This window comes from Scyliorhinus canicula, chromosome 21 (assembly GCF_902713615.1).
Source record: "Scyliorhinus canicula chromosome 21, sScyCan1.1, whole genome shotgun sequence".
NCBI classification, from domain to species: domain Eukaryota; kingdom Metazoa; phylum Chordata; class Chondrichthyes; order Carcharhiniformes; family Scyliorhinidae; genus Scyliorhinus; species Scyliorhinus canicula.
In genome coordinates, this window is record NC_052166.1 from 4770132 (window position 1) to 4835932 (window position 65801).

A 65801-nucleotide genomic window follows, 5' to 3' on the forward strand; every position below is an offset into this window, starting at 1 on the left:
CCTCGAGAAGGTGGTGGGTGAGCCGCCATCTTGAACCGCTGCATGTGGTGTAGGTACACCTACTGCGCTGTTAGGGAGGGAGTTACTTGTTTCTGACCCAACGGCCGATACATTTGCAGGCGGATGTTCCCCATGGCGTCTCTGCCCTTGTCCTTCCAAGGGGTAGAGATGGCGGGTTTGTGCGGCGCTTGTCGAAGGAGCCTTGGCGAGTGGCTGCCGTGCATCTTGTAGACGGTACACACGGCTGCCGCTGTGCGTCGGTGGGTGGAGGGAGTGGGTGTTGAAGGAGGTTTTTAGCGTGTCGATCGAGCAGAGTGAGTGGTGGGGGGGGCTGCTTTGTCCTGGATGGTGTTGAGCTTCTCGAGTGATGTCGGAGCCGTGCTCATCCAGGCGAGTGGGAGAGTCCATCGCACTCCTGACTTGTGCCGTGTAGATGGTGGACAGGCTTTGGGGGGGGCCAGGAGGTGAGTTACTCTCCGCAGGATTCCCAGCCTCTGACCTGCTCTGGTAGCCACAGTATTTATACGGCTGGGTCCAGTTCAGTTTCTGATCAATGGTAACCCCCAGGATGTTAATTGTGGGGCTTTCAGTGATGGTAATGCTATTGAATGTCAAGAGGAGATGGTCAGAATCTCTCTCTCATTGAAGCTGGTCATTGCTTTGCAGCTGCGTGGCACTAATTAATCGCCCGAGTGCCAGGCATTTGCCCCTTTTCCAATGCCAAAGTGGGGTTGAGAGCAGAGAGAGCTGCGTATGTCGACACAAGTTGAACCGATGTACAGATTCTTCCCACCAAAATGGATGACGTCACACTACTAGAACCACGGGCAGCACGGTAGCACACCTGGTTAGCACGGTGGCTTCACAGCACCAGGGTCCCAGGTTCGACTTCCCCGTTGGGTCACTGTCTGTGCGGAGTCTGCACGTTCTCCCCGTGTCTGCGTGGGTTTCCTCCTGGTGCTCTGGTTTCCTCCCACAGTCCAAAGACGTGCAGGTTAGATGGATTAGCCATGCTAAATTGCCCTTAGTGTCCAAAAAAAGGATTAGGAGGGGTTATGGGGATAGGGTGGAAGTGAGGGCTTAAGTGGGCGGTGCAGACTCGATGGGCCAAATGGCCTCCTTCTGCACTGCATGTTCTATGTATACGGAAAGAGGCCCTTCGGTGTGTGGGTTGCCCCATTAAGCACCCATTTACTTGAATCCCATTTTCCAGCACATACGAACTAGGAGCAGGAGTCGGCCATCTGGCCCCTCGGGCCTGCTCCGCCATTCAGTGAGATCATGGCTGAACTTTTGTGGACTCAGCTCCACTTTCCGGCCCGAACCCTTAATCCCTTTATTCTTCAAAAAAAACTATCTTTATCTTAAAAACATTTAATGAAGGAGCCTCCACTGGGCAAGGAATTCCATAGATTCACAACCCTTTGGGTGAAGAAGTTCCTCCTAAACTCAGTCCTAAATCTACTTCCCCTTATTTTGAGGCTATGCCCCCTAGTTCTGCTTTCACCCGCCAGTGGAAACAACCCGCCCGCATCTATCCTACCTATTCCCCTCATTATTTTAAGTGCTGATCTGAATACTAATGAAATGTTGTGAGGGTCTCGGCCTGCAACACCCTTTCAGGCAGCGAGTTCCCGATTGGCATCACCCTCTGGGTGAAAAAAGTTTCCCTCTCACCCCCTCGAAGCCTTTGGCCCCTTACCTTAAATCTATGCCCCCAAGTTATTGACCCCTCCGCCAAGAGGAATGGTTCCTTCCTGTCCCTCACACTTCTGTAAACCTCTTGCTTTCTCTGCTCCAAGGAAAGCAACCCCAGCCTCTCTTCACAGCTGATCCTCTGGACTTCCATGCGTTAGTCCTCCCAAAGCGCCTGATTCTCGATGTTATTAAACTAATCTACCACATCTCACCAGCCTGTTTCTTCCTTAAGTATATCATAGAATTTACAGTGCAGAAGGAGGCCATTCGGCCCATCGAGTCTGCAACGGCTCTTGGAAAGAGCACCCTACCCAAGGTCAACACCTCCACCCCATAACCCAGTAACCCCACCCAACACTAAGGGCAATTTTGGACACTAAGGGCAATTTATCACGGCCAATCCACCTAACCTGCACATCTTTGGACTGTGGGAGGAAACCGGAGGAAACCCACGCACACACGGGGAGGATGTGCAGACTCCGCACAGACAGTGACCCAAGCCGTAATCGAGCCTAGGACCCTGGAGCTGTGAAGCAATTGTGCTATCCACAATGCTACCGTGCATTTTCTGTGTAACTCTGAATTTACCACAATGGATTTGTTAGACTTTTAATTCCGGGTTTTTAAGTTGAACTCAAATGTCACCATCTGCCGTGGCAGGATTTGAACTCAAGTGCCTGGGTTTCTGGATTACTAACCTGTCATATTATCCACCGGAGTGCAGACAGGCAGCGATTGACACACAGGATGACCAGTGAGCACACAGCACAGTGCAGCCAATCACCAGACAGGACACGACCACTATAAAGCCAGAGGGCACCAGGTTTCCCGCTCTCTCTGGACCCAGCCACTGAGACAGGCGGAGTCCACGAGCGAGACAGTCGGAGTCCACGAGCTAGCCAGTGCCAACACCATGCGGTAGCTAGTAAGTCTGGTCAGGCTAGTACCAGGTCTCCAGTCAGTTCAGTATAATGTCGGCCCACATTGAGCATGTATATTAGTTATGTCATTGAATAACATCGTGTTGGATCTTCTCCAGTGTTAGAGGTCTGTCTCTCGCCACACTGCGTCAAGTGCAGTCCACGTCGAACCAACCTGCCCAACACATCATAACCCAACAACAATTCCACTCTGCCACTTCCTCCCCCTGCACTTTCCATCTGTAAATCTTTCTGGAAAGCAGCACTGGTTACAGAGGGCGATAGGGCAGCCGAAACACAGGCAAGAAACATAAAAAATCCGGCCCCTCCATTCGATACAATCATGGCTGATCCTCATAAGGGTACACAGCTCCAAAAATCTGTCCTGGTCCAACCACCTCGATGCTACCACCAAGAAAGCACAACAGCGCCTTTACTTCCCCAGAAAGCTAAGGAAATTTGGCATGTCCACATTCACCCTTACCAACTTTTACAGATGCACCTATCGGGCTGCATCACAGCCTGGTATGACAACTGCTCGGCCCAGGACCGCAAGAAACTACAGAGAGTTGTGAACACCGCCCAGTCCATCACACAAACCCACCTCCCATCCATTGACTCCATCTACACCTCCCGCAGCCTGGGGAAAGCGGGCAGCATAATCAAAGACCCCCCTCCCACCCGGCTTACTTACTTTTCCAACTTCTTCCATGGGGCAGGAGATACAGAAGTCTGAGAACACGCACGAACAGACTCAAAAACAGCTTCTTCCCCGCTGTCACCAGACTCCAGAATGACCCTCTTATGGACTGACCTCATTAACACTGCACCCCTGGGGCAGCACGGTGGCACAGTGGTTAGCATTGCTGCCTACGGCGCTGAGGACCCGGGATCGAACCCCGGCGCTGGGTCACTGCGCGTGCGGCGTTTGCACATTCTCCCCGTGTCTGCGTGGGTTTCACCCCCACAAACCAAAGATATGCAGGGTAGGTGGATTGACAGCACTAAATTGCCCCAATTGGAAAAGAAAATAATTGGGTACTCTAAATTTATTTTAAGTCGACTTCCGGTAGCGGCAATGAACAGCTGAGCCGCATGTTTGGAGGCTCCCGGAGAAAACGGACTTTGGGGCTTTTTTAAAGGCCCCCAACGGAGCTTGTGAGGCGAAACCCGGCGTGGGAAGACGCCAGGAGTCGCCCTAGAGGTCCCATGGTTGAGACCAGGAGCGGGGCAGGGAGAGAATCGACGGAAAAAACACCCGGGAAAAATCGGGACCCGAAAAACAAAATGGCGGCTGCCGAAAGTTTTGAAGAGTTGAAGAAGTGGGTCGAGACGACTCTGCTGCGCTGCTTCCAGGAGATGAAAGTGGAGCTGCTGGAGTCGTTGAGGGTTACCACCAGGGAGCTGATGGAGACTCAGACAGCCCAGGGGGCCACTATCCGGGAGCTGCAGCAGCAGGCCGCCGAGAGGGAGGATGAGGTCGTGGCCGTGGTGGGGAAGGTGGAGGTGCACGAGGCGCTCCATAAAAAATGGCAGGAGCGGTTCGAGGAGTTGGACAACCGGTCGAGGAGGAAGAATTCATGGATCCTGGGCCTCACGGAGAGGCTGGAGGGGTCGGACCTAGCGGCCTATGTGGTGATGATGCTGAACACGCTGATGGGGGCTGGGTCCTTCCAGGGGCCCCTGGAGTTGGAGGAGGCCCACAGAATTCTGGCTAGGAGGCCCAAGCCGAACGAGCCGCCGCGGGCGGTGTTGGTGAGGTTCCACCGGTTCGTGGATCGTGAGTGTGTGGGTCCGGTGGGCCAAGAAGGAGCGGAGCAGCAAATGGGAGAACACGGAGGTGCGGATCTTCCAGGACTGGAGTGCGGAAGTGGCGAGGCGGAGGGCCGGGTTTAACCGGACGAAGGCGGTGCTCCACAGTCGGAAGGTGACATTCGGAATGCTGCAGCCGGCGCGTCTGTGGGTCACCTACCAGGATCGGCACCACTATTTTGAGTCCCCGGAGGAGGCGTGGGTCTTCGTGCAAGCCGAGAAACTGGACACAAACTGAGGGTCCCCTGGATGGGGGATGCTGTAGAATACTGTATTTATTTATACTGTATGTGTATCTGCGGGGTTTAGGGTATGAGGTGGGGTGGCCGTAGGGTGGGTGGGGTGAGGCCGTACGGGTGTTTTCTTTAAGGGTTTTCTAGCAGGAGTTGGGTGGACGGGTTTGGACTGAGGGGTAAACGGGGTGTTTGGGGAGCTGGTGGGGGGGACTGACAATGGGAGTGGACCTGGAGGAGGCGGGGCCCGGCAGGGCGAAAGCGCGGGCTTTCTGCGGGGTCCCCGCGCTGGGAGAGGGAGGAGGCGGGGTCTTCTTCTCCCATGCAGGAGCGGGGGAGGGTGGACTGGTTGATGGGCACTTGGGAGGAGGGGCAGTCCCACGTTGGGAGGAGCCGAAAGTAGGGCGGGAGCCGCCGGGGTCAGCAGAAGTTAGCTGGCTCACGGGAGTGCTGTAGAGGGGGGGGGGGGGGGGGGGGGACGCGGCTAGGAGGGGTCCTAGCCTGAGGGGGGGAGGGGAGGGGGGGGGTATCGGGTTGTGGCTGAAACGGTCAGGAAGGAGCTGGAGGACGCAGGGACTGCTGGAGGGGGGGAGGTGCCACCGTGGGAAACTGGCAGAGCGTGGGACGCTGGCCGGGGGTGGGCAAGGGAGGGGGTATGGCTAATCGGCAGGGGAAGGGGGCAGGGAGCCCTCAGACCCGGCTGATAACCTGGAATGCGAGGGGGCTGAATGGGCCGGTCAAGAGGGCCCGAGTAGTTGCGCACCTGAAGGGACTGAAGGCGGATGTGGCCATGCTCCAGGAGACACACCTGAGAGTGGCGGACCAAGTTAGACTGAGGAAGGGGTGGGTGGGCCAGGTATTCCACTCAGGGCTGGATGAGAAGAGGAAGGGGGTGGCGATGCTGGTGGGGAAGAAGGTGTCGTTTGAGGCATTGAAGGTGGTGGCTGACAGTGGCGGGAGGTACGTGATGGTGAGTGGCAAGCTGCAGGGGGAGCGGGTAGTGTTGGTGAATGTTTATGCCCCAAATTGGGACGACGCGGGGTTCATGCAGCGTATGCTGGGCCGCATTCCGGACCTGGAGGTGGGGGGCCTGATCATGGGGGGAGACTTTAACACTGTGCTGGATCCCCCATTGGATCGATCCAAGTCCCGGACGCGTAGGAGGTCGGTGGCGGCTAAGGTGCTGAGGGGATTTATGGACCAGATTGGGGGGGGGGGGGGGGGGGGGTGGACCCTTGGAGGCTTGCAAGGCCAAGGGCCAGGGAATACTCGTTTTTCTCCCATGTACATAAGGCCTACTCGAGGATTGACTTTTTTGTCCTGAGCAGGGGGCTGGTTTCGAGTGTGGAGGATGTTGAATACTCCGCCATTGCCATTTCGGATCATGCCCCGCACTGGGTGGACCTCGGGCTGGGGTAGGAGAGGGACCAACGTCCGCTCTGGCGCATGGAGGTGGGGCTGCTGGCAGAGGAGGAGGTGGCCGGGAGGGTCCGGGGGTGTATTGAGAGATACCTCGAGGCCAATGATAACGGGGAGGTTCGGGTGGGGACGGTCTGGGAGGCATTGAAGGCGGTGATAAGGGGGGAATTGATCTCCATCCGAACCCATAGGGAGAGGGGTGAGCAGAGGGAAAGGGAAAGACTGATAGGGGAGATGGTGCAGGTGGATAGGAGGTATGCGGAGGCCCCGGAGGAGGGATTGCTGGGGGAGAGGCATAGCCTTCAGGCCAGATTTGACCTACTGACGACCAGAAAGGCGGAAGCCCAGTGGAGGAAAGCACAGGGGGCGGTGTATGAACACGGGGAGAAGGCGAGCAGGATGCTGGCGCACCAGCTCCGGAAGCGAGACGCAGCCAGGGAGATTGGGGAAGTGATGGATAGAGCTGGGAAGGTGGTGCGGAGGGGGGTAGAGGTCAATGGGGTCTTCAGGGACTTCTATGGGGAACTGTACCGGTCTGAGCCCCCAGTGGAGGAGGGTGGAATGGGGCGCTTCTTGGACAAGCTGCGATTCCCGAGGGTGGAAGAGGAGCGGGTGGAGGGACTAGGGGCGCCGATCGAGTTGGAGGAGGTTATCAAAGGGATAGGGAGCATGCAATCGGGGAAGGCGCCGGAGCCGGACGGGTTTCCGGCGGAATTCTATAAAAAGTATTTGGACCTGTTGGGCCCCCTGTTGGTCCGGACCTTTAACGAGGCAAGGGAGGGGGGGGGCTTTGCCCCCAACTATCTCGCGGGCGCTGATTTCCTTGATCCTTAAGCGGGACAAGGACCCTCTGCAGTGTGGATCATATAGGCCGATTTCGCTGCTAAACACCGACGCTAAGCTGCTGGCAAAGTTCCTGGCCACTAGAATAGAGGATTGCGTGCCGGGGGTCATTCATGAGGACCAGACGGGGTTTGTGAAGGGAAGGCAGTTGAATACGAACGTGCGAAGGCTCCTCAATGTTATTATGATGCCGGCCATGGAAGGGGAGGCGGAGATAGTGGTGGCATTAGACGCGGAGAAGGCCTTTGATAGGGTTGAGTGGGAGTATCTGTGGGAGGTGTTGGAGAGGTTCGAGTTTGGGGAGGGGTTTATTCGGTGGGTGAGGCTGCTCTACGAGGCCCCGATGGCAAGTGTAGCCACGAATAGGAGGAGGTCGGAGTACTTTCGGCTGTACCGGGGGACGAGACAGGGGTGCCCCCTGTCCCCCTTGCTCTTCGCGTTGGCGATTGAGCCCCTGGCCATGGCATTGAGGGAGTCAGGGAACTGGAGGGGCGTGGTGCGGGGGGGGGGTGGGGGGGTAGGAGCATCGAGTGTCGCTGTACGCGGACGACCTGTTGCTGTATGTGGCGGACCCGGTGGAGGGAATGCCGGAGGTGATGAGGATCCTTGGGGAATTCGGGGGTTTCTCGGGGTATAAGTTGAACCTGGGCAAGAGCGAGGTGTTTGTGGTGCACCTGGGGGATCAAGAGGAGGGGATTGGTAGGCTCCCACTGAAGCAGGCAGGGAAGAGCTTCAGGTACCTAGGGGTCCAGGTGGCTGGGAGCTGGGGGGCCCAGCACAAGCTCAACCTCACAAGGTTGGTGGAGCAGATGGAAGAGGAGTTTAAGAGGTGGGATATGTTACCGCTGTCACTGGCGGGGAGGGTGCAGTCCGTCAAGATGACGGTGCTCCCGAGGTTCTTGTTCTTGTTCCAGTGCCTCCCCATCTTTAACCCAAAGGCCTTTTTCAGGAGGGTCAACAGCAGTATTACGGGATTTGTGTGGGCGCATGGGACTCCAAGGGTTCGAAGAGTGTTCCTGGAACGAGGCAGGGATAGGGGGGGCTGGCGTTGCCCAACCTCTGTGGGTACTACTGGGCAGCCAACGCAGCGATGGTGCGTAAGTGGGTAATGGACGAGGAAGGGGCAGCGTGGAAGAGGATGGAGGCGGCGTCTTGTGTGGGCACGAGCCTGGAGGCGCTGGTAACGGCACCGTTGCCGCTCCCTCCAACGAGGTATACCACGAGCCCGGTGGTGGCGGCTACCCTCAAAATTTGGGGGCAGTGGAGACGGCACAGAGGAGAAATGGGGGGCTCGATGGAGGCCCCGATACGGGGGAACCATCGGTTCGTCCCAGGGAGCATTGATGGCGGATTCCGGGGCTGGCACAGGGCAGGGGTTAGGAGGTTGAGGGACCTGTTTGTGGAGGGGAGGTTCGCGAGCTTGGGGGAGTTAGAGGGGAAGTTTGGGCTCCCCCCGGGGAGCATGTTTAGGTACATCCAGGTGAGGGCGTTTGCCAGGCAGCAGGTGGAGGGGTTCCCCTTGCTGCCCCCATGGGGGGTGCGGGATAGGGTGCTCTCAGGGGTGTGGGTTGGAGGAGGGAGGATTTCGGACATATACTGGGTAATGCAGGAGGTAGACGAGGCCTCGGTGGAGGAACTGAAGGGGAAATGGGAAGAGGAGCTGGGTGAGGAGATTGAGGAGGGGACGTGGGCGGATGCCCTGGAGAGAGTGAATTCCTCCTCTTCCTGTGCGAGGCTTAGCCTCATACAGTTCAAGGTGCTGCATAGGGCCCACATGACTGGGACGAGGATGAGTAGGTTCTTCGGGGGCGAGGACAGTTGTGCTAGGTGCTCGGGAAGCCCAGCGAACCACGCCCATATGCTTTGGGCGTGCCCAGCGTTGGGGGAGTTTTGGAAGGGGGTAGCAAGGACGGTGTCGCAATTTTTGGGGTGGCAGTGGAGCCGGGAGTGCAGGAGGCAATAGAGGCCGGGGTTCTGGCCTTTGCGTCCCTAGTAGCCCAGCGGAGGATCTTGCTCCAATGGAAGGATGCGAGGCCCCCAAGCGTGGAGGCCTGGATCTCGGATATGGCGGGGTTCATTAAATTGGAGAAGGTGAAATTTGCCCTGAGGGGATCAGTACAAGGGTTTTTCAGCCGGTGGCAGCTGTTTCTGGACTTCCTGGCGGAACGGTAGGGAAATAGGCCGACAGCAGCAGCAACCCGGGGGGGGGGGGGGGGGGGGGGGGGGGGGTAAGGATTGGGGGGGAGGGAGAACTGTGCACATGGGTTTGTGGAGGGTGCTATCTCCCTCTTGTTTGTTTTTTTTTCTTTTCTTTTTCTTTCTTTGTTGTTGTTTTTTCTTTTGTTTGAAGTTGCTATTGAAGTTGGGGGGGTATTGTTCATGGGGTGTTACCGCGGTTGTATGTTAATAGAGCTAAGATGTTTATATTTTATATTCTATTTTGCAAAAATTTCAATAAAAATTATTTTAAAAAAATAAATAAATTTATTTTAAAAAACACTACACCCTGTCTGCTTCATCTGATGCCGGTGTTATGTAGTTACATTGTGTACCTTGTGTTGCCCTATTATGTATTTTCTTTTATTCCCTTTTCTTCCCATGTACTGAATGATCTGTTGAGCTGCTTGCAGCAAAATACTTTTCACTGTACCTCGGTACACGTGACAATAAACAAATCCAATCCAATCCAATCCAATCCTCTATCTCAAAGTCACATTCCAGCGACTCCTGCGCTCTCTCTCCACACCCTCGACACCTTCTAGAAACCTACCCATCTCCTTATCAATATATTCAGTGATTCCGCAGCCTCCTGTGGTCGGGGATTCCACAGGTTTAGTGTCCTCTGGGTGAAAATGTTTCTCCTCATCGCAGTCCTAAATAGCCCCCCCCCCACCCCCACACCCTGACACTGTGACGCCCCCCCCCCCCCCCCGCCCCCCGTGCTCTACACCCCCAACCCCGCCCCACGCAGTGGAAACGACATCCTCCCACCCAATCTGTCCAACCCTGTCAGAACTTTATAGGTTTCACCTGGATCACCCCACTTTCAGAACTCCAGTGTCCAGGGGGACTGGGCTGAGTTACTCCTGCAGGGTCACCGGGGAGGGGGGGGGGGGGGGGAACTGGGCTGAGTTACTCCTGCAGGGTCACCGGGGAGGGGGGGGGGGGGGGGGGAACTGGGCTGAGTTACTCCTGCAGGGTCACGGGGGGGGGGGGGACTGGGCTGAGTTACTCCTGCAGGGTCACTGGGGGGGGGGGGGGACTGGGCTGAGTTACTCCTGCAGGGTCACTGGGGGGGGGGGGGGGACTGGGCTGAGTTACTCCTGCAGGGTCACTGGGGGGGGGGGGGGGGGGGGGGGGGGGGGGGGGTTCTGGGCTGAGTTACTCCTGCAGGGTCACGGGAGGAGAGGGGTGTATATATTGGAGGTGTCAGGAAGGGTGGGGAGAGCAGTTAATAAAGCAGGTGGTATTCTGGGCTTTATCAACAGGAGCAGAGAGTAGAGGAGCGAGGCGGTGATGCTGAACTTACACAAGACACGAGTTAGTCCTCAGCTGGAATATTGTGCACAGTCCTGGGCACCCACACTAACGGAGGGATGTGAACACATTGGAGGGAGTGAGGGAGAGGTTCACAAGAACGGTTCCAGTGAAAATGAAAATCGCTTATTGTCACGAGCAGGCTTCAAATGAAGTTACTGTGAAAAGCCCCTAGTCACCACATTCCTGAGCCTGTTCAGGGAGGCTGGTACGGGAATCGAGCCGTGCTGCTGGCCTGCTTTCAAAGCCAGTGATTTAGCCCAGTGTGCTAAACCAGCCCCTTGTGATGAGAACCATCAGCGATGAGGACAGATTGGAGAGGTTGGGACTGTTCTCTCGGAGAGAAGAGGGCCGAGAGGAGGTTGGATCGAGATGTTCAAGATCATGAGGGGACAGAGTAGACAAGGGGAAACTGTTCCCGTTGGTAAGCGGATCGAAAACGAGAGGGGACACAGATTTAAATTGATTTGCAAAAAGGCAAATGCGATGCGGGTAAAGCCTTTTCGTACAGCGGAGTGGATCGCGGTCTGGGATGGCCTGACATGCCCTGAGCACCCAGTCCTCGCCTGGGGTCCGCGCCCACCCCTTTCACCGCCCGACCTTCCTCCGCCTGGTTCCCCCCCACTCCCTCGTCAGCCGAGCAATCAGGAAATGTCCCCAAAACCCCTCACCCTGGGGGAATAAGTCTTTTGATTTGTTTGTGCGATGTGGGCATCATCAAGGCCCAACATTCCTCGCCCAGCCTTAATTGGCCCCCTGGTAGCAGACGGGTGAGCCGCCATCTTCAATCGCTGTAGTACCCGGGCAGTGAAGGTAGGCCAGCAGTGCTGTTGTGGAGGAAGTTCCTGGATTTTGACCCAACGTTGAAATGTCAGAGAGCATTCCTATCAACATCGGGACAGGAGATAGCCTTTCGGCCTACTCGAGCCCGCTCCGCCTGGCTGACCCTCCACATCGATGCCACCTTCTCTCAAACCCCTTGAAATCTTTCGTGTCAGAAATCTAGACAGTTAGAAATCTAAAGGTTCCCCCCTTCGACGAGGTCTCGTCTCGTTCTCCGAAGCCCGAGCGAATGCAGGCCCGTCTCCTCAATCTCTCCTCAGGAGACAGTCCCGCCATCCCAGGGGATCAAGCTGGTGAACCATCGATTGCGCTCCCTCGACAGAAACTCCGCATCCTCCCTTGGGCGAGGAGATTCAGTCAACGAGGCAATCGAGGGTGATTGGGAACTAGGCGGGAAAATGCAGCTGGGGACTATCACGTCGGATCACCGGTGGCACAGTGGTTAGCACTGCTGCCTCACGGCACTGAGGATGGGTTCAATCCTGGACCCGGGTCACTGTCCGTGTGGAGTTTGTACGTTCTCCCCGTGTCTGCCTGGGTTTCACCCCCACAACCCAGAGATGTGCAGGGTGGGTGGATTGGCCACGCTAAATTGTGCGAAATTGCCCGTGGTGTTGGGTGGGGTTACTGGGTTATGGGGATAGGGTGGAGCTGTGAGCTTAGGTAGGGTGCCCTTTCCAAGAGTCGGTGCAGGCTCGATGGGTCGAATGACCTCCTTATGCACTGTAACTTCTATGATCTGTGAGATGGAGGTCAAGTGGGCCTCTTGTCCCAATCAAACACTCCCAGGACAGGTACAGCACGGGGTTAGATACAGAGTAAAGCTCCCTCTACACTGTCCCCATCAAACACTCCCAGGACAGGTACAGCACGGGGTTAGATACAGAGTAAAGCTCCCTCTACACTGTCCTCATCAAACACTCCCAGGACAGGTACAGCACGGGGTTAGATACAGAGTAAAGCTCCCTCTACACTGTCCCCATCAAACACTCCCAGGACCGGTACAGCACGGGGTTAGATCCAGAGTAAAGCTCCCTCTACACTGTCCCCATCAAACACTCCCAGGACAGGTACAGCACGGGGTTAGATACAGAGTAAAGCTCCCTCTACACTGTCCCCAACAAACACACTCAGGACAGGTACAGCACGGGGTTAGATACAGAGTAAAGCTCCCTCTACACCGTCCCCATCAAACACTCCCAGGGCAGGTACAGCACGGGGTTAGATACAGAGTAAAGCTCCCTCTACACTGTCCCCATCAAACACTCCCAGGACAGGGGCAGCACAGGGTTAGATACAGAGTAAATCTCCCTCTACACTGTCCCCATCAAACACTCCCAGGACAGGTACAGCACGGGGTTAGATACAGAGTAAAGCTCCCTCGACACTGTCCCCATCAAACACTCCCAGGACAGGTACAGCACGGGGTTACATACAGAGTAAAGCTCCCTCTACACTGTCCCCATCAAACACTCCCAGGACAGGTACAGCACGGGGTTACATACAGAGTAAAGCTCCCTCTACACTGTCCCCATCAAACACTCCCAGGACAGGTACAGCACGGGGTTAGATACAGAGTAAAGCTCCCTCTACACTGTCCCCATCAAACACTCCCAGGACAGGTACAGCACGGGGTTACATACAGAGTAAAGCTCCCTCTACACTGTCCCTGTCAAACACTCCCGGGACAGGTACAGCACAGGGTTAGATACAGAGTAAATTCCCTCCACACTGTCCCCGTCTCTTGCTCATACAGCCAGTGAAAGGTTCTCCCTCAGTTGAATGTCGCAGGCTCCCGTCCCGGTACCAAATGTGCAAGAAAAGGAGGCGGAGTCAAGGGTTTCGGAGTGTGTTCCACTTTTTACTAAAGGTTCTCTTCAGGCAGTTTTGGTCCGACATCGAGGAACAGCATGCACGTTCCATAAGCGCGGGAGGTCAAACCGGAAAAGGGTTCATGCGTCTGGAATTTCCAAGTTGACCGTCAAGGCTTGAGGTGCTCCCAATGTGTGTACGGCTCATTGCCCCCACCCCCCCAAACCCCCCCATCGACTCTTCCGCCTGTGATCTCATCCATTTGCCCTCCAACTGGTGACATCATCGGGTGGGGCGATCCACTTGGAAAGGAGGGGTCTTTTAGTGGCTCCACGCTGTGAGGGTTGGCCCTTTGCGGTCCGCGGAGCGATGTTTTGGTTTTCACCGCCACTCCCGAACCGCCCGCTTCCCCATTGCTCCTCGGTCCCTGTCCCTTCCGTCTCTTAATTTCTGTGCCTCCTCGCGTCCTCCAACATCAGCACCAATGACCATTCACCAGCCCCACAATAACAACAGGGAAGGGCCTCCTCTGTCTCCAAGGCAGCCACCAAGGCGTGATTTCCGGGTGCCCGACTTTACAAACCTCTCCGCACCCCTCCCACCTCCAAACCCGCCATGCCCCTCCAACCCTCACCGGCAGGTGTCCTTGACGACCGTCGGCCATTTTGGAGCCACCCCCACCCTTCACGACGCCGGTTCCACGGCGCACATGCCCGTGAGATATCACGCAAGGCCGAAGGGGAGGTGAGGAGTGGGGGGTGGGGCGGTGGGGGAGGTGTTGATGTTGGAGTCAGGCAAAATGGCAGCAGACGTTCCCACGGGACTTCCTTCGCGCTGGACAGGCCCGTGAGCTGATCATCGCAAGGCGACTTGGAGGCGTTCGAAAGAGGGGGAGGGGGGGGGGGCAGGGGGAGGGGAGGAATGGCCGCCATCCAGAGAAGTGCCGGAGACTGGAGCATGCCACAAAACACCGGGGTGGACGCACGGAGGAGGTGGGGTGAAGGGTCACGTCGTCGGGAGTCCAGTCCACGTCACAGCAGCTGGGAACAAATCAACACAGACACGGTTACCATAACCCCCCCCCCCAGCCCCCGAGGGCAGGAGAGGGGGGGGGAAACAACCAGACACGGTTACCATAACGGTTACCCCAGCCCCCGAGGGCAGGGGAGGGTGGGGGGGGGGGGGAAACAACCAGACACGCGCGCCAACATGTGACAGTCTCCACCTACTGACCGCCAGGGTTCCCAACCCTCCAGGGCTGCCTCTGGAGTTACCAGGGAGGAGGGATTGGGAGGAGGAGCTATTTATTCCCACAAAGAGATGTGAAATTTTGTCCAAGAAAATATTGGGGGTGGGGGGGGGGGGGGCAGTGCTGGGGAGTATTCGGCCGGGGTGGGGCAGCTGGAGGACCTCCCGGATTGAGTTCAAGCACAGTTACCAATGCTTTGTGCACGAGTGCCCAGGAGGAAGGCATGATGGGAGAGTTGAGCATTCCCCTTTGACCCTGCGGCCATCTTGAGTCCCATTCCGGTGCGCCACCTCGCACAGAAGCTTGTTGGGGGGTGGGGCCAGATCAAAGATTTGCATTTCCCCAGCCCCGGGTCACCAACTCAGACTATCCCAAAACGCCCCACTGCCGATAAAAGAATGTTTCCTCGAAGCGTGGACGCTGTTGCCCTGTGGGAGAGCCAATGTGATAAATGTCCCAGATCATGGGGTGTTGTGTGTTGGTTCAGGGATCAGAAATAGGCCCCAGGACACATTTGAGGCCTCCTCACTCATCGGCCTCACCACCACCTGCCCTTCTTGCAAAAAGGCCGTGGCATCGATAATGTGCACCAGAGAGGCCAAACTCAGCTTTCCAAGGATGGCACGGTGGCGCAGTGGTTAGCACTGCTGCCTCACGGCGCCGAGGGCCCAGGTTCGATTCCAGCCCTGGGACACTATCGTATGAATTTTGCACATTCTCCCTGTGTCTGCGTGGTTCTCACCCCCACAACACAAAGATATGCAGGGTAGGTGGATTAGCCACACTAAATTCCCCGAAACTTGAAAAAAAGAATTGGGTACTCCAAATTTATTTTGTTTAAATGACACCTCCAACAGTTCGGCGCTCCCTCAGTACTGACCCTCCGACAGTGCGGCGCTCCCTCAGTACTGACCCTCCGACAGTGCAGCGCTCCCTCAGTACTGACCCTCCGACAGTGCGGCGCTCCCTCAGTACTGACCCTCCGACAGTGCAGCTCTCCCTCAGTACTGACCCTCCGACAGTGCAGCTCTCCCTCAGTACTGACCCTCCGACAGTGCAGCTCTCCCTCAGTACTGACCCTCTGACAGTGCGGCGCTCCCTCAGTACTGACCCTCCGACAGTGCAGTTCTCCCTCAGCACTGACCCTCCGACAGTGCGGCACTCCCTCAGCACTGACCCTCCGACAGTGCAACACTCCCTCAGCACTGACCCACCGACAGTGTGGTATTCCCTCAGCACTGACCGCCCAACAATAGCGTACTCCCTCAGCACTGATCCTCTGACAGTGCGGCGCTCCCTCAGTACTGACTCTCCGACAGTGCGGCGCTCCCTCAGCACTGACCCTCTGACAGTGCAACACTCCCTCAGCACTGACCCTCCGACAGTTCGGCGCTCCCTCAGTACTGACCCTCCGACAGTTCGGCGCTCCCTCAGTACTGACCCTCCGACAGTGCAGCGCTCCCTCAGTACTGACCCTCCGACAGTTCGGCGCTCCCTCAGCACTGACCCTCTGACAGTGCGGCGCTCCATCAGCACTGACCCTCTGACAGTGCGGCGCTTCCTCAGCACAGACCCTCCCACAGTGCAGTGCCCCCTCAGCACTGACCCTCTGACAGTGCGGTGCTCCCTCAACACTGACCCTCCGACAGTGCGGCGCTCCCTCAGAACTGACCCTCCGTCAGTGCGGCGCTCCCTCAGCACTGACCCTCCGACAGTGCGGCGCTCCCTCAGCACTGACCCTCCGACAGTGCGGTGCTCCCTCAGCACTGACCCTCCGACAGTGCGGCGCTCCCTCAGCACTGACCCTCCGACAGTGCGGCGCTCCCTCAGCACTGACCCTCCGACAGTGCGGCGCTCCCTCAGCACTGACCCTCCGACAGTTCGGCGCTCCCTCAGCACTGACCCTCTGACAGTGCGGCGCTCCCTCAGCACTGACCCTCCGACAGTGCTGCACTCCCTCAGCACTGACCCTCCGACAGTGCGGCGCTCCATCAGCACTGACCCTCTGACAGTGCGGCGCTTCCTCAGCACAGACCCTCCCACAGTGCGGTGCTCCCTCAGCACTGACCCTCCGACAGTGCGGCGCTCCCTCAGCACTGACCCTCCGACAGTGCGGCGCTCCCTCAGCACTGACCCTCCGACAGTTCGGCGCTCCCTCAGCACTGACCCTCTGACAGTGCGGCGCTCCATCAGCACTGACCCTCTGACAGTGCGGCGCTCCCTCAGCACTGACCCGCTCCCTCAGCACTGACCCGCTCCCTCAGCACTGACCCGCTCCCTCAGCACTCTCTTGATGCACACTCCCACCATTAGCTCGTTGGTCAGAAGTGCCGACTATGATTGTTCAGGACATTCACGCAGCGCATCAAAATTACCTCTCCTGATTGGTCATCAGCTTAGGAGCTCACCGAAGCCTCATCATTCTCGGTGCCAACCTGCTGTTTGCACATGTGACGAACAATCGCTGTCGCATTGAATGCTCGCTGCAAGAGGTAATGGAGTAGATCAGTCTGCGATATATCAGTGTTACAGTGAGGGGTGTGGGGTATATCAGAGTGTTACAGTGAGGGGTGTGGGGTATATCAGTGTTACAGTGAGGGGTGTGGGGTATATCAGTGTTACAGTGAGGGGTGTGGGGTATATCAGAGTGTTACAGTGAGGGGTGTGGGGTATATCAGAGTGTTACAGTGAGGGGTGTGGGGTATATCAGTGTTACAGTGAGGGGTGTGGGGTATATCAGTGTTACAGTGAGGGGTGTGGGATATATCAGTGTTACAGTGAGGGGTGTGGGGTATATCAGTGTGTAACAGTGAGGGGTGTGGTATATATCAGTGTTACAGTGAGGGGTGTGGGGTATATCAGAGTGTTACACTGAGGGGTGTGGGGTATATCAGTGTTACAGTGAGGGGTGTGGGGTATATCAGTGTTACAGTGAGGGGTGTGGGGTATATCAGTGTTACAGTGAGGGGTGTGGGGTATATCAGTGTTACAGTGAGGGGTGTGGGGTATATCAGAGTGTTACAGTGAGGGGTGTGGGGTATATCAGTGTTACAGTGAGGGGTGTGGGGTATATCAGTGTTACAGTGAGGGGTGTGGGGTATATCAGAGTGTTACAGTGAGGGGTGTGGGGTATATCAGTGTTACAGTGAGGGGTGTGGGGTATATCAGTGTTACAGTGAGGGATGTGGGGTATATCAGTGTTACAGTGAGGGGTGTGGGGTATATCAGAGTGTTACAGTGAGGGGTGTGGGGTATATCAGTGTTACAGTGAGGGATGTGGGTATATCAGTGTTACAGTGAGGGGTGTGGGGTATATCAGTGTTACAGTGAGGGGTGTGGGATATATCAGTGTTACAGTGAGGGGTGTGGTGTATATCAGAGTGTTACAGTGAGGGGTGTGGGGTGTATCAGAGTGTTACAGTGAGGGGTGTGGGGTATATCAGTGTTACAGTGAGGGGTGTGTGGTATATCAGTGTTACAGTGAGGGACGAGGGGTATATCAGTGTTACAGTGAGGGGTGTGGGGTATATCAGAGTGTTACACTGAGGGGTGTGGGGTATATCAGTGTTACAGTGAGGGGTGTGGGGTATATCAGTGTTACAGTGAGGGGTGTGGGGTATATCAGTGTTACAGCGAGGGGTGTGGGGTATATCAGTGTTACAGTGAGGGGTGTGGGGTATATCTGAGTGTTACAGTGAGGGGTGTGGGTATATCAGTGTTACAGTGAGGGGTGTGGGGTATATCAGTGTTACAGTGAGGGATGTGGGTATATCAGTGTTACAGTGAGGGGTGTGGGATACATCAGAGTGTTACAGTGAGGGGTGTGGGGTATATCAGTGTTACAGTGAGGGGTGTGGGTATATCAGTGTTACAGTGAGGGGTGTGGGTATATCAGAGTGTTACAGTGAGGGATGTGGGTATATCAGTGTTACAGTGAGGGGTGTGGGTATATCAGAGTGTTACAGTGAGGGATGTGGGGTATATCAGTGTTACAGTGAGGGGTGTGGGGTATATCAGTGTTACAGTGAGGGGTGTGGGGTATATCAGAGTGTTACAGTGAGGGGTATGGGATATATCAGAGTGTTACAGTGAGGGGTGTGGGGTATATCAGTGTTACAGTGAGGGGTGTGGGATATATCAGTGTTACAGTGAGGGGTGTGGGGTATATCAGAGTGTTACAGTGAGGGGTGTGGGTATATCAGAGTGTTACAGTGAGGGATGTGGGTATATCAGTGTTACAGTGAGGGGTGTGGGTATATCAGAGTGTTACAGTGAGGGTGTGGGGTATATCAGTGTTACAGTGAGGGGTGTGGGGTATATCAGTGTTACAGTGAGGGGTGTGGGGTATATCAGAGTGTTACAGTGAGGGGTGTGGGATATATCAGTGTTACAGTGAGGGGTGTGGGTATATCAGAGTGTTACAGTGAGGGATGTGGGTATATCAGTGTTACAGTGAGGGGTGTGGGTATATCAGAGTGTTACAGTGAGGGGTGTGGGTATATCAGAGTGTTACAGTGAGGGGTGTGGGGTATATCAGAGTGTAACAGTGAGGGGTGTGGGGTATATCAGTGTTACAGTGAGGGGTGTGGGGTATATCAGTGTTACAGTGAGGGGTGTGGGGTATATCAGTGTTACAGTGAGGGGTGTGGGGTATATCAGTGTTACAGTGAGGGGTGTGGGGTATATCAGTGTTACAGTGAGGGGTGTGGGTATATCAGAGTGTTACAGTGAGGGGTGTGGGGTATATCAGTGTTACAGTGAGGGGTGTGGGGTATATCAGTGTTACAGTGAGGGGTGTGGGGTATATCAGTGTTACAGTGAGGGGTGTGGGGTATATCAGTGTTACAGTGAGGGGTGTGGTGTATATCAGTGTTACAGTGAGGGGTGTGGGGTATATCAGTGTTACTGTGAGGGGTGTGGGGTATATCAGAGTGTTACAGTGAGGGGTGTGGGGTATATCAGTGTTACAGTGAGGGGTGTGGGGTATATCAGTGTTACAGTGAGGGGTGTGGGGTATATCAGTGTTACAGTGAGGGGTGTGGGGTATATCAGTGTTACTGTGAGGGGTGTGGGGTATATCAGAGTGTTACAGTGAGGGGTGTGGGGTATATCAGTGTTACAGTGAGGGGTGTGGGGTATATCAGTGTTACAGTGAGGGGTGTGGGGTATATCAGTGTTACAGTGAGGGGTGTGGGGTATATCAGTGTTACAGTGAGGGGTGTGGGATATATCAGTGTTACAGTGAGGGGTGTGGGGTATATCAGTGTTACAGTGAGGGGTGTGGGATATATCAGATTGTTACAGTGAGGGGTGTGGGGTATATCGGAGTGTTACAGTGAGGGGTGTGGGGTATATCAGTGTTACAGTGAGGGGTGTGGGATATATCAGAGTGTTACAGTGAGGGGTGTGGGGTATATCAGTGTTACAGTGAGGGGTGTGGGGTATATCAGAGTGTTACAGTGAGGGATGTGGGTATATCAGTGTTACAGTGAGGGATGTGGGTATATCAGTGTTACAGTGAGTCTGGTAGAATATGTTTTGAAAATGATCCCTCACCTTCCACTGCATCTTTGCGTAGTTCTTCCTGATTTGCTCACTGACCGATTGGTGAATGTTCTTGTCCAGGGCCGTGTCGCCAACAATCCTGCGGGTCAAAGTGGAAAGGTCACGGACGCTTGTTCGGTGAGCCAGCTGCTGATCACCCCGCCCGTGTCCCAAGTCATGTGATTCTGGGGGGCTGAGGGGGTCAAGGGGCGACACCCTCCATCCTGCCCAACTGCCAGCGCTGGACGTCTCCATTTTGTGTGGGATTGAGCCCCTCCCCAGTTTTTTGATGCCTGTTTGACCAGCTCCCTTTTCCCACCTCTGGGCCCTGCAACTCACCCTGCAGCGCAGGAGACGCAAACTCCACACGGACAGTGACCCAGAGCCGGGATCGAACCTGGGACCTCGGGGCCGTGAGGCAGCAGTGCTAACCCGCTGCGCCGCCGTGCTGCCCTAAGATCCCAGTGAAGTCAACGGTGCCGTTGACCCGGATCATCTGTTTTCCTTTCATGCTGGGGGTCGTGGGATAAATATCGGGCCCCAGGGGACTGGAGAGAGTCCGCTCCAGCCCCTTGTTTCACCCCCCCCCTTGCCCCCGCCACCAATCCCAGCCTCCACAACCTCCCCGCCCCCCCCTACACTCTGCTCATCGTCCAGCAGTGACCATGGGATCTTTTACATCCACTTGTGAGGCAAGACGTAGGCCTCAGGCTTAACTTCTCCACACAAAACATGTCACCTCCGACAGTGCGACGCTCCCTCAGCACTGACCCTCCGACAGTGCGGCGCTCCCTCAGCACTGACCCTCCGACAGTGCGGCACTCCCTCAGCACTGACCCTCCGACAGTGCGGCACTCCCTCAGCACTGACCCTCTGACAGTGCGGCACTCCCTCAGTACTGACCCTCTGACAGTGCGGCACTCCCTCAGCACTGACCCTCTGACAGTGCGGCGCTCCCTCAGCACTGACCCTCTGACAGTGCGGCGCTCCCTCAGCACTGACCCTCCCACAGTGCGGCGCTCCCTCAGCACTGACCCTCCGACAGTGCGGCGCTCCCTCAGCACTGACCCTCCGACAGTGCGGCGCTCCCTCAGCACTGACCCTCCCACAGTGCGGCGCTCCCTCAGCACTGACCCTCCGACAGTGCGACGCTCCCTCAGCACTGACCCTCCGACAGTGCGGCGCTCCCTCAGCACGGACCCTCCGACAGTGCGGCGCTCCCTCAGCACTGACCCTCTGACAGTGCGGCGCTCCCTCAGCACTGACCCTCCGACAGTGCGGCGCTCCCTCAGCACTGACCCTCCCGACAGTGCGGCGCTCCCTCAGCACTGACCCTCCGACAGTGCGGCGCTCCCTCAGCACTGACCCTCCGACAGTGCGGCGCTCCCTCAGCACTGACCCTCCCGACAGTGCGGCACTCCCTCAGCACTGACCCTCCGACAGTACAGCGCACTCTCAGTATTTAGCTTCTGACAGTGCGGCGCCCCCTCAGTACTGCCCCCTGTGGGTTTGTCGGATTAAGTTACGTGAGTGATTGGACTGGGGGCAGGACCCCACGACCTTTTACCTCCAAGGTGAAGGTGGACAGAGAGCAGAATAGAACACATGCGTGCCTCAGCACCTACCATGGGTGTTTCAATGCCTCCTCGCAGGTGTATCTCTTGTCAGGCTCCCTCACCAAGAGATGACGGATGAAGTCCTTCGCTGGGGAAAGAGGAGGAGGAAATACTGATTAATCCGGGGTCTTGTCAACGTTCACACCTCAGGGTCACAGTGTGGCCTCCACAACCTAGGAGAGGCTGTTTCTCTGACCTCGACACATACTGTCTCACAGTCGCTGTCGTTAAAAGCCCCGGGATTCCCGACGTTCCGGTTGGGAGAGCAGTGCCCCTTTCTACCTCCTCCACCAGCCGCTCCTCACAGAGGTGGGCAAGTAAGTGTCGCTGCTCACAAGCGTTCACTCAATGGGAATGGAGTTCCCTGGACACCCCCCCCTCCCCTCCCACCCACCCCCCGCCCCTCCCACCCCCACCCAGCCAGGACCCGCGTGTCTGCCACGAAGCATGCCACAGTCGAATAGCAGAAACATCCTGGCTCTCTGATGCTCGCAGGGGAGGGAGGAAATAGGCTTGGAGGTCCTCCCCCACCCACCACACTCCTTCCCCCATCCCTCGCGAGGGGAGGCGGAGTACCTACCTGACTCGGAGATGTCATCCCAGTACGGGGCATCGAACTCGAACTCGGCCTTCAGGATCTGCTTGAAGAGCTCCGAGTCATTCTCATGGTAGAACGGAGGGTAGCCACACAACCTGCGGACGGGGCAGACAAGGGGAATGATCACGTTTTTAATCTGACCTCTCTGGGCGAGCCAAACGCCTCACAGTCAGGGGGCTACATTTGGTTCTGAACTGTTGTGATACGGGAGGCAGATTGTTCATTATTTACACAGCAAGATCCCACACTGCTGCCTCCTCCAACAGTGCAGTGCTCCCTCAGCACTGACCCCCCGACAGTGCGGCGCTCCCTCAGTACTGACCCTCCGACAGTGCGGCCCTCCCTCAGCACTGACCCTCCGACAGTGCAGCGCTCCCTCAGCACTGACCCTCCGACAGTGCGGCGCTGCCTCAGCACTGACCCTCCGACAGTGCAGCGCTCCCTCAGCACTGACCCTCCGACAGTGCGGCGCTCCCTCAGCATTGACCCTCCCACAGTGCGGCGCTCCCTCAGCACTGACCCTCCGACAGTGCGACGCTCCCTCAGCACTGACCCTCCGACAGTGCGGCGCTCCCTCAGCACTGACCCTCCGACAGCGCGGTGCTCCCTCAGCACTGACCCTCCTACAGTGCGGCGCTCCCTCAGCACTGACCCTCCGACAGTGCGGCGCTCCCTCAGTGCTGACCCTCCGACAGTGCGGTGCTCCCTCAGCACTGACCCTCCGACAGTGCGGCGCTCCCTCAGCACTGACCCTCCGACAGTGCAGCGCTCCCTCAGCACTGACCCTCCCATAGTGCATCACTCCCTCAGCACTGATCCTCCCATAGTGCGGCGCTACCTCAGCACTGACCCTCCCAGCGTGCGGCACTCCCTCAGCACTGACCCTCCGACAATGTGGCGCTCCCTCAGCACTGACCCTCTGACAGTGCGGCGCTCCCTCAGGAAAGTGATCTCCGTGTTTGGAGAGTAAGGAGGAGGAGCTGAGAGATTGATAGCCTGCAGCGAATCAGGAATTCCCAGGACACTCACAGGATATATGAAATGATGCCAATTGACCAGCAGTCCACGGATTTCCCGTATGGTTTCTGCTCCAGGATCTCGGGAGCTGAGGGGGAAAAACAGATCCAAATGAGGGTAATCTCTGGAGAAGCAACAACACAGCCCGCCCGCCTCAAAACTGGTTTCAGGGAATTCCGATCACTCTATCCCTCTCTCCCGATGTCTGGAAGCTCCTCCCATCAATACAAAGCACTGAAGTCCATACGCTGGTCCAATTCTGACCTCGCGAGCCTTCCCTGATTTCCATTGCTCCGCTATGGTTGTCCGTGCTTTAGACTACCTAGGGGCTAATCCCACTGCCCCGCTCTCTCCCCATAGCCCTGTATCAATCCCCAAACTAATCCCACTGCCCCGCTCTCTCCCCATAGCCCTGTATCAATCCCCAAACTAATCCCACTGCCCCGCTCTCTCCCCATAGCCCTGTATCAATAACCAAACTAATCCCACTGCCCCACTCTCGCCCCATAGCCCTGTATCAATCCCCAAACTAATCCCACTACCCCACTCTCTCCCCATAGCCCTGTATCAATCCCCAAACTAATCCCACTGCCCCGCTCTCTCCCCATAGCCCTGTGTCAATCCCCAAACTAATCCCACTGCCCCGCTCTCTCCCCATAGCCTTGTATCAATCCCCAAACTAATCCCACTGCCCCACTCTCCCCATAGCCCTGTATCAATCCCAAACTAATCCCACTGCCCCGCTCTCTCTCCATAGCCCTATATCAATCCCAAACTAATCCAACTGCCCCGCTCTCTCCCCATAGCCCTGTATCAATCCCCAAACTAATCCCACTGCCCCGCTCTCTCCCCATAGCCCTGTATCATACCCCAAACTAATCCCACTGCCCCGCTCTCTCCCCATAGCCCTGTGTCAATCCCAAACTAATCCCACTGCCCTGCTCTCTCCCCATAGCCCTGTGTCAATCCCCAAACTAATCCCACTGCCCCGCTCTCCCCATAGCCCTGTATCAATCCCCAAACTAATCCCACTGCCCCACTCTCTCCCCATAGCCCTGTGTCAATCCCCAAACTAATCCCACTGCCCCGCTCTCTCCCCATAGCCCTGTATCAATCCCAATCTACTCCCACCGCACAACTCTCCCTATAGCCCTGTATCAATCCCCAAACTAATCCCACTGTCCCGCTCTCCCCATAGCCCTGTGTCAATCCCCAAACTAATCCCACTGCCCCACTCTCTCCCCATAGCCCTGTATCAATCCCCAAACTAATCCCACTGCCCCACTCTCTCCCCACAGCCCTGTGTCAATCCCCAAACTAATCCCACTGCCCCGCTCTCTCCCCATAGCCCTGTATCAATCCTCAAACTAATCCCACTGCCCCGCTCTCTCCCCATAGCCCTGTATCAATCCCCAAATTAATCCCACTGCCCCACTCTCTCCCCATAGCCCTGTATCAATCCCAAACTAATCCCACTGCCCCGCTCTCTCCCCATAGCCCTGTATCAATTCCAAACTAATCCCACTGCCCAGCTTTCTCCCCATAGCCCTGTATCAATCCCCAACTAATCCCACTGCAACGCTCTCTCCCCATAGCCCTGTATCAATCCCCACACTAATCCCGCTGCCCCTTCTCTCCCCATAGCCCTGTATCAATCCCCAAACTAATCCCACTGCCCCGCTCTCTCCCCATAGCCCTGTATCAATCCCTAAACTAATCCCACTGCCCCACTCTCTCCCCATAGCCCTGTGTCAATCCCCAAACTAATCCCACTGCCCCGCTCTCTCCCCATAGCCCTGTGTCAATCCCCAAACTAATCCCACTGCCCCGCTCTCTCCCCATAGCCCTGTGTCAATCCCCAAACTAATCCCTCTGCCCCACTCTCTTCCCATAGCCCTGTGTCAATCCCCAAACTAATCCCTCTGCCCCACTCTCTTCCCATAGCCCTGTATCAATCCCCAAACTAATCCCACTGTCCCACTCTCTCCCCATAGCCCTCTATCAATCCCCAAACTAATCCCTCTGCCCCACTCTCTTCCCATAGCCCTGTGTCAATCCCCAAACTAATCCCACTGCCCCGCTCTCTTCCCATAGCCCTGTATCAATCCCCAAACTAATCCCACTGTCCCACTCTCTCCCCATAGCCCTGTATCAATCCCCAACTAATCCCACTGCCCCGCTCCCTCCCCATAGCCCTGTATCAATCCCCAACTAATCCCACTGCACCGCTCTCTCCCCATAGCCCTGTGTCAATCCCCAAACGAATCCCTCTGCCCCGCTCTCTCCCCATAGCCCTGTGTCAATCCCCAAACTAATCCCACTGCACCGCTCTCTCCCCATAGCCCTGTGTCAATCCCCAAACTAATCCCTCTGCCCCACTCTCTTCCCATAGCCCTGTGTCAATCCCCAAACTAATCCCACCTGGGACCCTGGGGCTGTGAAGCCCACAGTGCTCGCCATGTGTGCTACCGTGCTGCCTACATGCGACTCCTGACCCACAGCAATGTGGTTGACTCTTAAACCCCCTCTGAAATGGCCGAAAAGCCACTCAGCCCAGGGGCCATTAAGGATGGACAATAAATGCTGACCCAGCCAGCGTCGCCCGAAAAAACCCATACAGAAAAAGAACGCCCTTTTTTTAGCCATAGCCGCAGTCAGGGACTCCACAGTGCTTGCAAGAACTCAACCATTTCTAGGGACGTTTGCGATAAATCAAGGGTCTCTCGTCGTCCTCGGAACGATGCCAGCGTGCTGAATCTCGGTGGTGGGAATAATGTTCGAAACTGTTCTGAGGGAACCCTGCCTTTGCACCTAAAATCTGTTGTTTGAAGTTACGTAGGCTCATCAAAGTCGGTTCGGGGAGCAGGTGGCCTCGTGGCACTCTCATTGGACCAGTCATCCAGAGGTCCCGGACAAATGCGCCACAAGTGGGGTGGGACAGGGGAACACGAGTTCGGACCCTACCATGGCAGCCAGTGGAATTGAAATCCGATTAATAAAATCCAGAATCATAAAGCCAGTTTCAGTCATGGGGACCGTGAAACTATCATCCGTTGAAAAAAAAAATCCATCTGGTTCACCAATGGGAAATCTGCCGTCTTTACCCCAGGTCTGGCCTACCTGTGAATCCAGAAGCCCCATCACACCCACACAGCAATGCCTCCTCGGAAATAGGCCCTCGTGAGAGGCTCAGTTCCGAGGGGGCAATCGAACCTGGGACCCTGGGGCTGTGAAGCCCACAGTGCTCGCCACGTAGGGATGTGGGGAAAAACGCTTGGGATTATGGGAAGAATATGATCTAGATTTGGACTTACAGAGGATGGTGCCAGGAGTGGAGGCGAGATAGGCTGGGGGCAGGGTCTTAGGACAGAGGTGGGGGAGATTTAATTACGGTGCATGAAATGAAATGAAAATCGCTTATTGTCACAAGTAGGCTTCAAATGAAGTTACTGTGAAAAGCCCCTAGTCACCACATTCCGGCGCCTGTTCGGGGAGGCTGGAACGGGAATTGAACCGTGCTGCTAGCCTGCCTGGGTCTGCTTTCAAAGCCAGACATTTAGCCCTGTGCTAAACCAGCCCCAAAAATCGCTTATTGTCACAAGTAGGCTTCAATGAAGTTACTGTGAAAAGCCCCTGGTCACCACATTCCGGCCGGACCAGGCGAGGTGGGCAGCACGGTAGCACATGTGGTTAGCACTATAGGCTTCACAGCCCCAGGGTCCCAGGTTCGATTCCCCGCTAGGTCACCGGGGAGGCTGGTACGGGAATCGAACCGTGCTGCTGGCCTGCTTGGTCTGCTTTAAAAGCCAGCGGTTTAGCCCAGTGAGCTAAACCAGGTGGAATGGTAAGAAGGTCCAGTTAACCCTCACAGAAAGCCTGATGGGTTGGATTCAAAACAATTTGGTGGAAGATTTGAGGGGGGCTGTGCGTGGAGTACATTTCGTTTTCACCCAGAGGGGGAGGTTGGGGGTTTGGAATTCACTGCTCCCAGGGCTCGGGAGCCTTTTTAATCCCACTTAAGAAAACAAGAAAATTCGGTCATGCAGTCGAGGCGCCGGTCGCCACGGCAACCCACCAAGGGCCTGTTTGACGTTATTCGGTTTGTGGAGAGGAGGAGGGAGCGTGAGGGGTTGTGAGGAACTTCCAATGTTTCTTGTCACCTTAGCAGTCGAAAACAAGATTTGCTTTAGTTTAATTGAATTCGACTGCAGAACAGGCGGTTTTATGGGCAGGCCAGAGGGAGAGAGAAAAAGGGCAGCGGGGTCCTTTCTCCTGGCCGGCAAAGGCCCAAGAGGCCCTGGCTGTCCCGCTGGAGCTCAGAAACCCGCAGCAAAGAGGAGTTGAACTAAGGGTCACGTCGGGGATTCTGGCGGTGCAAAGGGTTTCGGCACCGCGTGTTCAAGAACGAGGAGGAAAGGCCTTTATACCCACGTAACCAGGCGTGCCACATGCCGTCGACAGAAACCTCCCCGTTTCTTCGATCTTGGAGAGTCCAAAGTCGCTGATCATAATCTTCGAGTCATCGAACGGCGAGGCGTACAACAAATTCTCGGGCTGAGAGGCAAGAGGCGATCGTTAGATTTTCGCTCCCCTCCCCACATTACCCAGCATTCCCCACTCCGTCAATCGCCCTCTCTCTCTCTCTCTCAGAGGTGCTGGAGCAGCCCACCATAGACCCCAGTGGCAATGGGTGTCAGATGTCATTCCTTCCCTCGGACGGGTTATGCAGCATTTTTTTTTTAATAAGACCAGAAGACATAGGAGCAGAATTAGGCCACTCAGCCCATCAAGTCAATCATGGCCGATATTTTTCTCATCCCCATTCTCCTGCCTTCTCCCCATAACCCTGATTAATCAAGAACTTATCTAACTCTGTCTTGAAACCACGCAGTGATTTGGCCTCCGCAGCCTTCTGCGGCAAAGAGTTCCACAGATTCACCACACTCGGGCCTAAGAAATTCCTCCTCATCTCTGTTTTAAAGGATTGTCCCTTTAGTCTGAGATGGTGTCCTCTGGTTCTAGTTTTTCCTACAAGTGGAAACTTCCTTTCCATGTCCACTCCATCCAGGCCTCGCCCGGATAAGACCTTATGGTCTTATGTTGAAGGAGCCTTGGCGAGTGGCTGCAGTGCATCTTGGGCGAGTGTTTGGGAGTGTGGTAGGGGAGGGATTAAACAAGAATGTCGGGGGGATGGGAACCTAAGCAGGGAGACATGGGAAAGGGAAAAAGGACAGTATCAAAAGAAAGAACAGGAAAATGCAAAAACCGGTAGACAGGGTAATCGAGGCAAAATAAAGCCACGGTACAAAGAAAAATTAGGATGATGAAAAATGGCAAAAAGGCTTTGTATCTTAATGTACGAAGCATTCAGAATAAGGTAGACGAACTGACGCCGCATATACAGGTAAATGGATATGATCTCATAGCCGTTACGGAAACATGGTTACGAGGAGACTAAAACTGGGAACCTAGGGCGCGATTCTCCGCTCCCCACGCCGCGTGGGAGAATCGCGGGAGGGCCCCCCGACAAATTTCACGCCCCCCTCGCACTCCCCGCGATTCTCTCCCCCCCCCCCCCCCAGAAGAATCGCCGGTCGCCGTTTTTCACGGCGACGGGCGATTCTCCGACCCAGATGGGCCGAGCGGCCTGCCGTTCGTGACCGTTTCACGACAGCGGCAACCACACCTGGTCGCTGCCGTGGTGAAACGGGTGTGGAGAAGCCCGTTTGGGGCTTGTAGGGGGCCTGGTGGGGAATGAGCACCACGACTGTGGTCGGGAGGGGACAGGCCCACGATCGGTGCCCGCCGATCGTCGGGCCGGCGTCTCAGTCGGACGCACTATTTCCCCTCCGCCGCCCCGCAAGATCAAGCCGCCACGTCTTACGGGGCGGCTGAGGGGAACGACGAGCTGTCAGCGTCGTGACGTCAGCCGCGCCTGCGCGGGTTGGAGCCGGCCAACCTGCGCATGCGCGGCTGACGTCATTCGGCGCGCCGGCCGCGTCATTCTCGGCGCGGCACCCCCGTGGCCGAGAGTTACGGAGCGTCGCCCCGCCGGGAGGGGAGAATAGGGGGCGAGGAGCGGCCTCCGAGGCCGTCGTGAAACTCGGCCGAGTTCACGGCGGCCCTCCCGATTTTTCCCGGGAGCAGAGAATTCCGCCCCTAACATTCGGGGTTATTTGACCTTTTCGAAAGGCAAGTAGGAAAGAAAGGTGGTGGGGTAGCACTGTTAATAAGAGATGAAATGATGACAATCGGCAGAGATTATCCAGACTCCATCATGTTGAATCCATTTGGGTGGATGTAAAAAAAAAGCTAGGAAGGAAGAGTGGTGCTTAGACCCCCAAACAAATCAAAAGACTATCTCTTGATCATTTGGTGAATTCAGAATTATAAATGTTCTCAGTAGTGAATGTAAACCTGATGTGCTTCTGTTAAAAGGTGTTTCTTTTGTCTTCTGGATGTTGTTTGGGAAGTTATTAAGGATTACTGAGTGTTGTATTCTTTGGGGGTTGTATTTGAATTGATGGTTGCTAAGATGTTCACTGTATGTTTTTAAAAAGGTTAACTTGAGTTCATAGAATAAACATGGTTTTGCTTTAAAAAATACTTTCCCATTTCTCCTGTACCATACCTGTAGAGTGGGCCGGGTGCTCCCCATACCACAATCTATTCAAAGTTGTGGGTCAGGTGAACTCCATGATACACATTGGGGTTCTCTGAACCCTGGCCCATAACAAGGTGCACACGGCTGCCGCTGTGCGTCGGTGGGTGGAGGGAGTGGGTGTTGAAGGTGGGGGTTAGCGTGTCGATTGAGCCGGGGGGGAGGGGGGCGGGGAGCTGTATTGTCCTGGATGGTGTCGAGCTTCTCGAGTGTTGTTGGAGCCGCGCTCATCCAGGCGAGTGGGAGAGTCCATCACACTCCTGACTTGTGCCTTTGTAGATGGTGGACAGGCTTTGGGAGGGGGTCAGGAGGTGAGTTATTCTCCGCAGGATTCCCAGCCTATGACCTGCTCTGGTAGCCACAGTATTTATACGGCTGGGTCCAGTTCAGTTTCTGATCAATGGTCAACCCCCCCCCCCCCTTAGGATGTTTTTTTAAAATTTAGATTATCCAATTAATTTTTTCCAATTAAGGGGCAATTTAGCGTGGCCAATCCACCTACCCTGCACATCCTTGGGTTTTTGGGGGTGAAACCCACGCAGACACAGGGAGAATGTGCAAACCCCACACGGACAGTGACCCAGAGCCGGGATCGAACCTGGGACCTCGGCGCCGTGAGGCAGCAGGGCTAACCCGCTGCGCCACCGTGCTGCCCTGGGATGTTGATAGTGGGGGATTGAGTGGTGGCAAATGTCGGAGAATGTCAAGGGGAGATGGTTAAAACCTCACTTGTTGTAGCTGCGGGAGGCTCCACACTGACGCCCGACTGGAGAGGTGCCGGATCGCTCCCACCCTGCTTGAAGGCTGCTTGACGACCCTTACCCATCGAGTAGTCCCTCCCCCTCGCGCCATTCCGGAGTGCCTACCTTGAGGTCCCTGTGGACGATGCCCAGCTGGTGAAGGTAATTGACAGCGTCTAGGACCTGCTGGATCAGCTTGCTGGCATCTCTCTCTGTGTAAAACCCACGTTCAATGATGCGATTAAACAGCTCGCCGCCCGAGACCCTGTGAATAAGTAGCAACCCTAAGATATGCACTCACATTGAGCAGTATAGCTTCAGACTGACCTTGTCCCCCTCCACCTCTCTCTCTCTCTTTCTATACGTACATAGTTTTGAAATGAATGCTCATTCAAAATCTGTAACAAACATCTACGGCAGATAATTCTTCAATAACCTCTTAAGAACTGTCAATCAAACTGTGGACACAGTATCTCCCTCCCCAACACCTCCCCTCCCCCCCCCCCCCCCCCCCCACAATCCCTCCGCTTCCCCACTCAGCTGAGTGTTTCTGGAGCTTCAAAATCCAATCAAGCATTCATAATGGGCTCAGCTGTCAAGACACAGCATTGTAGCTCCAGGTCAGCATTTATGGTTCATGGCGCCTTTGAGGAGTCGTGAGCTATGGTGGAGGGGGATGGTGTGGGGATGGATATGGGTATTAGTGGCAGAGCACTTATTTCAAGAGAGGGAACCAAAAATAAGCACTGACCCCCTGCTCCAGAAATTATTTCATTGACAGAAAAAAAATGCTCTTGCAGTTTCAAAAGTTGAATTGTAAGTTAGATAGATCTTTGTTGCTGTGATTGATGTGAAGGCTTTGTCCTGCAAAGTAGAGGTGATCAGCTGCGTACAAGTGTTCAGATGCCGTAGAGTATTTTTCACACTGGGAGAAGTACTATTATGCATTCAAGACTGAAGAAAAGGGTGCCTGGGGACTATGCACATCATGATCTGAAGTGATTTAAATGCTCACAAAAACCTCTCTCCAGCACGCCTTCAGAGAAAGAAGTCACAGACACCTGCTCCTGGGATGTATTGTTTGACAGGCCACCTGGTGTAACTTAGGAGAAAAAGTTGTCTTTTCTTGCAGTCTCAATTGGCCCCATTGTCCACCAGCTGGAATGGGTTATTTATAGCCCCGATTACCCAGGGGCTGGTTTAGCACTGGGATAAAGAGCTGGCTTTGAAAGCAGACCAAGGCAGGCCAGCAGCGTGGGTTCAATTCCCGTACCAGCCTCCCTGAACAGGCGGCGGAATGTGGCAACTAGCGGCTTTTCACAGTAACTTCCTTTGAAGCCTACTCATGACACTAAGCAATTTTCATTTGTTGTTTTTTTTACTTTTAAAAAGTGCTGTGTTCACACTATGATTGACAGTTTAAATGGGTAATTAACAGATTATGTGTCTTCGATGTGGATTCTGAATAATTGTGTGTTTGCCTTTACACCTGATCGATTACTTGAGTGGATTTATTGTTTCTGAGTGGGTTTTTTGAATGAGAGATGTTTTAGTAGTAAGTGTGTTTAAATTGAGAGGGGCAAGCTGGATCATGGGGGCAGACAAGGAATATGAGGGGTGCAAAGTGGACACGGGGGGTACAATGGGGTGTGAAGGGGTTAATGGGGGCATGAGCAGAGAGGGGGTGTTAAGAGGCGTGGGTTTGAGGGCCTGACATTCACCGTTAACACTGGGCTGATATCCTAGTAAAAGGAGGCAGCACAGCGGCCTACAAGCCTCAGAATCAGCCTGCCTCGTCGGTGCATCCAGCCTCTCTCTAGAGATGCCAGGTTGACTCCTCCTGTCCCCATATCGTCCAACAGCGTGGCTCAATGGGAGGCGGTGCTTTCGAAAGAGGATGGGTTTGCCGGACCGGAAGGTTTCCCAACTTGACATTCCTGCCCCCTTGATGAAAATCCAAACCTTTGTCTGTCAGTCTGTCTCTGCCTGTCCCTCACTCTCAACCTCTCTCTCTTAGTCTCTCTGACTCTCGCTTTGTCTCTGTCTGCCTCTTGTATGTCTCTCACTCCCTGTCTCTCTCTCTCTGTCCCTCCCTGTTTCTGTCTCTCTATCTCTTTCTCAGTATGGCTCTGTCTTTCTCTCTGTCACTCTCTCTCTTTGTGTCTCTCTCTCCATCGCTCTATCGGACTCTTCCTATGTCTTTCCCTTGTTAAGTAATGGGGTAAGAGACATTGCAATTAGTTGCCTCATTTATGTTAAGTGTTCAATGATTGTCTCATTTCTGTTAAGTGTTCAATGATTGACACTGATATGTAAAGGGGCTTCAGGTGGACTCTGGAGCTTGTGATGATCTGTAGAGTTCTGTGCAGAGTGAGTTTGAACCATTAAAGGTGCGTTGGTGAAAAAGGAGCTGAACTCTTGCCTCTTCATACCACAGCATCTAGTACAGGGGTGGGCAAACTACGGTCCGCGGGCCGCATGCGGCCCGACAAAGGTTTTTATGTGGCCCAGAGGTGCCCGGAATCATAACCGGCATTTTTGAAAAGCCGCCGGGGAAAAGCCGCTGAAGTAAATGCGCTTATTCAATCAGCGCATTTACTTCAGCGGCTTTTCCCCGGCGGCTTTTCAAAAATGCCGGTTATGATTCCGGGCACCTCATTGGCGGGCCGCATAAAAACGCGCGTAATGGGGTGGATGAGTGGGGCTGTCTCATTGGTCGGTTTAGTTGGGTGTGCGACCAATAGGAGTCCAGGTTACAAACAATAATAAGGCTTATTGTTTGTAACCTGGACTCCTATTGGTCGCACACCCAACTAAACCGACCAATAAGGCAGCCCCACTCATCCACCCCACTACGCGCGTTTTTATCGTTGACTCGGCCAGGCTGTGCTTCTGTCAGTGTTAAGGATCAGCACAAGCAACTTGACACCTGATTTCAACAAACTGGTAAATGACTGCAGTCAGATGCATCATTCTCATTGACATTGTTCTGTTACTTACTGAGTTACTTTGTTTTTCAAATAAATGTGCTTTTTTTTCTTTAAATACCTTTTATTTTGGCTATTTAAAATATTAATTATTTTACTTAATATACTATGCGGCCCTTTAAAATTGTGAATTTCTGAATGTGGCCCTTGCACGGAAAAGTTTGCCCACCCCTGATCTAGTACATGTTAACATCCCTCTCTCAAGTCAGTGCTCTCCCTCTATCCTCGCTCTCTCGTTCGCTCTCTCAGTTTTGCTGTTTGTCCCTCTTTCTTTCTCCCTCCCTCTCTCTCTCTCACTCTGTCTCCCTGTTTCTCAGTCTTGCTCTCTCTTGTTCCCCCTGTCTCTTTTTCCCTCTCTCTCTCTGTCTCTGTCCCTCCTCTTGTTCTCTCTCCTCAACTTTCTCTCTCTGTTTCTCCTCCCCCCCCCCCCCCACCCCCCACCCACCTCCCCGCTCTCTCCCCTTTTCTCTCATTCTACCTTTGTCCTTGTCCTGTAGATCACACATAAGACCATAAGACATAGGAGTGGAAGTAAGGCCATTCGGCCCATCGAGTCCACTCCGCCATTCAATCATGGCTGATAGGCATTTCAACTCCACCTACCAGCATTCTCCCCGTAGCCCTTAATTCCTCGCGACATCAAGAATTTATCTATCTCTGCCTTGAAGCCATTTAGCGTCCCGGCCTCCACTGCACTCTGCGGCAATGAATTCCACAGGCCCACCACTCTCTGGCTGAAGAAATGTCTCCGTATTTCTGTTCTGAATTTACCCCCTCTAATTCTAAGGCTGTGCCCACGGGTCCTCGTCTCCTCGCCTAACGGAAACAGTTTCTTTGCGTCCACCCTTTCTAAGCCATGTATTATCTTGTAAGTTTCTGTTAGGTCTCCCCTTAACCTTCTAAACTCCAATGAATACAATCCCAGGATCCTCAGCCGTTCCTCATATGTTAGACCCGCCATTCCAGGGATCATCCGTGTGAATCTCCGCTGGACACGCTCCTGTGCCAGTATGTCCTTCCTGTGATGTGGGGCCCAAAACTGGACACAGTACTCCAAATGGGGCCTAACCAGAGCCTTATATGTCGCTGTCGACATGTCGCTGGATTACTTACAGTTCCATGATGAGGTACAGGTGGCTGGGGCTTTCGTACACCTTTTGAAGAGAGACGATATTCTCATGTTTGATCCTGAAAAAGGAAACATTTCCACAACACTGAGAGTAGGCCGGGTAGCGGGTCCGTCCATCCATTCATTCATCCATCCATCCATCCCCAGGCAACATCAGGTATTCACCATGAGGCCTGTTCACCGGTTGCCGGGCAACATCAGACCTATATTCATTGATCAGCAAGGAAGCATGAAGCCTAACGCAGGCTGCCAGGCAAATTCAGGCCTACTCGATGGACGCCAGCAACCTGAGGCTTACCCACCAGGCATTCATGAAGCCAACTCGCCGGCCACCAGGCATCCGTGACACTTACTAGCCAGCCATTTGGCATCGTCATCAGGCCTACTCACCTGTCACCAGGAAGCCTGCGGCCTGCACGTTGCCCATCAGGCAGTGCGAGGTCTATTCGGCAGTCATTTGGTACGCTCAGGCCTACCCGCCAGTTGCCAGGCAACATCAGGAAACCCACCGGTTGCCAGGTGTGGCAGCATGACCCCTTTAAGGGGGCGGGCTTGGAGGACCCCGTGACCAGCCAATGGGGAGTTTCGTGGGGCGCTGGGAGCGGGACCCGGGGCAGAGTGAACCCCGGAGCCAGAGTGACCAGACCTGTTATATTGTGCTCTGTGCCTGTTACTAACCTTACCTTTCATTAATAAACCCCTTCGTTAACAACTGGAAGCCTCCAGTGTGCGTCTCGAACCACCACATTGGCGACGAGGATAAAAGTTTGACCACAGCCTGCTGTACTTTGTGATTGGAGGCAGGGGGAGGAAGGAGCAGTTGGAAAAGGAAAGAAGGACCAACGAGAGTCGGAAATCATTGAAGCGTGGAAATGCCTATCATTGGTAAACAGGGGTTGAGGATCGGAGGCAGTTCAGTACATGGCTGTTTCTGTCTACCGCGAACGAGATCGTGATCATAGAATCGGAGAACTTACAGCGCAGAAGGAGGCCATTCAGCCCATTGAGTCTGCACCGGCCCTTGGAAAGAACACCTTACCTAAGCCCACACCTCCAGCCTACCCTCGCAACCCCACAACCTTTTATTGGACACTAAGGGGCAATTGTTCACGGCCAATCTACCTAACCCGCGCATCTTTGGACTGTGGGAGGAAACCGGAGCACCCGGAGGAAACCCACGCAGACACGGGGAGAACGTGCAGACTCCGCACAGACAGTGACCCAAGCCCGGAATTGAACCTGGGACCCTGGAGCTGTGAAGCAACTGTGCTAACCACTGTGCTACCGTGATACTTTAAAAAAAAAATTTGAGTATCCAATTCATTTTTTCCAATCAAGGGGCAATTTAGCCTGGCCAATCCACCTACTCTGCACATCTTTTGGTTTGTGGGAAGCAAAGCCCACGCAGACACGGGGAGAATGGGCAAATTCCATATGGACAGTGACCCAGAGCCGGGATCGAACCTGGGACCTCGGCGCCGTGAGGCAACCGTGCTAACCCACTGAGCCACCGTGCTGCCCTTACCGTCATACCTCTAACAGTTTACAGGCCCCACGTCCCCAGAGGCACCTTTCACCAGGTAGTGAAATTACCGTTTCAACGCAAGGCACCTCGATTATCCTCCAACATTATAAGTGTAACTCTGCAGTGAGGGAGCACGAAGAGTCTATCTCAGCCTTCACAGCCAGGCTTCATCAGCTCGCTGAGTACCGCGAGTTCGGGACCGCACTCAGTGACATGTTGCGTGACCGACTGGTTTGTGGGATCCTTAATATCCAGAAGAAGCTTCTGGAGGAGACAACCCAGGGCAGACGAATATGAGGACGCTGGCACGCAGCTACCTCTGGCCAGGCATAGATAGAAGCCATTGAAGAATTGTGCTACCCTTGCCAAGTACAGCAGTCATAGATGTTTACAGCATGGAACCAGGCCCTTCGACCCACCTTGTCAATGCCGCCCACTTTCTTTTTTTAAAATAATTTTTATTAAGGTTTTCACAAAATATAAACAACAGAACAATATTAACAAAACAACCATGATAAAAACCAAAGAACAACCACCCAACTACAAAAGCAACTACTAAAAGAAAAAAAAGCAAACAACAAAAGGGAAAGAGATAACACCCGCCACATCCAACAAACCCATGTACACAATTCTCCCTCCCACCGAAACAAACCCCCCCCCCCCCCCCCCCCCCCCCCTCCGCCCTGGGTTGCTGCTGCTGTCGGCCTATTTCCCTACCGTTCCGCCAGGAAGTCCAGGAAAGGCTGCCACCGCCTAAAGAACCCCTTGTACTGATCCCCTCAGGGCAAATTTCACCTTCTCCAATTTGATGAACCCCGCCATATCATTGATTCAGGCCTCCACGCTTGGGGGCCTCGCATCCTTCCATTGAAGCAAGATCCTCCGCTGGGCTACTAGGGACGCAAAGGCTAGAACACCGGCCTCTTTCGCCTCCTGCACTCCCGGCTCCACCCCAACCCCAAATATCGCGAGTCCCCAGCCTGGTTTGACCCTGGATCCCACCACCCTCGACACCGTCCTTGCTACCCTCTTCCAAAGCTCCCCCAGCGCTGGGCATGCCCAAAACATAGGGCGTGATTCGCTGGGCTCCCCGAGCACCTAGCACACCTGCCTTCGCCCCCGAAAAACCTACTCATCCTTGTCCCAGTCATGTGGGCCCTATGCAGCACCTTGAACTGTATGAGGCTAAGCCTCGCACAGGAAGAGGAGGAATTCACTCTCTCCAGGGCATCCGCCCACATCCCCTCCTCAATCTCCTCACCCAGCTCCTCTTCCCATTTACCCTTCAGTTCCTCCACCGAGGCCTCGTCTACCTCCTGCATCACCTGGTATATGTCCGAAATCCTCCCTCCTCCAACCCACACCCCCGAGAGCACCCTGTCCCGTACCCCACGTGGGGGCAGCAGAGGGAACCCCTCCACCTGCCGACTGGCAAACGCCCTAACCTGCATGTACCTAAACATGTTCCCCGGGGGAGCCCAAACTTCCCCTCTAACTCACCCAGGCTCCGAACCTCCCATCCACAAACAGGTCCCTCAACCTCCTAATACCTACCCTGTGCCAGCCCCGGAATCCGCCATCGATGCTCCCTGGAACAAACTGGTGGTTCCCCCGTATTGGGGACTCCATTGAGCCCCCCACCTCCCCCCTATGCCGTCTCCATTGCCCCCAAATTTTGAGGGTAGCCACCACCACCGGGCTCGTGGTATACCTCGTTGGAGGGAGCGGCAGCGGCGCCGTTACCAGCGCCTCCAGGCTCGTGCCCACACAGGACGCCATCTCCATCCTCTTCCATGCTGCCCCGTCCATTACCCACTTACGCACCATCGCTGCGTTGGCAGCCCAATAGTACCCACAGAGGTTGGGCAGCGCCAGCCCCCCCCTATCCCTGTCCCGCTCCAAGAACACCCTTCTCACCCTCGGAGTCCCATGCGCCCATACAAATCCCGTAATACTCCTGTTAACTCTCCTAAAAAAGGCCTTCGGGATAAGGATGGGGAGGCACTGGAACAGGAACAAAAACCTCGGGAGCACCGTCATCTTGACTGACTGCACCCTCCCCGCCAGCGACAGCGGTAACATATCCCACCTCTTGAACTCCTTCTCCATCTGCTCCACCAACCTTGTGAGGTTGAGCTAATGCCGCCCAGTTTCTATCACTAAGCTAGTCCTGCTTGCCCGCATTTGGCCCATATCCCTCTATACCCACCCTGCCCATGTAACTGCTTTTTAAAGGACAAAATCATACCCGCCTCTACCACTGCCTCTGGCAGCTCGTTCCAGATACTCACCACCCTCTGTGTGAAGAAATATCCCCTCTGGTCTCTTTTGTCTCTCTCCCCTCTCACCTTTAACCTATGCCCTCTAGTTCTAGATTCCTCTACCTTTGGGAAAAGATGTTGACTATCTACCTTATCAATGCTCCTCATTGTTTTGCAGACCTCTATAAGATCACCCCTAAGCCTCCTATACTCGAGGAACAAAGTCCCAGCCTATCCAGCCTCTCCTTATAACTCAGACCATCAAGTCCCGGTAACATCCTCGTAAATCTCTTCTGCACTCTTTCTAGTTTAACAATATCCTTCCTATAATTTTTTTTTCTTTTTAATTTAGATTACCCAATTATTTTTTCCAATTAAGGGGCAATTTAGCTTGGCCAATCCACCTACTCTGCACATTTTAGGGTTGTGGGGGCGAAACCCACGCAGACACGGGGAGAATGTGCAAACTCCACACGGACAGTGACCCAGAGCCGGGATCGAACCTGGGACCTCAGCGCCGTGAGGCAGTTGTGCTAACCACTAGGCCACCGTGCTGCCCTATATCCTTCCTATAATAGGGTGACCAGAACTGAACACGGTATTCCATGTATGGTCTTACCAATGATTTGTACAACTTCAACAACTTGTCCCAACTCCTGTATTCAGTATTCTGACCAATAAAACCCGGCATGCTGAATGCCTTCTTCCCTTCTGCCATTGGCCACTCTCCATCCTCGGGGACTGAGCGGGTCGCCCGTGGACCCAGGCCCACGTTGGCCAAGCGAGCCCTTTCATAGGTCAGATGTTTCTAGTTTCGGTGGGCTCCCACTCCAAGTGATTATCGGTCTAAGAGATGGGGACCACGAGCCTGGCGTCCACGGTGGATGCCTTGCGTTAAATGTTCGCTCTTCACGGTCCCCTGGAGTGGGGCTCCAGCCAATGGGGGAAGGGGGGGCTCATTGAGAGGAGGCTGTGTTGTGGAGGTACCAATCAGAGCCTGCAAGCTCTGAATTTGCTGATAGGCCCATTCTCATTCCTTGAGCCTGTCGGCAGGCGATACAGAACAACGTCGGGCCCTGATTGTTAACGCCGGGCCCCCTTTAGAGAGGGGAAGCACTGTGCCAGACGTTGGGAGGTGGTGGAGATTGGAGCTGCTCAGACACGGATCTCCTAGAGTGGTGCAAAAGCGAGGTCGCCAACCTAACATCGGGGTGTGGGAGCCTGCGAAGCCTTCAGCGCTGGCCAGGAGGCGGCGCTGGTCAATGGCCGTCCAGGCCAGGACTGAGGAAGGTGGACGGGCAACTATCAAAACAAAGAACAGGTTCCAGGCCGGGGTAAGCCAGATAAAGCCACCAGCAGCCAGCCCAGAGCACATGTTGATGTTGAAAACTCGAGGCCACTGGAGCAAGAGGTGTGGGCAGTGAGGAGGCCATTGATATCAAGACAGATCAGTCAGTATGAAGAGGCACATCGGGGCACAGAGAGTTGATGATGAGTTAAGGGGACGAAGCTTTAAAAGTTTTGATATATTGATCAGTGCCCAGACTGCACATTCATCCTCAACAATAACATCCACCAGAGTTTTGGTGACTTTCATAAAAGAAGGCCGTTCGGCCCATTGAGTCTGCACCGACCCTCTGAAAGAGCACCCTACCTAGACCCATTCCCCCGGCCCCCCCACCTAACCTGCACATCTCTGGACTGTGGGAGGAAACCGGAGCAGCCGGAGGAAACCCACGCAGACACGGGGAGAACGTGCAGACTCCACACAGACAGCTGGGGTCGGAATTGAACCCGGGTCCCTGGCACTGAAAGGCAGCAGTGCTAGCCACTGTGCGCGGATCAGTTCAAAGAGGAGTTTTTTTTACTGGAGTGAAGCACTGAGACGTTGGAGCCCCGGCCAGTTCATGTTTACCCGCCTGGAGACACACAGCTCGCAATATTGGCCATCCCTATTGCCGTGCTGACAACAGGTAGGCTTGGGTTTCGATGAATCAATTACAGACTTGTTCTCGTAAGTCAAAGCGCACTAAAGTAGTTGAGCAGAGATTTTGGGGTTTTGGCGGGTGTCATTGCAGAGCTGAGGGTGGGCGGGGTCAGGGGGGGCATTGACATCATTGAGGCGGGGCTTGACGTCATTGGGGCAACGGTTGGCGTCATTTGGGGCGGGGCTTGGTGTCATTTGGGGCGGGGCTTGGTGTCATTTGGGGCGGGGCTTGGTGTCATTTGGGGCGGGGCTTGGCATCATTGGGGTGGGACTTGATGTCATTTGGGTGGGGGTCACAATGTCACCAGTGGGGGGGGGGGGCAAGGGGGTGGGATGACGATGTGAGAGCCCTGCAAAGAGGGAGAAAGTGGGGCCCCAAACGTTTAGGTTCGCCTCTGCGTACACCGCCCCGCGTCTTAACGGTTTGGCCGAGAGAACCAGACCTTCAAGAATGCAACGCGGAAGCAGTCTGACAGACCGCTGTGCCAACGGTTGGCCAATTGTTTTGTTGCCGCCCAATTCGACCCCCACCACACCGCCACGGGGGGGGGGGGGGGGGGGGGGGGGTGGCCATAGCTGCTGAACAGCTCACGATCCGTCGCCTCAGGATCCATTTAGGATCTCGTGTTCCCTAACTTGGTGGGGTTGGGGCCTCCCAGAGATGTCAACGACTGCGCCGCAAAGGAGCAACTGTCGCTCCGGTGGGTGGGTGGAAGGGGAGACAGTTTTGGTTTGTAATTTGATCTCGGAGCCGCCTTGCTTGGCCGGACGCAGTGTCCCATGTAGACAATGTTAGTGGAAGGACTGTCAAAGAGCACGTCAACCACTTGAGAGTCATGTGGGGGGTGGGGGGGGGGGTTGGCATGCAGTGATAACCCCCCAATTTGGAGCAACTGGGGTTGGCTCCCTCCTGTAAATGTTCCTGCCCAGAAGAAGCCGATGGCTCCCGAATCCACTCAACCAGCTGGGCCTGTGGAGGCCTCATGCCTTTAATCAATAAACCCCTTTGTCAACTATTGGAAGCCGAGAGTGGTCTGTCTCGGGCCACCACACTTGGCAACGTCAAGCTACTTGCCGGTCGCCACGCATTCATGAGGCCTACTCGCCGGTCGCCAGGCGTTCATGAGGCCTACTCGCCGGTCACCAGGTGTTCATGAGGCCTATTCGCATGTTCCCAGATGTTCATGAGGCCAATTCAACGGTTGCCAGGTGTTCATGAGGCGTACTCGCTTTTCGCCAGGCATTCATGAGGCCTACTCGCTTTTCGCCATGCATTCATGAGGCCTACTCGTCGGTCGCCAGGCATTCATGAGGCCTACTTGCCGGTCGCCAGGTGTTCATGAGGCCTATTCGCATGTTCCCAGATGTTCATGAGGCCAATTCAACGGTTGCCAGGTGTTCATGAGGCCTACTCGCTTTTCGCCAGGCATTCACAAGGCCAACTCGCTGGGAGTTTGGCAATGTCAGGTTGGCAAAAGTGCGAAAAATAAAAAACATTAACTCGGCACGAAAGGGGTTACAGAATTTGGGTCGGGAAAATCCAAGCCAGAGGCTCCTGAAAGCTTTCAAGTACTTTTTATTAAATAAATTATTTACTCGGTAACCATGACAACTGCCAATGTCATACCTGACTGGAATTCTTATCATGTTCACTCTATTTAATCCCGACAGCCTTGAATCTCTATTTTTAATCTTCAATTCATTCTTCACAAGAAACACCGATGAGAAAATCCTTGGCACCATTATTGTATCGCCCACAACAGAAACCCTTCTCAAAGGGAATTGGACTCAATAGTGGTCGGCATTCGATCAATCTCTATCTGCTCCGGGGGAGCCACACGATCCTGGGTTTGGGCGACTCCAGAATCTTGAGCCCCATATTTAACACTCCCCAACACTTCCCACCCCACAGCTACCGTGCCCCACCCCCTCTGCCCAACCTGGTGCGACATTGACAGAGGGTCAGTGCTGAGGGAGCACCGCACTGTCGGAGGGTCAGTGCTGAGAGAACGCCGCACTGTCGGAGGGTCAGTGCTGAGAGAGCGCCGCACTGTCGGAGGGTCCGTGTTGAGGGAGTGCCGCACTGTCGGAGGGTCAGTGCTGAGGGAGTGCCGCACTGTCGGAGGGTCAGTGCTGAGGGAGCTCCGCACTGTCGGAGGGTCCGTGTTGAGGGATCGTCGCACTGTCGGACAGTCAGTGCTAAGGGAGTGCCGCACTGTCGGAGGGTCAGTGCCGAGGGAACAGCGTGCTGTCAGAGGGTCAGTGCTTAGGGAGCACTGCATTGTCGGAGGGTCAATGCTGAGGGAGCACTGCACTGTCAGAGGGTCAGTACTGAGGGGGTGCTGCACTGTTGGAGGGTTAGTGCTGAGGGAGCACCGCACTGTTGGACGGTCAGTGCTGAGGGAGCACCGCACTGTCAGAGGGTCAGTTCTGAGGGAGGGCCGCACTGTCGGAGGGTCAGTGCTAAGGGAGCACTGCACTGTCAGAGGGTCTGTACTGAGGGAGCGTTGCACTGTCGGAGGGTCAGTGTTGATGGAGTGTCGCACTGTCGGAGGGTCAGTGCTGAGGGAGCGCCATACTGTGGGAGGGTCAGTGCTGAGGGAGCGCTGCACTGTGGGAGGGTCAGTGCTGAGGGAGCGCCGCACTGTCAGAGGGTCAGTGCTGAGGGAGCGCCGCACTGTCAGAGGGTCAGTGCTGAGGGAGCGGCGCACTGTCGGAGGGTCAGTACTGAGGGAGCGCCGCACTGTGGGAGAGTCAGTGCTGAGGGAGCGCCGCACTGTCGGAGTAGTTTTTTTCGGATGGAACATTGAACTCGATGCCATGTCTGCCGTCTCATGCGGATGCACCAGACTCACGGCCACTATCGGAAGACGACCTTGTGCAAGTGAGAGCGATGGGGATGTTCCTCCCCAGGTTCCGGGGTGATGTACCATCAATTGGACGCGAGACACAATGAAGGTCCAAATTTAGGCTTCAATCAGCTAGATGTTAGCCCGGTGGTCGACTACAGTGTAAGGCCGACCGCCGGGAACTCTGGGTACTTATACCCCACCTCGGAGGCGGGGTCTACTAGCCTCTCGACCAATTGGTGAGCAGTCACATGACTAGTCCCAGCCAATCAGCTGAGAGGCACATGATCAGCCAGAGCCAATGGGAAACCAGTGCTCTGCACCAATGGCAGTGCTCCCATTCATACCAACACACGGGGCCCACTATTCATCCTTCTACCAACATCGCTGCTCGACACTCATTCACAGGAGCATTATTAGAAAAACTACGGTGGCCCCACCTGCACCCTGCCCCAAACCCTTTGATCTGAATCCCACCTGCTTTTCAAAACCTTCAATTTCCCTGTCTATTCAAGAGCCATCATCATCTCATCACCAAGACAACTTTGTGGCTTCCCTACCCAAGCGATCTCACACCCTTGGTGATTTCTACCACTCACCCACCATCCCCACCCCCCACCGCTCCTCCTAGTTCACTGCTCACATCTCCTCCTTCACCCTCCTTCCCAGCAGAGCCATGGAATTGATGATTACTCCCATCCTGTCGTTCGAAAGTACGGTCCTATCTGATGGTTTGTGTGAGGGTTCAGGTTATACATTCGATTTACGGTTAGGGTTAGAGATTGGGGTTACGGTTAGGGTTAGAGATTGGGATTACGGTTAGGGTTAGAGATTGGGATTACGGTTAGGGTTAGAGATTGGGGTTATGGTTAGGGTTACATATTGGGATTACGGTTAGGGTTAGAGATTGGGATTACGGTTAGCGTTAGAGATTGGGGTTACGGTTAGGGTTAGAGATTGGGATTATGGTTAGGGTTAGAGATTGGGATTACGGTTAGCGTTAGAGATTGGGATTACGGTTAGCGTTAGAGATTGGGGTTATGGTTAGCGTTAGAGATTGGGATTACGGTTAGGGTTAGAGATTGGGGTTATGGTTAGGGTTAGAGATTGGGATTACGGTTAGGGGTAGAGATTGGGATTACGGTTAGGGTTAGAGATTGGGATTACGGTTAGGGTTAGATTTTGGGATTATGGTTAGCGTTAGAGATTAGGATTATGGTTAGGGTTAGAGATTGGGATTACTGGTTCTGCTTTTTTATTGGCTCAAGACTCTTGCCCACGTAGAATTTCATGCTTTCAACATTTCCTGCAGTTGACTTTTTGCCCTCCCGTCCTTGGGCCTGTTGTTCCTGGATTTAATTCCTTCGTTTTGTCTCCTACACTCAATAATATTGGCCGGAAACGGTGCCAGAGAGGCCCGGCCAACCGCGCCCACATGTTCTGGTCTTTCCCCAGACTTGTGGAGTACTGGACAGCCTTCTTCGAGGCCATGTCCAAAGTGGTGGGGGTGAGGGTGGAGCCATGCCCGATAGTGGCGGTCTTCGGGGTTTCAGACCAGCTAGATCTACTCCTGGGGAGGAGGGCGGACGCCCTTGCCTTTGCCTCCCTGATCGCCCGCCGTAGAATCCCGTTTGGCTGGCGGTCAGCAGCACCGCCCAGAGCTGCAGACTGGCTGTCCGACCTCTCGGAATCTCTCCAAATGGAGAAAATCAAATTCGCCATCCGAGGGTCGGACGACGGCTTCCACAGAACGTGGGAGCCATTCACGCAATTGTTCCGGGACCTGTTTGTGGCCAACGAACAAGAGGAAGAATAGTCGGGTGGCCAAGAATCAGGGGAAAATGGACGGGAATTGGGGTAGGGCTACGGGTTCGTTATGGGGGTTTGTTCTCATGGTTTTATGCTTATTTCTTTTTCTTGTTAATTTATTGTTTTTGTATTGGAGGGGACGGGTTACTGTTTTTCTTTGTTGTGAAAGCTTGAATAAAAATTATTCAAAAAAAAAGGAAGGACAAAGCGGCAAGCGACAGTCTGATGGCTAGCTGAGGCCCAAAACCAAACAGTAAATAAATGCCTATAAACATGTGCCTCGGCCATATTGGGGAATGTATGCCGGCTAAAGGGGGCGGCCACAGTTGTTATTATGAAGATGCTTACCTGTAAATATACATGTTAATTTTTTGCGTGTTTTTTTTCTAATAATTTGTAATTTGTTGGATATAAAATATGAAAACTCAATAAAAAACATTTCCAAAATAATATCGCCCGGGATTGTCAGAGCCGGCGTGCTGGAATCGCGCCCGGCGCGGGGGCGGAGAATGGGGCGTCGGAACCGCGATGCCTTCCCGCGATTCTCCGGCGAGCGGAGAACCAGTACCAGTCGCGCAGTCGACGCAGCGCCGGCCGGGGGCCATTGAAAGAGGCCCCGCGGCGATTCTCCGGGGACGACCGGCAGAGTTCCCGCCGGACAGCGTGGTACACGTATGGTTCCACCCAGCGTATGATCTGGCGGGGGCGGGGGGGAGGGGGGGGGGGAGCCTACTTCTTAGGCGCCGGCCCGTTGCGTGGGTCCGCCATGTCGTACGGGGCCAGCGCCCAGGCGGCCACCGCGCGCACGCGCAGAGCCACGGCTGGAGGTGCAGGGCCCCATGTCGGCAGCCGGAGCTGCGTGGAGCACTCCGGGGGCCCGCTAGACCCCTTAAAGATGGAGAACCACCCCGGACTTTCTAGAAAAAAGACCGGAGATTGGCGCCCGTTTTCTCGCAGGCGTGGGGACATAGCCCCATTATTGGAGAATCCCGCCCATTGTTCCTGAGTGTCCTTTATTTTGGGTTGGCGCTTGACAGGTTATATGTATGTGGCGGTGGGGTTTAGGGGATGGCAGTTGGGGGTTTGTGGGGGAGCATTATGTTTAGGCCTCATGGATAGCATTAGGATTAGGCCTTACGGTTAGGCTTTAGGGCTAGTCATTATGGTTAGGCCGCATGGATAGCATTAGGATTAGGCCTTACGGTTAGGCTTTAGGGCTAGGCATTATGGTTAGGCCGCATGAATAGCATTAGGATTAGGCCTTGCGGTTAGGCTTTAGGGCTAGGCATTATGGTTAGGCCGCATGAATAGCATTAGGATTAGGCCTTGCGGTTAGGCTTTAGGGATAGGCATTATGGTTAGGCCGCATGGATAGGCATTAGGATTGGGCCTTGCGGTTAGGCTTTAGGGCTAGGCATTATGGTTAGGCCGCGTGGATAGGCATTAGGATTAGGCCTTGCGGTTAGGCTTTAGGGCTAGGCATTATGGTTAGGCCGCATGGATAGCATTAGGATTAGGCCTTACGGTTAGGCTTTAGGGCTAGGCATTATGGTTAGGCCGCATGAATAGCATTAGGATTAGGCCTTGCGGTTAGGCTTTAGGGCTAGGCGTTATGGTTAGGCCGCATGGATAGGCATTAGGGTGGGCAGTAACCCTAACCCTAATGTGGTCAACTTTCAACTGTCACAGGGCAGCACGGTGGCCTAGTGGTTAGCATAACCGCCTCACGGCGCTGAGGTCCCAGGTTCGATCCCGGCTCTGGGTCACTGTCCGTGTGGAGTTTGCACATTCTCCCCGTGTCTGCGTGGGTTTCGCCCCCACAACCCAAAAATGTGCAGAGTAGGTGGATTGGCCACGCTAAATTGCCCCTTAATTGGAAAAAATAATTGGGTAATCTAAATTTAAAAAAAAAAAAAGAACTTTCAACTGTCACGTAAAATGGCCCTAGAAAGACCGCTATTTCAAGGTCTGGGCCGCTGAGGGATTATAAAAATGCAAGTCTTTTGTTCTCAAGCGATCAAGGTCTCACTCCCGCTGACCCACATCCTGATAGCTGGATGTGGCTCATCCATGAATGGGCATTTCTTCTCTCTCCGAAGATGACAGATACTTGACCGCAGTTTCCCACTCTTGGCTTACCCCAGCATTATCATGGAAAATAAACGCTCATGGTTTAGGGGGTAACATATTAGCCTGGATAGAAGATTGGCTGATTGACAGAATACAGAATGGGTCATTTTCTGATTGGTGGGATATAATGAGGGGAGCCCCGCTTGGGGGGGGGGCTGGGGCCTCAACTTTTTAAAATTTACATCGATGACTTAGATGAGGGGAGCGAAGGGACGGTCACTAAGTCAGCAGAAGGCACCAAGGTGGGTGGGACCGTATGTTGCGAAGAAGACATAAGGAGGCGACAGCCGGATATACAAGATTGAGTGAGTGGGCACAAATCTGGTGGGGAGGGGGAGGGATCTGTTTTCAAATTGGGAGGGGGTTTAGGATAGGGATGGGGAGAACCTGCTTTCTCTCAGAGAGTTCTGCACCTTTGGAAGGCGGTGGAGGCAGGCGGCTGGGTTGGGGGGGGGGGTCACTGAATATCTTTAAGGTGGAGATAACAGGTTCTTGTCGGGCGAGGGAATCGAAGGTTATCGGGGGAGGGGAGTAAACGGGGAATGTGGAATTTGAAACGCAAACCGACCGGGCCGTGACGCGGAGCCAGAACCAATGGGCCGAATGGCCTACTTCTGCTCCTGCTTCGTAGGTTTGTACGTCCGCCCCCTTCCCCCCCCCCCCCCCTACCCCCCGGCCCCCTCTCTCCACCACCCGCTCCACTCACATGCGCAACAGGGCAATCTCATTCTCCAGCACGGCCTCTCTGCCCTGCAGGATGTCCTTGACGATGCACTTCACCGCCACCAGCCCTTTCGATTGGCGGTCTTCGGCCAACATGACTTCAGAGAAGGCGCCCCTGCAGAGGGAAAGGCGGGCAGAAGAGGCAGCTTTTAATAGAGGGGGGGGGCGGGGGGAGGGGAGGGAGGGGGGTTGGTGGTTACGGCAGCGTGACGGTTTACATAGAAAAAACTGAATGGCGAAGGCCCACACAAGCCCACTTGGACTACCGTACGGTGCCAACACTGGGTAGGATTGAGCGCCAGGCGAAGGGCGGGTAGAGGCTGTTGTAACCCGCACGAGGGCTCAAGGGGCAGGGTTGACCCACGACCCCCGTGGAGCCGGCAGAATACGGGCTCCCCCGATACGGTGGGGGGGTCTTCATATGGTTCACGTGTATAAATAGAGTCGGCCAGTCAGGCACCAACCAGAGAAGACCCAGTAGGGAAATACAGGAGCTGTACATAATCGTTAACACGTTAAATAAATACGTTTGTTTTTCTCCACAACCCGCGTGGTGGTCTCCTTTCGTTGCCCCCTTACAAAAGGCTGGAATTCGCATCCTGCAATCGATGCCGGGTCAATTAATTCTAAATCTGTCAGATTGAGAGATTTTTGTTATCCAAAGGTATTAAAGGATATGGGGGAGGGGTTGGGGGGGGAAATCAGGTCACAGATCGGACAGGATCTCATTGAATGCAGGACAGGCTTGAGAGGGGCTGAATGGCCTCCTCCTGTTCCCATTCCCCCCCCCATTCCGTCTCTCTCTCTCTCTGTCTCTCTCACTCTGTGTGTCTCTCTCTCTCTCTCTCTCTGTCTCTCTCTCTCTCCTCCCTCCCTACCTCTCTCCCTCTCTCTCTGTCTCTCTCTCTACCTCCCTCTCTCTCTTCCTCCCTGTCTCTTTCTCCCTCCCTGTCTCTGTCTCTCTGACTCTGTCTCTCTCTCCCTCCCTACCTCTCTCCCTCTGTCTCTCTCTCTCTGTCTCTCTCTCTCTCTTCCTCCCTGTCTCTCTCTCCCTCCCTGTCTCTCTCCCTCCCTGTCTCTGTCTCTCTGACTCTGTCTCTCTCTCTCTCACTGTCTCTCTCCCTCCCTCTCTCTATATCTCTACCTCTCTCTATCTCCCTCTGTCTCTCTGGCTCTGTCTCTCCTTCTCCAACTCTCCCTGTTTCTCTCACTCCCTCTGTCTTTCTCTCTGTCTCTCGCTCTGTCTCCCTCGCTCTCTCCATGTGTCTCTCTATATCTCTCTCTCTTTTGCTCTCTCATTCTCTGTCCCCCTCACTCTATATCTCACTCTCTTTATCGCTCCTCTCTCTGTTCCGATCTGTCTCGCTCTGTCACTGACTTTCATTCGCTCTCACTATCTCTATCTCCACCGTTCTGTCTCTACATATCCATCCCCCTCTCTCTCTCTCTTTATCTCTCCCAGTCTCTGTCTCTCTATCTTTCTGTGCCTCTCTATATTTCTACCCCTCTCTACCTCTCTAATAATAATCTTTATTGTCACAAGTAGGCTTACATTAACGCTGCAATGAAGTTACAGTGAAAATCCCCCAGTCGCCTTATTCCATCGCCTGTTCGGGTACACTGAGGGAGAATTCAGAATGTCCAATTCACGTAACAAGCACGTCTTTCGGGACTTGTGGGAGGAAACCGGAGCACCCGGAGGAAACCCACGCAGACACGGGGAGGACGTGCAGACTCCGCACAGACAGTGACCCAAGCCGGGAATCGAACCTGGGACCCTGGTGCTGTGAAGCAACAGTGCTAACCACTGTGCTACCGTGCTCTCTGTATATCTCTACTCCTCTCTATCCCTCTCTGTCTTTCTATATCTCTACCTCTCTCTATATCTCTACCTCTCTCTATCTCTCTCTGTCTTTCTATATCTCTACCTCTCTCTATATATCTCTACCTCTCTCTATCTCTCTCTGTCTATCTCTCTGTCTTTCTATATCTCTACCTCTCTCTATATCTCTACCTCTCTCCATCTCTCTCTGTCTTTCTATGTCTCTACCTCTCTCTATACCTCTACCTCTCTCTATCTCTCTCTGTCTTTCTATATCTCTACCTCTCTCTCTATATCTCTACCTCTCTCTATCTCTCTCTGTCTTTCTATATCTCTACCTCTCTCTCTATATCTCTACCTCTCTCTATCTCTCTCTGTCTTTCTATATCTCTACCTCTCTCTATCTCTCTCTGTCTTTCTATATCTCTCTGTCTTTCTATATCTCTACCTCTCTCTATCTCTCTCTGTCTTTCTATATCTCTACCTCTCTCTATCTCTCTCTGTCTTTCTATATCTCTCTGTCTTTCTATATCTCTACCTCTCTCTATCTCTCTCTGTCTTTCTATATCTCTACCTCTCTCTCTATATCTCTACCTCTCTCTATCTCTCTCTGTCTTTCTATATCTCTACCTCTCTCTATCTCTCTCTGTCTTTCTATATCTCTCTGTCTTTCTATATCTCTACCTCTCTCTATCTCTCTCTGTCTTTCTATATCTCTACCTCTCTCTATCTCTCTCTGTCTTTCTATATCTCTCTGTCTTTCTATATCTCTACCTCTCTCTATCTCTCTCTGTCTTTCTATATCTCTACCTCTCTCTCTATATCTCTACCTCTCTCTATCTCTCTCTGTCTTTCTATATCTCTACCTCTCTCTATCTCTCTACCTCTCTCTATCTCTCTCTGTTTATCTCTCTCACAGTCTCTCTGTCTGTCTATCCCAGCGCGGTTCCAGTTAGAGTCTGTGATTCCCCACTCTGCCAGCCTGATCTGATAGAGAGCGCTGGAACACTGCAGGGTAACAACCCTCTCACACTCTCTGAATACTAATCACACTGCTGCAACATGTTAATGATCACCCACACAAGCTATTCTGGAGGCTTCTTTCTCCAAAGTAAAACAACTCGTCTGTCCTCCTCCTCAAAACCCGGGGCAACCTGACCTGCAAGACAATTTTCCAATTCCCACTCTCATCATCGCTGTTCAGACTTTGGTATGGCACCAACTATTGTCTCTCTGTCTCTCTCTCTCTTCTGGGGCGAAATTCTCCGACCCCCCTCAGGGTCGGAGAATCGCCCGGGGCCGGCGAAAATCCCGCCCCCGCCGTGGCAGAAATTCTCCGCCACCCGGGAATTGGCGGGGGAGGGCGGGAATCACGCCCCGCCGATCGGCGAGCCCCCTGCGGCGATTCTCCGGCCCGCGATGGGCCGAAGTCCCGCCGCCGTGGTTCGAACCACCTCTGGTGGCGGCGGGATCGGCGGCGCCAGCCACCGTGGCCAGGCCCGCGATCGGGGCCCACCGATCGGCCGGCGGGCCAGTGCCGTGGGGGGCACTCTTTTTTTCTTCCGCCGCCGCCACGGCCTCCACCATGGCGGAGGCGGAAGAGAATCCCCCCAGCGCGCATGCGCCGGTGGTGACGTCAGCGGCAGCATGCGCGAACCGGTGAAGGCCTTTCGGCCAGCCCCGGTGCCGGGCGTCAAAGGCCTTGGGGGCCGGTTTGGGCGCCAGTCGGTGTGGTGTCAACCACTCCGGCGTGGGCCTAGCCCCTCAATGTGAGGGCTTGGCCCCTAAATTCCGCACCTTCGGGGAGGCCCGACGTCAGAGTGGTTGGCGCCACTCCGCTACGCCGGGACCCCCCGCCCCGCCGGGTAGGGGAGAATCCCGCCCCCTGTCACTCCCTGTTTTTGTCTCTGTCCCTCACTCTCGCTGTCATTCCGTCTCTCTCTGCCTTTGCCTCTCTCTCTGACTCGCTGTCTCTCTCTCGCTTTCGCTTTTTTAATATAAATTTAGAGTACCCAATCTATTTTTCCCAATTAAGAGGCCAATCCACCTACCCTGCACATCATTGGGTTGTGGGGGCGAAACCCATGCAGACACGGGGAGAATGTGCAAACTCCACAACGGACAGTGACCCAGAGTCGGGATCGAACCTGGACATTGGCGCCGTGAGGCAGCAGTGCTAACCACTGCACTACCTTGCTGCCCTTTCCCTCGCTTTCTCTCTGACTCCCTCTCTCTATCCCTGTCTCTCTCTGTCACGCTCTGTGTGTCTCTTTCTGTCTTTGTCGCTCTTTCTCACTGTCTCTCTCTCTGTCTCTCCATCCCTGTCTCTCTCTCTCTGTCTGTCTCTCTCTCGCTCTCTTTTCGCCGTCTCACTCTCTCTCTCCATTTTCACCTCTCCTTCTCTCTTTGTCTCTCTGTCTCTGTTTATCTCTCTCCCACCCTCTATCTCTCTGCCTCGATCTCCTTTTCTGCGCCTCACTCTTTTGCTCTCTCTCTATCTCTTTCAGGTTCTCATTTATCTTATAGAATTTACAGTGCAGAAGGAGGCCATTCGGCCCATCGAGTCTGCACCGGCTCTTGGAAAGAGCACACTACCCAAATTCAACACCTCCCCTATCCCAATAACCCAGTAACCCCACCCAACACTAAGGGCAATTTTGGACACTAAGGGTAATTTATCATGGCCAATCCACCTAACCTGCACATCTTTGGACTGTGGGAGGAAACCGGAGCACCCGGAGGAAACCCACGCACACACGGGGAGGATGTGCAGACTCCGCACAGACAGTGACCCAAGCCGGAATCGAACCTGGGACCCTGGAGCTGTGAAGCCATTGTGCTATCCACAATGCTACCGTGCTGCCTTTACAATCGCACTTCAACACCGCCCCCTCTCTCTATTTGCCACTCTGTCCTTTGGTCTCTGTCTCTCTCTGTTTCCATGTTTCTCTCTCTGTCTCTCACCCCTCTCACTCTCTGACCACCTCTTTCGCTCTCTCTGAAGAAGGTTCACACCACCCCGGAAGGTTGACTCTGTCTCTGCAGAGACTTTCTGCGTTTATTTCAAATTGACTATTCTCCTTTTATTTCTTCACTGTCTCTCTCACTTTATCTGTCTCTCATAGAATCATAGATTTTACAGTGCAGAAGGAGGCCATTCGGCCCATCGGGCCTACACCGGCCCTTGGCCTCCACCCTATCCCGTAAACCCACCTATCCTTTTTTGGACACTAAGGGCAATTTATCATGGTCAATCCACCCAACCTGCACGTCTTTGGACTGTGGGAGGAAACCGGAGCACACGGAGGAAACCCACGCAGACACGGGGAGAACATGCAGACTCCGTGTCACTGACCCTATAACATAACCCAGGGGTGTCCTCCCTATCTCTTTTCCTCTCTCGGTCTCCCTCTCTCACTCACACTCTCAGTTTCTGCTTTACTCTCTCTGTCTTTCTCTGTCTCTGTCTCTCTCTCTCTGTGTCACTCTCTCTGTTTCTCTCTCTGGCTCCCCCTCTCTCCCTGTCTCTTTTTATCTCTCTCTCTTTGAGTCTTTCTATCTCTCTCTCTTTCTGTCTCTCCCTCTCTCTCTTTCTGTCTCTGTCTCTCACTCTCTCTGGCTGACTGTCTCTCTCTGTCTCTCTCTTGCTCTCCCTGTCTGCCTCTTTCTCTCTCTCTCTCTCTTGATCTGTGTGTGTGTGTGTGTGTCCCTCTCTCTCTCTCTGCTCTCTTTTTCTCTCTTTCTATGCCTCCCTCTCTCTCTCTTTCCCTCTCTCTTGTCTTTGGGGATATTTTAACAATGTACAATTGGGGGGGGCGTTAAATATCCACATTGTGGGTCCGAGAAGATCTGATGAACATTGAACATAGAACATTACAGCTCAGTACAGGCCCTTCGGCCCTCGATGTTGCGCCGACCTGTGAAACCCCTCTAAAGCCCATCTACACGAGTCCCTTATCGTCCATATGTCTATCCAATGACCATTTGAATGCGTTTAGTGTTGGCGAGTCCACTACTGTTGCAGGCAGGGCATTCCACGCCCTTACTACTCTCTGAGTAAAGAACCTACCTCTGACACTGTCCTATATCTATCTCCCCTCAATTTAAAGCTATGTCCCCTCGTGCTGGACATCACCATCCGAGGAAACAGGCTCTCAATGTCCACCCTATCTAATCCTCTGATCATCTTGTATGCCTCAATTAAGTCACCTCTTAACCTTCTTCTCTCTCACGAAAACAGCCTCAAGTCCCTCAGCCTTTCCTCGTAAGATCTTCCCTCCATACCAGGCAACATCCTGGTAAATCTCCTGTGCACCCTTTCCAATGCTTCCACACCCTTCCTATAATGAGGCGACCAGAACTGCACGCAATCCTCCAAATGCAGCCGCACCAGAGTTTTGTACAACTGCAACATGACCTCATGGCTCCGAAACTCAATTCCTCTACCAATAAAAGCTAACACACCGTACGACTTCTTAACAACCCTCTCAACCTGGGTGGCAACTTTCAGGGATCTATGGACATGGACACCGAGATCTCTCTCCTCGTCAAGAATCTTACCATTAGCCCTGTACTCTGTCTTCCTGTTATTTCTTCCAAAATGAATCATCTCACACTTTTCTGCATTAAACTCCATTTGCCACCTGTCAGCCCAGCTCTGCAGCTTATCTATGTCCCTCTGTAACTTGTAACATCCTTCTGCACTGTCCACAACTCCACCGACTTTAGTGTCATCTGCAAATTTACTCACCCATCCTTCTACGCCCTCCTCCAGGTCATTTATAAAAATGACAAACAGCAACGGCCCCAAAACAGATCCTTGTGGCACACCACTAGTAACTGGACACCAGTCTGAACATTTCCCATCAACCACCACCTTGTCTTCTATCAACTAGCCAATTTCTGATCCAAACTGCTAAATCACCCTGAATCCCATGCCTCTATATTTTCTGCAATAGCCTACCGCGGGGAACCTTATCAAACGCTTTACTGAAATCCATATACACCACATCAACTGCTTTACCCTCATCCACCTGTTAGGTCACCTTCTCGAAGAACTCAATAAGGTTTGTGAGGCACGACCTACCCTTCACAAAACCATGTTGACTATCTCTAATCAAATTATTCCTTTCCAGATGATTATACATCCTATCTCTTATAAACCTTTCCAAGACTTTTCCCACAACAGAAGTAAGGCTCACTGGTCTATAGTTACTGGGGTTATCTCTACTCCCCTTCTTGAACAAGGGGACAACATGTGCTATCTTCCAGTCTTCTGGCACGATTCCTGTAGACAAAGATGACTTAAAGATCAAAGCCAAAGGCTCTAGCTTCCCAAAGAATCCTAGGATAAATCCCATCCGACCCAGGGGACTTATCTATTTTCACATTTTCTAGAATCGCTAACACCTCCTCCTTATGAACCTCAAGCCCTTTTAGTCTAGTAGCCTGTATCTCAGTATTCTCCTCATCAACTTTGTCTTTTTCCTGTGTGAATACAGACGAAAAATACTCATTTAGCACCTCTCCTATCTCCTCGGACTCTACGCACAACTTCCCACTACTGTCCTTGACTGGCCCTACTCTTACCCTAGTCATTCTTTTATTCCTGGCATACCTATAGAAAGCTTTAGGGTTATCCTTGATCCTACCTGCCAAAGACTTCTCATGTCCTCGCCTGGCTCTTCTTAGCTCCCTCTTTAGAGCCTTCCTAGCTAACTTGTAACTCTCAAGCGCCCTAACTGAACCATCACGTCTCATCTTTACATAAGCCTCCTTCTTCCTCTTGACAAGTGTTTCAACTGCTTTAGTAAACCATGGTTCTCCTCGCTCGACCACTTCCTCCCCGCCTAACAGGTACATACTTATCAAGGGTGGTCCTTGGGTGCAGAACACCCCCCCCCCCCCTTCTCTTCCCAGTTTCTCAAATCTCCTGCCTTCTCCCCACAACACATCCCCACATCGTGGAGTAGGTTCTACAGATGGCTGGCTGGAGGGATTGAATGTTGAAGGTGGTGGACAGGGTTGATCAAGCAGGGTAGCTTTGTCCTGAGTGTTGTGCAATACTGGACCCGATCAGCAGGAGGCATCAGAGAGCAGCCAGCATGGCGGGAAATTCAAATGGTGTCAGGCGCACATTCACCTTCCCCCGGGCCCACCCCAAAAAGTTCCCATTACCCCTCCCCCCCAACCCCTTTCTTCACCTCAACTCCATTATCCCCTCCCCCTCATCCCTTTCCCCAACCCCTACCTTCACCTCGGTCCCCCTTTCCTCCTCCCCTCCCCCTCTCCCCAACCCTGATCTTCACTTCGTCCCCTTCCCCATCACCCTCAACTCAAACCCGATCTTCACCTCAACCCCCCTTCCCCCTCCCCTTCCCCCTCACCCCTCCACCTCAATTCAACCCCCATCTTCACCTCAACCCCCCACTTCCCCCTCCCCTCCCTCCTCTCCCCAACACCTTTCTTCACCTCGTCTCCCTCACCCCTCTCCCCAACCCAATCTTCACCTCAATCCCCCCACTTCCCCCTCCCCTCCCTCATCTCCCCAACCCGATCTTCACCTTGGTCCCCCTTCCCCCTCCCCCCCCGCCCCGCTCTCCAACTCCTATCTTCACCTCAATCCCCCCTTACCGCCCCCTCCCCCCTCTCTCCAACACCTATCTCCACCTCGAGCCCCCTTACCCCCTCCCCCCTCTCTCCAACACCTATCTCCACCTCGAGCCCCCTTACCCCCTCCCCCCTCTCTCCAACACCTATCTCCACCTCGAGCCCCCTTACCCCCTCCCCCCTCTCTCCAACACCTATCTCCACCTCGAGCCCCCTTACCCCCCCCCCCCTCTCTCCAACACCTATCTCCACCTCGAGCCCCCTTACCCCCTCCCCCCCTCTCTCCAACAGCTATCTCCACCTCGAGCCCCCTTACCCCCCTCCCCCTTCTCTCCAACTATCTCCACCTCGAGCCCCCTTATCCCCTCCCCCTCTCTCCAACACCTATCTCCATCTCGAGCCCCCTTACCCCCTCCCCCCTCTCTCCAACACCTATCTCCACCTCGAGTCCCCTTACCCCCTCCCCCTTCTCTCCAACTATCTCCACCTCGAGCCCCCTTATCCCCTCTGCCCACTCTCCAATTCTTATCTTCACCTCGGTCCCCCTTACCCCCTCCCCCCTCTCTCCAATTCCTATCTTCACCTCGGCCCCCCCTTTCCTCCTCCCCTTCCCCCTCTCCCCAACCCTGATCTTCACCTCGTCCCCCTTTCCCCCTCACCCCTCCCCCTCACCTCAACACCGATCTTCACCTCTTCCCCCTCCACTTCCCCCTCTCCCCAACCCCTTTCTTCACCTCGTCCTCCCTTACCCCCTCCACTCCCCCCTCACCCCTTCCCTCCCTCCACGACCCTGATCTCGTCCCACCTCAGCCCCCCTCTCCCCAACCCCTATCTTCGCCTCATCCCACTTTCCCCCCTCCCCTCACCCCTCCCCACTCTCCCCAACCCGTATCTTCATCTCGATTCCCCTCCCTCTCTCATCCATGCGCCCCGCCCCCTCCACCCCCTCGCACCCCCCCCCCTCCCTCCCCCAAACCCCCCCTCCAAGGGGCAGGAACACTCACGCGCCCAACTGTTCCTTAATGACATAAACGGCGGAGATATCCTCTGTTTTTTTGATCCATCCCTCTTCCAGAGGCATCTTGTGGACAACGTTCCTGGGATTTTCCCTGAGACGGAAAGGAAAAAAATTATTTGGGAACATTTGCAGACGGAAAGTTTATCCGTGGGTGAAACATTCACCTCTCCAACCACTCGAGGGACAATGTGGTTGTAAAACTGTCAAAGCGGAGAGTGTGTGTGTTTGTGAGTGTGTAAGTGTTTGTGAGAGTGCGTAAGTGAGTTTGTGAGTGTGTGAGTGTATGAGTGTGTGTATGTATGTGTGTTTGTGAGTGTGTGTATTTGAGTGAGTTTGTGAGCGAGTGTCTGTGTTTGTGAATGTGTGCATTTGTGTGTGTGTTTGCGAGTGTGTTTGTGAGTGTGTGTTTGTGAGGGTATGTGTGTGTGTGTTAGTGAGGGTGTGTGTGTTTGTGAGTGTGTGTTTGTGAGTGTGTGTTTGTAAGTGTGCGTTTGTGAGTGTGTGCGTTTGTGAGTGTGTGTTTGTGAGTGTGTGCTTGTCAGTGAGTGTGTGCGTTTGTGTGTGTGCTTGAGTGAGTGTGTGCACGTTTGTGAGCGTGTGTGGTGTTTGTGAGTGTATCTATTTGTGAGTGTGTGTTTGTGAGTGAGTGTCTGCCTTTGCGAGTGTGTGTGTGCGTTTGTGAGTTAGGGTCAGTGCTGAGGGAAAGCCACACTGTCGGAAGGTCAGTGCTAGGGGAGTGCTGCACTGTCGGAGGGTCAGTGCTGAGGGAGCACCGCACTGTCGGAGGGTCAGTGCTGAGGGAGTGCTGCACTGTCGGAGGGTCAGTGCTGAGGGAGCGCCGCACTATGGGAGGGTCAGTGCTGGGGGAGCGCCGCACTGTCGGAGGGTCAGTGCTGAGGGAGCGCCGCACTGTCGGAGGGTCAGTGCTGAGGGAGCGCCGCACTGTCGGAGGGTCAGTGCTGGGAGAGTGCTGCACTGTCGGAGGGTCAGTGCTGAGGGAGCGCCACACTATGGGAGGGTCAGTGCTGGGGGAGCGCCACACTGTCGGAGGGTCAGTGCTGAGGGAGCGCCGCACTGTCAGAGGGTCAGTGCTGAGGGAGCGCCGCACTGTCAGAGGGTCAGTGCTGAGGGAGCGCCGCACTGTAGGAGGGTCAGTGCTGAGGGAGTGCTGCACTGTCGGAGGGTCAGTGCTGAGGGAGCGCCGCACTGTCAGAGGGCCAGTGCTGAGGGAGCGCCACACTGTCGGAGGGTCAGTGCTGAGGGAGCCCCGCACTGTCAGAGGGCCAGTGCTGAGGGAGCGCCACACTGTCGGAGGGTCAGTGCTGAGGGAGCATTGCACTGTCGGAGGGTCAGTACTGAGGGAGCATTGCACTGTTGGAAGGTCATTACTGAGGGAGTGCCGCACTGTCGGAGGGTCAGTGCTGAGGGAGTGCCGCACTGTCGGTGGTTCAGTGCTGAGGGAGCGCCGCACTGTCGGAGGGTCAGTGCTGAGGGAGCGCCGCACTGTGGGAGGGTCAGTGCTGAGGGAGCGCCGCACTGTCGGAGGGTCAGTGCTGAGGGAGCGCCGCACTGTGGGAGGGTCAGTGCTGAGGGAGCGCCGCACTGTCGGAGGGTCAGTGCTGAGGGAGCGCCGCCCTGTCGGAGGGTCAGTACTGAGGGAGCGCCGTACTGTCGGAGGGTCAGTGCTGTGGGAGCGCCGCACTGTCGGAGGGTCAGTGCTGAGGGAGCGCCCCACTGTCGGAGGGTCAGTGCTGAGGAAGCGCGGCACTGTCGGAGGGTCAGTACTGAGGGAGTGCCGCACTGTCGGAGGGTCAGTGCTGAGGGAGCGCTGCACTGTCGGAGGGTCAGTGCTGAGGGAGTGCCGCACTGTCGGAGGGTCAGTGCTGAGGGAGCGCCGCACTGTCGGAGGGTCAGTGCTGAGGGAGCGCCGCACTGTCAGAGGGTCAGTGCTGAGGGAGCACCGCACTGTCGGAGGGTCAGTGCTGAGGGAGCACCGCACTGTCGGAGGGTCAGTGCTGAGGGAGCACCGCACTGTCGGAGGGTCAGTGCTGAGGGAGCGCCGCCCACACACACGCAGCCTCAGTGCCCACGAGCTGCCAGTCAGCCTCTAACCCCAAACCCACGCCCCCGCACCCGGTGAATGTCGCACTTCATCACCACCCACCCCCTATGTTTCCCCTCCCACACATACATACACCCCCCCCCCCCCCCCCCCCCCCACAGAGTCGAATGGCCCAGCCATCCTCGCATTCCCACACCTGGTACAAACATTCCGTGCCCACAGAAGGCGCACGGGGGCTGGAGTGCTGGTCGGAGGAGGATAAAGAAATGCAAAAGGCGATTGAGGCTTTTGGAGGGTGGGGGTGGGGGGGGGATGGGGACGGAGAGGGTCATGGCCAGGATTCGGAGGGGGGGGGTGAAAGGGGGTGGGAAAGATGAGAGGAGTTGGGCAAGGTATGTGACAGAGTGGCGATGCAGAGCGAGATGCCCTCATCAAGACCTGTTTTCAAAAATCTTCCCTCAGAAGCGGTCCAGAAGGAATGTCGAGAGGCTGAGACGGCCGGTGGGGGGTATCAATGGACAATCGACCGAACCACCCAAGAATTACATTCCTTACCTTCCCAAAAGCCAGTTATCTCTTCCTGCCTGTCTCTCTCTCCCTCACACGCACACTCTCTCTCTCTTCCACGTTCTCTTCACACACTGGTTCTCTCTCTCTCCCCCACTCTCTCTCTTTTACACACACTCTCTCTCTCTCGCTCCGACAATGTCTCTCTCCTCCCACACACACACACACTCTCTCGCTCCTACAATGTCTCTCTCTCTCCTCCCAAACACTCGCTCTCTCCCACAATCTCTCTCTCCTCCCACATACACACATTCGCTCACCCCTACTCTCTATTTCCCACACTCTCTCTCCCTCCCACACTCTCTCCCTCCCACTCTCTCTCCCTCCCACACTCTCTTTCTCCCACTCTCTCTCCCTCCCACACTCTCTCCCTCCTACTCTCTCTCTCTCCCTCCCACACTCTCTCCCTCCCACTCTCTCTCCCTCCCACACTCTCTCCCTCCTACTCTCTCTCCCTCCCACACTCTCTCCCTCTCACACTCTCTCCATTCCCACACTCTCTCTCTCCCTCCCACTCTCTCTCCCTCCCACACTCTCTCTCTCCCTCTCACACTCTCTCCATTCCCACACTCTCTCTCTCCCTCCCACTCTCTCTCCCTCCCACACTCTCTCTCTCTCCCTCTCACACTCTCTCCATTCCCACACTCTCTCTCTCCCTCCCACTCTCTCTCTCTCCCACTCTCTCTCCCTCCCACACTCTCTCCCTCCCACATTCTCTCTCTCTCCCACACTCTCTCCCTCCCACACCCTCCCCCACTCTTTCTCTCCCTCCCACACTCTCTCTCCCTCCCACACTCTCTCCCTCCCACACTCTCTCTCTCCCTCCCACTCTCTCTCTCTCCCTCCCACACACTCTCTCTCTCCCTCCCACACTCTCTCCCTCCCACACTCTCTCTCCCTCCCACACTCTCTCCCTCCCACTCTCTCTCTCTCCCTCCCACACTCTCTCTCTCCCTCCCACTCTCTCCCTCCCACTCTCTCTCCCTCCCACACTCTCTCCCTCCCACACTCTCTCTCTCCCTCCCACACTCTCTCTCTCCCTCCCACACTCTCTCTCTCCTTCCCACTCTCTCTCTCCCTCCCACACTCTCTCTCTCCCTCCCACTCTCTCTCTCTCTCCCTCCCACACTCTCTCTCTCCCTCCCACACTTTCTCTCTCCCCCTCCCACACTCTCTCTCCCTCCCACACTCTCTCTCTCCCTCCCACTCTCTCTCTCTCCCTCCCACACTCTCTCTCTCCCCCTCCCACACTCTCTCTCCCTCCCACACTCTCTCCCTCCCACTCCCACACTCTCTCTCTCCCCCTCCCACACTCTCTCTCCCTCCCACACTCTCTCTCCCTCCCATACTCTCTCTCTCCCTCCCACACTCTCTCTCCCTCCCACACTCTCTCCCTCCCACTCCCACACTCTCTCTCTCCCCCTCCCACTCTCTCTCCCTCCCACACTCTCTCCCTCCCACTCTCTCTCTCCCTCCCACACTCTCTCTCTCTCCATTCTCCCTCTCACACTCTCTCTCTCTCCCCTCCCACACTCTCTCTCCCTCCCACACTCTCTCCCTCCCACTCTCTCTCCCTCCCACACTCTCTCTCTCCCTCCCTCCCACACTCTCTCTCCCTCCCACACTCTCTCTCTCCCTCCCACTCTCTCTCCCTCCCTCCCACACTCTCTCGCTCCCCCTCCCACACTCTCAGGGGCAGCACGGTAGCATGGTGGTTAGCATCAATGCTTCACAGCTCCAGGGTCCCAGGTTCGATTCCCGGCTGGGTCACTGTCTGTGTGGAGTCTGCACGTCCTCCCCGTGTGTGCGTGGGTTTCCTCTGGGTGCTCCGGTTTCCTCCCACAGTCCAAAGATGTGCGGGTTAGGTGGATTGGCCATGCTAAATTGCCCGTAGTGTCCTAATAAAAGTAAGGTTAAGGGGGTGGGGGGGTTGTTGGGTTACGGGTATAGGGTGGATATGTGGGTTTGAGTAGGGTGATCATGGCTCGGCACAACATTGAGGGCCGAAGGACCTGTTCTGTGCTGTACTGTTCTATGTTCTATGTTCTCTCTCTCCCCCTCCCCCACTCTCTCTCTCCCCCTCCCACACTCTCTCTCTCTCCCCCCTCCCACACTCTCTCTCTCCCTCCCACACTCTCTCTCCCCCCTCCCACACTCTCTCTCTCCCCCCTCCCACACTCTCTCTCTCCCTCCCACACTCTCTCTCTCCCCCTCCCACACTCTCTCTCTCTCCCTCACACACCCTCCCACTCTCTGTCTCCCTCCCACTCTCTCTCCCTCCCTCCCACACTCTCTCCCTCCCTCCCACACTCTCTGTCCCACATTCTATCTCTTCCCACACTCCCACTCTCTCTCCCACAATATTTCTCTTTCGCTGTGCATCAGTGCTCTCTTCGCTCTTCTATTTCAAAATATATCCCCCCTTCCCCAGTCCCCCTCCCCCAGTCCCCTCCAGCTAGTTGTCTCCCCTCTGACTCTCTCTCTCTCTCTCTCTCCCTCTGTTGCTCTTAAAGGGACACTCCCCAGTTTCTCAACACAACCTTTCCCCTCCATCTTCCCCTCCTCTCCCACTCACCCTGGGGGTTTTATCTCTCTGTCTTTCTGTTTTACACTCCCTCTCTCTCTCCTTTACTTTCTCTCTCTATCTGTCTTGCTCACTCTCTTCCCAACCCTCTCTGTGCCATTTACTTTCTCCCTCCTTTTCTCCATCTTCCTAGCTCGCTCGTTCTCTCGCTCTTGCGCTCGTTCTCAATCTCTCTCATTCACTTTCTCTATCTTTCTCTCTCACCCTTTCTCTTTGTCCCTCCTTTCTCTCCCCTCCCCCTCTCTTTTTCTCGTTTTCTTTCTCACGCTTTCTTTCTCCATCTCTTTTTCTCCTTCTCTTTCTGTCTCTCTGATGTGGAGATGCCGGCGTTGGACTGTGGTTGAGCACAGTCAGAAGTCTGACAACACCAGGTTAAAGTCCAACAGGTTTGTTTCAAATCACTAGCTTTCGGAGCACTGCTCCGTCCTCAGGTGAATGCCTCTCGTTCTCTTTCTCGCTCTCCCTTTGTCTGTCTCTCTTTCTCTGCCTCTCTCTTTTTTGTCTCTCACTCCCTCTCACCCTGACTATTCTATATTTCTAACAATGTTCAACAAACTGAGGTTAGGGGCAGCAGGGGTACCGGGGGATGAGGGGGCGGGGGGGGGGCGGTTATGAACCTTGGGTCTGTTCCTGCACACACAACCTCTCTCTCCCTCCTTCCCATCCCACACTTCCACACACAAAGAATAAGGTGGGGGTAATGATACCATGTACAGACTCTGGTCAGATTCCCGTCTGGAGTAATTGTCCTCAATTTCGGGCCCGGATTCATTGACTCTCTAATTGCACAGATGGGAGAGTAGCTGTGTTAAGATGTGGGCTTGGGGTCACTGAGAGACTAATTGCACAGATGGGAGTAACTGCGTTTAGGACTGGGCCCAGGATCACTGAGAGACTAATTGCACAGATGGGAGTAACTGCGTTTAGGACTGGGCCCAGGGTCACTGAGAGACTAATTGCACAGATTGGAGTAACTGCGTTTAGGACTGGGCCCAGGGTCACTGAGAGACTAATTGCACAGATTGGAGTAACTGCGTTTAGGACGGGGCCCAGGGTCACTGAGAGACTAATTGCACAGATGGGAGTAACTGCGTTTAGGACGGGGCCCAGGGTCACTGATTGGGAAAAAGGGAATAACTATGTTCGGGACGTCCTCCCCGTGTGTGCGTGGGTTTCCTCCGGGTGCTCCAGTTTCCTCCCACAGTCCAAAGATGTGCGGGTTAGGTGGATTGGCCATGCTAAATTGCCCGTAGTGTCCTAAAAAGTAAGGTTAAGGGGGGGGTTGTTGGGTTACGGGTATAGGGTGGATACGTGGGTTTGAGTAGGGTGATCATTGCTCGGCACAACATCGAGGGCCGAAGGGCCTGTTCTGTGCTGTACTGTTCTGTGTTCTGTGACTGGGCCGGAGTCACCGAGAGATGTATTGCATAGACGGGAGTAACTGCGCTCAGGATCGAGGTCACTGAGAGACTAATTGGGTAAATTGGAGTAGCTATGTTCAGGACCGGGCCCAGGGTCACTGAGAGACTAATTGCACAGACAGGAGTAAGTTCGTTCAGGACCGAGCCCAGGGTCACTGAGAGACTAATTGCACAGACGGGAGTAACTGCCTTCAGGACCGGGCCCAGGGTCACTGAGAGACTAATTGCACAGACAGGAGTAAGTTTGTTCAGGACCGGGCCCAGGGTCACTGAGAGACTAATTGCACAGACAGGAGTAAGTTCGTTCAGGACCAGGCCCAGGGTCACCGAGAGACTAATTGCACAGACGGGAGTAACTGTGTTCAGCTCTGGCCCCAGGATCACTGAGAGACTAATTGCACAGATTGGAGTAACTGCGTTTAGGACTGGGCTCAGGGTCACTGAGAGACTAATTGCACAGACGGGAGTAACTGCGTTCAGCTCTGGCCCCAGGATCACTGAGAGACTAATTGCACAGATTGGAGTAACTGCGTTTAGGACTGGGCCCAGGGTCACTGAGAGACTAATTGCACAGATGGGAGTAACTCCCTTCAGGGCGGGGCTCAGGATCACTGATTGGGAAAACGGGAATAACTATGTTCGGGACTGGGCCCGGAGTCACCGAGAGATGTATTGCATAAATGGGAGTAACTGCACTCAGGACCGAGGTCACTGAGAGACTAATTGCACAGACAGGAGTAAGTTCGTTCAGGACAGGGCTCAGGGTCACTGAGAGACTAATTGCACAGACAAGAGTAACTGCCTTCAGGATAGGGCTCAGGGTCACTGAGAGACTAATTGCACAGACAGGAATAATTTTGTTCAGGACCGAGCCCAGGGTCACTGAGAGACTAATTGCACAGACAGGAGTAAGTTTGTTCAGGACCGAGTCCAGGGTCACTGAGAGACTAATTGCACAGACAGGAATAATTTTGTTCAGGACCGAGCCCAGGGTCACTGAGAGACTAATTGCACAGACAGGAGTAAGTTTGTTCAGGACCGAGTCCAGGGTCACTGAGAGACTAATTGCACAGACAGGAGTAAGTTCGTTCAGGACCGAGCCCAGGGTCACTGAGAGACTAATTGCACAGACAGGAGTAACTGTATTCAGGACCGAGCCCAGGGTCACTGAGAGACTAATTGCACAGATGGGAGTAACTGCCTTCAGGACAGGGCTCAGGGTCACTGATTGGGAAAACGGGAGTGGCTATGTTCAGTTCAGGGCCCCACACCTCAAGAAAGGTACACTGAGATTGATAGATTTTTGTTGGGTACGCAAATAAATAGGAATCAAGACAGCTGGATTGGGTTAAGATACAGATCTACTGGGCTGCACGGTGGTGCAGGGGTTAGCACTGCTGCCTCACGGTGTCGAGGGCCCGGGTTCGATTCTGGACCCGGTTACTGTCCGTGTGGAGTTTGCACATTCTCCCCGTGTCTGCGTGGGTTTCACCCCACAACCCAAAGATGTGCAGGGCAGGCGGATTGGCCAGGCTAAATTGCCCCTTAATTGGAAAAGAAAATGACTTTGGTACTCTAAATTTATTGTTAAAAATGATACAGAACTGCCGTAATCTGAGTAAATGGAGTAACAGGCTCGAGGGGGGCTGAATGGGCCTCCTCCTGCTCCTGTGTAGGCTAGAGAGGGGCTGAATGGGCCTCCTCCTGTTCCTGTGTAACAGGCTCGAGAGGGGCTGAATAGGCCTCCTCCTGTTCCTGTGTAACAGGCTCTAGAGG

At 54.5% G+C, this 65801-nt stretch overlaps 1 protein-coding gene across 4 annotated transcripts; it reads right to left on the reverse strand.

Annotated features, from left to right (window-relative positions):
- Window positions 1-13145: 13145 nt before the first annotated feature.
- LOC119955745 (calcium/calmodulin-dependent protein kinase type 1-like) lies at window positions 13146-60151 on the reverse strand. 4 transcript variants are annotated; one of them, XM_038782260.1, is made up of 12 exons: window positions 60009-60151; window positions 57378-57482; window positions 47926-48057; window positions 34643-34717; window positions 30669-30807; window positions 27569-27695; window positions 23154-23229; window positions 22107-22219; window positions 21536-21614; window positions 19923-20010; window positions 16742-16849; window positions 13146-14157 (listed from the first exon to the last, which is right to left on the reverse strand). In XM_038782260.1, the coding sequence occupies exons 2-11, from the start codon at window positions 57452-57454 to the stop codon at window positions 16763-16765; spliced, it is 993 nt and encodes a 330-aa protein (XP_038638188.1). In that variant the 5' UTR covers window positions 57455-57482; window positions 60009-60151; the 3' UTR covers window positions 13146-14157; window positions 16742-16762. The 4 variants fall into 4 exon arrangements, with proteins under 4 accessions (XP_038638188.1, XP_038638189.1, XP_038638190.1 ...); XM_038782261.1 differs by lacking the exon at window positions 60009-60151 and adding an exon at window positions 59892-59914; XM_038782262.1 differs by lacking the exon at window positions 34643-34717.
- Window positions 60152-65801: the final 5650 nt, after the last annotated feature.

Bases quoted from the DNA above. Each gene is read 5' to 3' on its own strand.
- LOC119955745 (XM_038782260.1), bottom strand. From the start codon at position 57,454: ATGCCTCTGGAAGAGGGATGGATCAAAAAAACAGAGGATATCTCCGCC. The intron at 34,718-47,925 runs GTGAGTGGAGCG...TTCCTTTTTCAG, and splicing joins GAGATTGCCCTGTTGCGCAT to GATCAAACATGAGAATATCG. The intron at 16,850-19,922 runs GTGAGGGATCAT...TACCTCTTGCAG, and splicing joins ACGCAAAGATGCAGTGGAAG to CGAGCATTCAATGCGACAGC.